Genomic DNA, 72,089 nt, shown 5'->3' with positions numbered 1-72,089 from the left:
CTCTTTTCTTTCTGTGGTTCAAGTTGTCTAGTTTCTATTGCTATGCTTTAGTTTCACTGATCATTCATTTGGTAGTAGACCCACACTGAAGTTTTTATATTTCAGATATTATGTTTTTTGATCCTCCAATTCCATTTGACTTTTTTCAGTAGTTTTCATATTTTCCTTATTATGTCTATGCTTCCCTATGAAGCCTTGATCAGATTTTTGAGAGCTCCTTTAAATTCCATGTATGCTATTTCTGTGCCTGTTCCTATTGACTATTTTTTCCTTTTGATTATAATTTACATTTTCTACTTCTTTGTATACCTAGTATTTTATTTTATTTTTTTGGATTCTAGATATTGTCATGTTACAACTTTAATGTTGGCACTTTTATGTTTAATATAAATTGTGATGATTTTATTTTGCTAGATCATTAAGTTACTTGCAGTTCAGACATCTTTCTGAGCCTATTTCTTCTTTGCTGAGTAAGCCTAGGGTGGTAGCCTTTAATGAAAAGATTATTTTATATTGGAGTACAGTTGATTTGCAATATTTTGTTAGTTTCAGGTGTATAGCAGAGTGATTCCATTACACATGTATCTATTCTTTTTCAGAGTCTTTGCTCATTTGCGTTATTACCAAATATTGAGGATTTCCTGTGCTATAAAGGAGGTCCCTATTGATTATCTACCTGATATGCAGTAGCATGTATATGTTAATCCCAAACTTCTAATTTATTCCTCCCTCAGCCCCACAATCCCCTTTGGTAACCATAAATTTGTTTTCTAAATCTGTAAGCCTGCTTTGCAAATAAGTTGATTTGTATATATTTTTTAATGGCTGAGTAATAGTCTACCATATTTACTGAGTAAGTCTAGGGTAGTAACTTTCTCTTAGGACTAATTCAGACCCTGGACTGAGGTCTGATCTTTCATTTCTCTCCTGTTATTTCAGATATTCAGTAAAGTCTGTGTACTTTGGTTAGAATGCAAACATCTCCCAATCTTGTGTGAATTATGGAAAATTTTCAACTTATGGCTGCCTCATTTTAAGGAATTTCACTCTATGAATAAATGGCTTACTATTCAGCTAGACTCACAGTGACTTGAAGGAGATTTCAAGGTCTTTTCCTGTCTGCCTGTAGCTCCCTTTTCTCTGGTACCCTAACCACAATTTCTAGCTCTTTTAGGCTCTGAATTCTGTTTTTTTTTTAAATTCATTGAAATAATTATTTTATACTTTAGGCCCTCTTGTTTGTGATATGACCTGAAAGATGTACATGAATACAGGAAAGAAGACTTTGTATTTATTGTATAAAGACCCTATCAGGGATTATTTTATTTAGATCACTGATTTTTAGCATAATCCTAGATAATAATTCTCCTTTTCTAAATGTTAGGAAACTGAGATTTGGATAACTTGAAATCAAATTCATACATTTGTTCAAGAAGTATATTTATTGAGCATCTACTGTATGTCAGTCTACTGGAGACAATAGTATATGTTCATAAATCAAGCAGGCATGGGTCCTGTCTTATGGGGGTCTTGGTGTGGCGAGGAGTCTAATAATAGGCAAGCTTATGAAGAAATACACATGCAATCGTTGTAATAAGATCCACAAAAGAGTTGAAGATGCTATAGAATAACCTATGGGGGCCTTGATGGAAACGTGAAAACCCAGGTGGTAAAGATGGAAAAATATGGTTGAGATTTAAAACATTTAAACAGAGACCTAAAGGAAACTAATGAGCTAGTCACATGTGAAAAGTACAGAAAAGTATTTCACAAAGAAAGTATGATATCCCTTGAGGTAGAAAGAAAACTTTATGTGTTCAAGGAATTAAAACAAGACAAAGAGGAGGAAGAATATTAGATGAGGGGTGAACAGCCTCAAATGAGGATGGAGAATGGGGTAGGAGTCTGATTATTCAGGTTTTGTAAGGAGGAAAGAATTTGATGAGTTATTTGGAAATTTTAAATATGAGTTTTATTTTCATTAGTTTATCTACCTTGCAAGACATAGTATTTACAGAAACAAGAGAAAGATGTACAAAAATCATAAAGAAAATATTTTAGTAATACAAGTAGGAGATTTCAGTAGCTGAATTTAAGGCAGTGGAAACTGACAGAAACTGATAGATTCCAGGTATATTTTATTATATTAGGTCTCCTCTTTTCTCTTTTGGCCATGTCACAGGGATGTGGAATCTTAGTTTCCTGACCAAGGAGCAAACCTGTGCCCTTCTTTGGAAACATAAAGTGTTAACCACTGGCCCAACAGGGAAGTCCCTCCAGGTATATTCTAAAAGGGAATTTTGTATCGCAGCCATTCGGACTCGTGTGAAATGGTATCTTATTGTGGTCTTGATTTGCATTTCTCTTATAATGAGTGATGTTGAGCATCTTTTTCTGTGTTTGTTAGCCATCTGTATGTGTTCTTTGGAGAAATGTCTATTTAGTTCTTTGGCCCATTTTTTGATTGGGCTGTTTATTTTTCTGGAATTGAGCTGCATAAGTTGCTTGTATATTTTTGAGATTAGTTGTTTGTCAGTTGCTTTATTTGCTATTATTTTCTCCCATTCAGAAGGCTGTCTTTTCACCTTGCTTATAGTTTCCTTTGTTGTGCAGAAGCTTTTAATTTTAATTAGATCCCATTTGTTTATTTTTGCTTTTATTTCCAGTATTCTGGGAGGTGGATCATAGAGGATCCTGCTGTGATTTATGTCGAAGAGTGTTTTGCCTATGTTCTCCTCTAGGAGTTTTATAGTTTCTGGTCTTACGTTTAGATCTACAAGCAATAAATGCTGGAGAGGGTGTGGAGAAAAGGGAACCCTCTTACACTGTTGGTGGAAATGCAAACTAGTACAGCCACTATGGAGAACAGTGTGGAGATTCCTTAAAAAACTGGAAATTGAACTGCCTTATGACCTAGCAATCCCATTGCTGGGCATACACACCGAGGAAACCAGAATTGAAAGAGACAGGTGTACCCCAATGCTCATCGCAGCACTGTTTATAATAACCAGGACATGGAAACAACCTAGATATCCATCAGCAGATGAATGGATAAGAAAGCTGTGGTACACATACACAATGAAGTATTACTCAGACATTAAAAAGAATACATTTGAATCCGTTCTAATGAGGTGGATGAAACTGGAGCCGATTATACAGAGTGAAGTAAGCTAGAAAGGAAAACACCAATACAGTAGACTAACACATATATATGGAATTTAGAAAGATGGTAATGATAACCCTGTATGTGAGACAGCAAAAGAGACACAGATGTATAGAACAGACTTTGGGACTCTGTGGGAGAGGACGAGGGTGGGATGATTTGGGAGAATGGCATTGAAACATGTATACTATCATGTAAGAAACAAATCGCCAGTCTAGGTTCCATACAGGATATAGGATGCTTGGGGCTGGTGCACTGGGATGACCCAGAGAGATGATATGGGGTGGGAGGTTCAGGATTGGGAACTCATGTACACCCGTGGTGGATTCATGTCAATGTATGGCAAAACCAATACATATTTTAAAGTAAAATAAAAAAAAATAAAATAAAAGAGATGTTATAAGACTGATGATCAATTAGAATTTGGGATGATAGAGAAGGATAACTCAAGGGTGAAAGCAAGTTTCTATCTTGAGAAACTGTGTTATTAGTTCTGCTATGAACTGAGATGAGAAATACTGCAAAATAAATAGATATATATGAAGGAGGAGATAACTGAAGGATTTAAATTGGCATATGCTGAGCTTGAGGTAATCAAGAAGCCTCAAGGTAGAGATATTTGGTAAATATTGGTTATAGAAGGAAACACAGAGGTGCAGTATTGGCTGAGAAATAAGTGGGTAATTGTTGACATATAGATGGCATTTAAAACCATATGAATGGAGGAGCACTGTTAGATCTTCCAGAAAGGAAGGAGAAGAATAAAGAGTTAAGGTTCTACTGGTCATAAACTTTGGCTTTTAGAGGCTTAGTGAAGGAAATGCATGTTCCAGTGACAATGAATACTAACTGTAGTTGCAGGAGGAAAGCCATAAGAGAGAGATTAACACAAAACCATGAAAGCACTTTTTAAGGAAGAAAATAAGATAAGGACGGATAAGTAACTCTCAGTTTCAGCCTTGATAACCTTGGCAGTCATAGTTGCTATGGTATGATGGGGGCAGAAATCAGATTACAGTGGCTTGGAGAGTTAATGGGATATAAGGAAGGGGAGAAGAGCATAGACAATTCTTGTGAGCACTTAGACTGTGAAGAGGAGTGGAGAAGATACACATCAAGGAAGAGCTGTTTTAGGATGAGAGAAAATAAAGAATTTCTGTATGCTGAATTATGCCACTAAAGAGGAATAAAAATTTTGTGATGCAAAAGAGGAGAGATGTCTATAAAAAGTAAGGGGTTTCAGAACCCACATGAAATAATAACCCTTAGAAAAACAAAATAAATTATTCCACTGTAACTGAAAGAAAGAACAAAAAGAAAAATAGATATAGATGCAGGTGGTTTTTAGATGTAGTAATAGGCCATCAAGGATTTCTGAGTGACTAAATATTTATGTATTTAGAATATCTAAATGCAGTTGGTCCTTATATCTGTGGGTTCTTCTGCATCTGTAAATTCAAGCAATCATGGATCAAAAATATTCAGAAAAAACTTCAGAAAACTTCAAAAAGTAAAACATTTACATTGTATTAGACACTATAAGTAATCTAGGAATGATTTGACATATAGGGGATAATATGCCTAGGTTATATGCAAATACTGTACCATTTTATATAAAAGGAACTTGAGCATCCTCAGATTTTGGTGTCCTTCAGGGGTACTTCCCTGGTGGCTCAGACGGTAAAGCATCTGTCTACAATGCGGGAGACCTGGGCTCGATCCTTGGGTTGGGAAGATCCCCTGGAGAAGGAAATGACAATCCACTCCAGTACTGGAAAATCCCATGAACAGAGGAGCCCGGTAGGCTACAGTCCATGGGGTCGCAGAGAGTCGGACACGACTGAGCAACTTCACTTCCAGGGGTACTTGCAATGACCAAGGAACGACTGTATAGAAGAGTCAAGGTCATCAGCAGAGAATGAGGGGTAAGGGGAAGAAGTATGACTTATGAGAAGAGAAGAAAGTGGAGAAGATAAAAAAGAATCCTCTTGGAGATCCAGGAAACATGGAGTAGATATGCCAAGCAGTATAGAGAGTACAACTACATTTGAGATCATGCTTAATGCAAAACATTTTAATCTACTTGTGTGATTTTCCTAAGGGAGTTGAAGGTTTAAGGAAAGGAGTAATTGTACAATACTGTACAACTGCTAAATGTGAGGTATTTGCTTTCTTTTTATTAAATTTGTGATCTTGGACACAGTATTAGTATATGTGCACCTCAGTCTCCTCATCAGGAAGACAGAGGTAATAAAAGCCCCTATACTTTGTGGTTGTTGCACGTATTGAACACATTATTACATGTGCAATGTTTAGACCAGTGCAGGATATGGAATGGCTTCCACTATAATTTTTATTATTGTTTTTATTATGACCATGGTTTCTAAACAGAACAAGAATAGAAATTAATTAAGAAGATAGATGGATAGTGAGAAAGTAGTGAAACAATGGTATATAGGTCATAATGATGTAGAATTAACTATAGTAGTTACACTTGAATAAGAAAGTTGATAGGATAAAAAGTTGGTGTCAGAGAGTTGGAAGTTAGCATTCAAGATTTTAGGCATGATCAAGATGTTTCTGATAATAAAATATTTTTTGGAAAAAGGAATAGTGTGATAAATTATACTATTATTCTAAATTATGTAATATTCTCCTCCCTGTATCAGTATTATGCATGATTTTCCCTAACATGTGCCTTGATCTCCCTCATGTTATACCCTGTGAAAGGGACATATTAATACTTTCTTTATTGATTGAGTCAGGCTTGGCCATGTGACTTGCTTTGGTCAATAGGATATTAACAGAAGTGACAGTGATCATTGTTGAGCAACAGCTTTAAGAACCAGCATATGACTCTGTCATTCCTGACCTCCCTCTCTCTGTTTGTATTTTTTTCCCCCTACAACCCAATATGTTTCAGACAGGGACTGCTCCTTCACACTAGATTCCAGACATATGGAGCAGAGCTGCAGCTTACCAGTAGCTGACATTTCACATGAGTAAGAAAAAACATGTATCTTTTCCTGTTACAAGGTGCTGAGATGTTGGAGCTGTTTCTTACGGTCACTTAAGCAAAAACTGACTAATACAGATAGAATGGCTGATGTAGAGTGGAGCTAATGGTTTTTGGGGATGAAAAGCCCAAAGATCTGAAAGGTCAAGGCTTTGAGAGGACAGAGTTACTCACATGAATAACCAATTGAAATTGCCACATATTATAACTAGAATTAGGTTGGAAAGAAGTACTGTGTGCAAGGAGTTCAAGATTTCAATGAATGTTGCACATTAACAGAGATAATGGTAAGAACAGAAAGTAGAACTGGGTAGTTTCTTAGAGGAGGAAGGAATTATTATAAGAGGAACAGAAATATAGTTAGCTATAAAGAATAAAATAAAACTAATCCTACTTTCTGATCTCCTAGTGTAAGATGAATATGCTTACACTGGAATAGACAGTAGAGGAAGTAAAGACTTTGGGATATGGTTAATTTTTTTTGTAAAGTGAAATTTCCAGAAGAGGATGTGGAATGAAATTGGGTCATTTGAGGGAGCTGGTGGTTACAGAATGACAGCTCCAGAAGGCAGTGAAGATTTAGGAGAGCTGGAGGAGGGAAGGATTGAGTCACACTAACAAATATGTAAAGAATATGTGGTGTGGAGTTAGGGTGATTAATAGCCTAGGAGGCTTGGACTTCTAGTCATGACTGAGGTCATCAGGAATGGGAGGCTCGATGGAGTAGTAATGGCAGGAGTTTAGTTCCAGTACTGCAGTTCTTAATGCTATAGTGGTGTCCAGGGAAGATGCCCTTTCACAATCCAGTTTATTTGAAGGATGCCTTATATGATTTATTCAGAGTCATGGATGTTGGAAATAAACACAGATACCAGGAGGGGAGAGGAAAGGGATAAACTGGGAGACTGGGACTGACATATTCACATTACTATATATAACATAGATAACAAATCAGGACCTATTATATAACACAGAGTACTCTACTCAATACTCTGTAATAACCTGTATAAGAAAAGGATCTAAAAAAGTACATTGCAGTACTCTAATACTCTTGCCTAGAAAATTCCATGGATGGAGAAGCCTGGTGGGCTACAGTCTGTAGGGTCACAAAGAGTTGGACACGACTGAGCGACTTCATGATATATATATATATATATATGTATATAAATATAAATTGAAAAAAGAAAGAAAACAGAACTGGCTTTTGAAGTTTACCCCTTGCCTTTAAAAAATTATTTATTTGGCTACACCAGGTCTTAGCTGAGGTATGCAGGATCTAGGTGCCTGACCAGGGGATCAAATCTGGGCTCCCTGAATTGGGAGCATATAGTTTTAACCCCTGGACATCAAGGAAGTGCCCCACCCCTTGTGTTTTGATCTCTCTCCCACCTCACACTCCTACCTCTAGATATTAGTATTTCTAGTACCCCATGACAGAGTTTCTTCAGGATTCCCTTTCACATATAGCACTAAGTGGTTCAGGATTATTCTTTTCCTCGCACAAATTCCCTTTAACAATGAGACTTCAAGAATCATACTAGGTCTCTGAAAGAAATAAATATGGTCACAGATTATCCAGTGCCCCTTAAGTTTCTCTATAACTTTACCTGTACAGAACTGGCTTTTCTAACTTTGGCATTCCCCATGGATAAAGACAGAATTAAGACAGAATTTCAGAGCCTCAAGAGATATTATTAGTGGAATATTCCTGTTAATAAATTAGGAATAATATTCCATAATATTAATAAAATGATCATTTTATAATCATTGTAGCATGTAACAGTTTGTACTTTTTCATTACAACAAGATTGCTTGCTAAAGTTGGGAATATAAAAAACCCACATTAATAATTAAACCAAAATGGGGGTAATTGCCCTTGCATGAGCAATTGCTAGTTTATTAAATTGCTTACTCTGTGAGTATTGTTCAGTGTTCAAACACTGAAGTAGCAATCATTAAGACTGCCAAAATTATAGCTTCTATTTATTTAGCATCTTATACACAATCATATCAAATAAGCAAAACAAAATTTGAATAGAAATAAAATATAGAAATAATATATTTAAAAATAGAAATAAAATTTTACCTTGTGATCTCCAAATAGATTTCTGCCTTATTTCACCCTGCTCATATTATTGAAGCCAGATCATTATTGCATTGACAAAATTTGGGTTCTTGTTGGTTTCCATTTTTAGCTCAAAGAAGTGTCATTTACAAACTTTAGTTGGATTTCAATGGCAGAATGGAGAAATTTGAAAATCTACTATATTCCATAGTGGGGCTTCCTCCCAGTGGATTTGGAGCTCAATAAGAAATGCAAAGTCTCCACTTGTGCTTCTGTTGGAACAGATCTCTTTTCCATCACGGCCATGGTTGAAATTTGTGGAACAGAAAAAAAAAAACAAAGTAACAATGATAGTGATGGAGAAAATAATGATGAGACTAGCAGACGTCTTTACTGAATGTCTCTGTTGTTCCAGGTAATTTACAGTAGCTTTTGTTCCTCTGCAAAAACTCCTGCAAAATGGGTTTTATTATTTCTATTTGGCGGATAGGGTACTTGAGACTCAATGAGGTGGTAAAACCTATCCCCCAGTCATACAACATCTTATACCTGGCTGAATCTGGATCCAGATAAAACTGTCTCAAAGTTATACTGCCTCTCAACCACAAAAATTTGCATCACCTTTCCAGCACTATCTGGATGCTATGATCATTTTCTCACTCCCCTTTTTGATACAGTAATGAAAAATTATCTCACTATAACACAATGTCTGGGATTCCCTTGTAGCTCAGCTGGTAAAGAATCTGCCTGCACTGCAGGAGACCTGGATTCGATTCCTGGGTTGGGAAGATCCCCTGGAGAAGGGAAAGGCTACCCACTACAGTATTCTGGCATGGAGAATTCCTTGGACTCTATAGTCCATGGGTCACAAAGAGTTGGACATGACTGAGTGAATTTCATATCATATCATAACAAAATATTTGTTAAAATTATCATGATAACAAGACACTTTCATGCTTATTATTTCTGTAGATCATGACCCATGAGATAGGTATTACTGTCACCAGTAAAACTGAAGTTCACAAAGTTTATGTAACTTGCTGAAGGCCATATAGCTACTAAGTGACAGAGCTAATAATGTTTCTTGTCTTCTAACTCTATGTATGCTTTTCACTGTGCCATTGGGTCTCTCAAATGATTATTTTGTCTGGCAGATAACAGTTTGCAGAGTCCTTTCATTATATTAATTTGAATTTATTGGTGCTTCATGATAAGATTTTATTCTATATAAGAATCTTATAAAGTTTTATTAGGATGTATCTAAAATTGATTCTTGTGGTATGAAGTTAGGTCATTTTAGTAGTTTAACTGTTTCTAACAACAGATAAGCATAGTCCTCATATGAGTGTCAATGAATATGTTTTGGAAGATAAATGTCATGTTAGTAAGCAGAAATGTCAGCTTTATCTGTGTAATGAAGGCATTAAGAATATCAGATGAATAATATAGACACTCTTGATTCCTTCTCATTTCTTTTCTTTAGAGAATACAAGTGAAGATCCAATAGTTTTTTCTCTCTCTTCTTGGATTGTAGCCCACGATCACTTAGTCGTTAAGGAATAGAGCTATAATTTGAATCCAAGCCTCTGCCACTAAAGCCAGTTTTCCTATCCAGCATGTTATGCAGCCATCCTGAACTCTCCAAGCCCTTCAAGTGTCTTTCTTTTATTCTTTTTTTAACCACAACACTCTCTGGACTAAATGGTTCCCACTTCTCTTGATTCTACTCTCCCAAACCACTTATTTGTTCATATTTCACAATCCAGCTTCAATACAACTTCACTTATTCAACAACATCTCTCAGTCACTAACCATATGCTAGAGACTATGCTAATATTGAGGAAAAGATTTGAAAGAAAGATGTAGTTTCTGGCCACAAAAGAAATAGTCTAAGGGTAAGACAGACAATTAAGCCAACAGTTATATGATAAATGGGGCTTCCTTCAGATGATAAAGGATCTGCCTGCAATGCAGGAGACCCGGGTTCAGTCCCTGGGTTGGGAAAATCTTCTGGAGAAGGGAGTGGCTATCCACTCCAGTATTCTTGCCTGGGGAATCCCATGGAGAGAGGAGCGCGGTGGACTACAGTCCATGGGGTCACAAAGAGTCGGACACAACTGAGCAACTAAAAGAAACACGGTATGATAAGTACCAAAGGGAAGGAAACCATAAACTGAAGATACCACCATTGCAGGAGGTCCCAAGTGATCAGATCAGGAAAGCTTAAACCATAGAAATAACACACACACCAATCAGATCCTCCAGTGTAGTCAAGCTCAAAATACCAACCATGTACAGTCTCCAAATTTCTAGAGTATTGGGAACCCAGTGTAGGGTTATTTTAATGAACCACAGTCGCGCTGGCTAAATTTTATTGTGCCGTTGGTGTAATCAGACTCCATGACACAGGTGAGTTATGTTTCTCTATATTTTTGTTTTCACTGTCTGCTGATCTCCACTGTGCATTTCCACTTTTCATAATGACAGATAGGTCCCCCTCATGACTGAATCAGTTTGGCTATTCATAACTTGGCGATCACACCTGACAACTCCTGAACCTCTGATCACCAGTAGAAATTCTTACCACTCTACTGTAAATGAGCTCCAGGAGGTCACTGTGTGGACTTTATCATCACTCAGTATTGCTTCACCATCAAGGTCTTCACAGTGAGAATCTCTATCACTTCTTAGCCCTCTTCCCTTCTATTTCATAGACTTGTCACTGCTTATGCCAGCCCTTCACTCTCTGTACCTCTAGACCAAATATCTTTTCTAGTCATAAGCTATTGGACATGTCACTTAAGATTTTAGAACCCCAGAATCCTTATCTGTATAATAGGGATCTTACTACCACTTGAGGAGCCACTTGCTTAGGTGAACTGTGAAAGTGCTTCTGAGTTCTTTCATTATTTGCTTTGTACTGCTTCTTTGACATTCACCATACACTGCTTTGTGGCAGGATAATGAATGTATATTTCACCTGTCTCCTTTTAGATTCCAAACCTAAGAAGAAGTACACCTAATCTCTGCCTCTTATGAAACTTGAAAATAATAGATGGTAAATAGGTAAGACATTGTAATGTTTTAATGAAGGAAATACAATTTTTCTGTGTCCTTAAATCATCATTGATGTTCTGTTTTAATATCCCTTTACCTCTTTACTGAGAGGATTGTTTTAATATGTTTAGTCAGATTAAGATAAGTTGTTCCTGAGCTTATCCCCTGATGCTCAGAACCCGCTTCCCTCTGCATGTCTCTGACTTAGTATCCAACAATAGCCTTTCAACAGTCAGAGTCAGAGCTGCAGATCCTGTGGCTGACTTGGGGATGGGGTTTCAATGAGACTGTTTCACAGCAACAGTGACCTTGATATGCTTTTTATTTTTTCATGAGATCTGGCTGTCCTCATTTTCCTCCATTCTGTCCCCATTTAGGGACATGAAGCCCCAGTCTGGGAGAAAGAGTGGCAGGGATGTGAAATTTTCCTTGCAGGTTTTTTTTTTTTTTTTTTTTAATGTGCCATGGCTTCATTCCCTTTGGCCAGCTGGTTTAACATTTAATAAACAGTTATTGAGTACATGTTATTTGTAAAGAACAATGGTCATTTAAGGAAAGTATTAGCTCATGAGCTATAGTTGCTTCAAAAAAATTATTTAGACTTGAGAAGGATTTCTGCCTTGTGTGTCTTCACTATTAAATTAGTATCCAGGGCAGGATAACATACCTACATTTTATGTTAAGATTACGATTCTTGAGACTGGGACGTGAGAAAACTGGGCACAATTATCTTTAAAATCTCTTCCAGTTCTAAAGGACTAGCCAGTCCCCTACTGGAATTAGGGATCATCTGTGAACTAAAGCATCCATTCCTAAGACTGAAATTTGTTTCAAGGAAGATTCACCCAACTTTGTGCAGCTTTGTGCAGCTACTGCAGACCTAAGGATGATTATTATGAAGAATGATAACCAAACATTATGATCATGTCTATGCGTGGTCAGTGAATCAAACCAAATTGGCAGTTTAGTCATGATTGATTTTCTTGGCATCCTGTGAGGTGATGACTGTTTTATAGGAGCAAATGAGTGGTTTTGTGCGTGGTGGTGCCACAGATTCCCAGCCAAACTGGTGACTGCATCTGCCACCTGGGGTTTTGATGGCAGGAAGCTGTGTCCTGGTGTCTGGCCAGCTGACTCAGCCACGGCCTGGACCCTGAGCCAATGACTGTCCCCAGAAGACAGTCCCAAATCTCCTTTCAGTCAACTTGTGAGGGCCTTAGGAAAACCTGTGCCCCTCTGCATGTTCCGCGGCTTTCTAGCTGTATAGTCCTGGAACACATAGTTTACTTTCTCTTAGCCTCTGCTTCCTTCACAGGGTTTTTGTGAGCATTCTCTGAAATTTAAAGCTCCTACAACACAGAGGAGGACTCCAGTAACGTTGTTTTCCTTTTGCCACATCACCCTTCCCTCATCCATAGCTGTCATGCCCCTTGGCACAGCAGGCATCTGAAAGTTTAATTGCAGCAATTATTCACTGAGGCAAAAACATACTCTCGGCTCAGTCCCACCCTCCACCTACCATGCTGTGCCCACACAGCTGAACCTGTTGGAAGAAAACACGCAGTCCCATAGCCTGACTTTGGACTCCAGGTCACTCAGCCCCAGTGGGCTGCAAGGCTGCATGGCAGACACAGTCCATTCATTCTCCTGCTTTCCTCCATGACAACTTCATACCTCCCCTCTCTTCTCAAACCTCCATCATCTTCTCTCTAGTCTCCTCTTCCTATTCCAGTGGGAAAACAGAAGCACTCAGCAGATGACCCTCACAAGTCCCCCCTCCCCACACCAGTGGATCTACTAGCACCTATGTTTATGGATGCCACCTTGGTTTTTGTTAGTGTGGATGGACTCTCTTCATCACATCCATGACCAGCTCTTCCCTTGGGCAAAAACTTCTATCCCTTCTCACCGAGTCCCAGTAAGTCTTCCTTTTTTCTTTTGCATCAACAAATTTCTTTCTCTTTGTTGGACCTTTCTCAACATAAACATGCTTTGGTTTCTCCTATCTAAAACCAAAAACTGTCTTTCATGTTCCCTCTCCCTTAGCTAGGGCACCAGTTCTTGACTGAAAAATTCATTTAAAATCTTTGAAATGCAAAGCAAAACCACAATGAGGTATCACCTCAACACCAGTCAGAATGGCCATCATCAGGAAATCTACAGATAATAAACTCTGGAGAGGGTATAGAGAAAAGGGAACCCTCTTATGTTGTTTGTGGAAATGTAAATCGGTACAGTCGTTATGGAAAACAGCATGAAGATTTCTTGAAAAAACTAAAAATAGAGCTACTATATGACCCAGAAAGCTCACTCCTGGGAATATGTCAGAGAAAAAACCGAAAAACCCTGTTTAAAGTATACATGCCCCCTAGTGTTCATAGTAACATTATTTATTATAGTCAAGACATCGGGAAAACCCAAGTGCCATCAACAGATGATTGGCTTAAGAAGATATACATATATATATATATATATATATATATATATACACATATATATATATATATACACATATATATATAATACACACATTTAGATATACAATAGAATATTACATATCCAACTTCTATGTGGAATCTAAAAAAAATAATACAAATGAATCTATATACAAAGCAGAAACAGGCTTATAGATATAGGAAGCAAATTTAGGGCTATCAGGGGGAGAGGGATGGGTGAAGGGACAAATTCAGAGTATGGGATTAACAGATGCAACTATTGTACATAAGATAGATAAGCAACAAGGATTTACTATATATCACAGGGAACTATATTCAAAATTTGTAATAGCCTCTAATGAAACATCTGAAAAAATATGCAACTAAATCACTATGCTATACAGCTGAAACTAACATAATAATATTGTGAATCGACTATACCTCAATGAAAAATATATTTGTCTCATCCTTGCTGTCTCACTTTTTTCCCCCCATTCTCTCTTAAACTCACTGCAGCCGAGATTTTGACTCCATCTTTGCCCCAAAGTAACTCTGGTCATGATTACCAATAATCTGTCACTAAATCTAGTAGTCATTTTGTAGTCCTCATCTAACTGACCTATCAGCAGCATTTAACACAGTGGATCATTTTCTTTTTCTAGAAATACTTTCTTCTTCACTTTATTTCTGGGTCCATTGAATTTTCTCCAGCCTCACGGATCACTATTTTTTTCTCTTTACTTGCATCTTCCCTATTCCTCGAACACTTAATTGCCCTTAATACAGCAACTTCATCTTTCCAGTTGCTGAGGCCAAATATTTTAGAGTCACTTGTAATTCCTCTTTCTTTCACCCCCTGTATCTAATCCATCTGTAAATCCTGTTGGTGTTATCTACAACATATTCAGAATCTGAATTCTCACCACTGCCTCCTACCTTCCCATTCAAGCCACCCTATTCTCTTCTCTGAATTGTTGCAGTCATCTCCTGACTGAATTTTATGCTTATTCTGTCTGTCTACCATCTAGTCTTACCAGAACAGCCAGAGGGAACTTGTTAAATTAGATGACCAGATTGTCACATATAACGAACATCTCAGATTTTCTCAATATCATCTGATGGCTCCCACTTCATTCAAAGTAAAATCTAGAGTTCTTACAGTGGCCTCAACTGGTTGGGGTCATTGGTATCTTCCTGTTGTCTAGATCTTCCACATCTAGTGATGTGTCTTTTGTCCTCATCATTATGTGTCATCAGCATTTGTCCCAATTTATCATTACCTTTAAAAAAAATGCTTTCCATACTTGGCTTTTGAAATACACATTTCCTTGGTTTATTGCTGACATAAGTAACTGGCAACTTCAAATCAGTTTTTGTTGTTCCATCATGTATTTTCTAGATGTTGTGATATATACCAGAGCTTGTATTGGAGTAATGTCTGTCCTCTCTCCTATTTTTTATTCCCATGGCTTTAAATATCATCTATATACTGAAGCCTCTCAAGTTTATGCCTCTAGCCCTGGGCCCTGGGTATGTCGATCCTACTTCTATTATACTTTTGATTGTCTAAAAGTAATCTCAAACTAAATATATATAAAAGATAATTTTTGAGTTTCAACTCTAAAATTGTGCCCTCTGCTCAGGTTTTCTTATTTTAGTAAATGATACTATTTTCTGTGGTTGCTTAGGCTAAAGATCAGGAGAGATTTTTGTTTCTTTTCCTCTTTATTATAGCAATCCATTAATAAATACCATTGAGTCTATAGTTTAAATATATCCTACATCTGATATTATTTAAATAAAACAATGATGAATGAATAGATGGATGAATGGATAGATAGATATGGACCTAATTTTTAACTTATTCTTCTGGAAATTGCTCCAAAAGAGCCGTTTAAGAATATAAAATGAAGGGACTTCCTTCTGGGATATCCTACATTAATTTGGGAGGCTCTACTGTATATAGTGGGAATCCCAGGTGGTACTAGTGGTAAAGAACTTTCCTATCAATGCAGGAGATTCAGGAGATGTGGGTTCAATCCCTGGATGGGAAAGATTCCCTGGCGGAGGGCAAGGCAATGAACTCCAGTATTCAAGCCTGGAGAATCCCATGGAGAGAGGAGCCTGGAGGAAGGCTATGGTCCACAGAGTCACAAAGAGTTGGACATGACTGAAGCAACTTAGCATGCACGCACAAACTGTATACAATAGATGCCCAACTAATATTCATTAATATCAGAAAAGAAGTATTATAAAGCTACAAATAGTGAATAAACAATCTAGCATAATTTTCTTTAAATGGTTCAAACATTTCACAAAACATGCTTAAAAACCCTAGTTAATTTAGAGAAACAACCATACACATTTTACATATGGGGGAAACAAAACATTGAAAAGTAAAATAACGTGTAAAATTATGGCAATGGGTCACTTAGTTGTAATGGACAGGAGTGGAAACAAATAGATCAGTCAGGTGGCAGTTTCAGCAATATAGGGAAATATGGGAACTTTTCACTTTAGCATAGATATGCTTGGAGTAAAGATGTCTACAAAGCAGATTCTGTAAAGAAATTATATTTTATCTTTTAGTTCTATTATTCAATTAGATATATGTTATCACAGGATGAATTATATAATACACTTACCAAACAGTCAAGTGTTGAAGATGCTGTTGGTGGATGGTTCTATGAAGACCTACAAGACCTTCTAGAACTAGTTCTATGAAGACATACAAGACCTTCTAGAAATAACACACAAAAGAGATGTCCTTTTCATTAGAGGACTGGAAGGCAAAAGTAGAAAGTCAAGAGATACCTGCAGTAACAGGCAATTTTGGCCTTGGAGTACAAAAATGAAGCAAGGCAAAGGTTAACAGAGTTTTGCCAAGACATCACAGGTTGTAGCAAACACCCTCTTCCAACAACACAAGAGATGACTCTACACATGGACATAATCAGATGGTCAAGAGCAAAATCAGATTGATTATATTCCAGTCAGCCAAAACAAAACCAGGAGCTGACTGTGGCTCAGATCATGAACTCCTTATTGTCAAATTCAGACTTAAGAAGAAAGTAGGGAAAACCACTAGACCATTCAGGTATAACCTAAATAAAATCCCTTACAATTATACAGTGGAAGTGAGAAGTAAATTCAAGAGATTAGATCTGATAGACAGAGCCTGAAGAATTATGGATGGAGATTTGTAACAAAGTACAGGATGCAGTGATCAAAACTATCTCCAAGAAAAAGAAATGCAAAAATGCAAAATGGTTGTCTGACAAGGCCTTACAAATAGCTGTGAATAGAAGAGAAGTGAAAGGCAAATGAGAAAAGGAAAGATATACCCATTTGAATGCAGAGTTCAAAAGAATAAACAGGAGAGATAAGAAAGCCTTCCTCAGTGATCAATGCAAAGAAATAGAGGAAAACAATAGAATGGGAAAGACGAGAGATCTCTTCAAGAAAATTAGAGATACCAAGGGAACATTTCATGCAAAGATGGTCTCGATAAAGGATAGAAATGGTATGGACCTAACAGAAGCAGAAGATATTAAGCAGAGGTGGCAAGAATACACAGAACTATAGAAAACAGATCTTCATGACCCAGATAATCATGATGGTGTGATCACTCACCTAGAGCCAGACATCCTGGGATGCAAAGTTAAGTGGGCCTTAGGAAGCATCACTGTGAACAAAGTTAGTGGAGGTGATGGAATTCCAGTTAAGCTATCTCAAATCCTGAAAGATGATGCTGTGAAAGTGCTGCACTCAACATGCCAGCAAATTAGGAAAACTCAGCAGTTTTCCAAAAAGACTAGAAAATGTCAGTTTTTGTTCGAATCCAAAAGAAAGTCAACTCTTCCAGAAAATTGCAGAGGAAGGTAAACTTCCAAACTCATTCTATGAGGCCACCATCGCCCTAATACCAAAACCTGACAAAGATGTCACAAAAAAAGAAAACTACAGGCCAATATCACTGATGAACATAGATGCAAAAATCCTCAACAAAATTCTAGCAATCAGAATCCAACAACACATTAAAAAGATCATACACCATGACCAAGTGGGCTTTATCCCAGGGAGGCAAGGATTCTTCAATATCCGCAAATCAATCAATGTAATTCACCACATTAACAAATTGAAAAATAAAAACCATATGATTATCTCAATAGATGCAGAGAAGGCCTTTGACAAAATTCAACATCCATTTATGATAAAAACTCTCCAGAAAGCAGGAATAGAAGGAACATACCTCAACATAATAAAAGCTATCTATGACAAACCCACAGCAAACTTTATCCTCAATGGTGAAAAATTGAAAGCATTTCCCCTAAAGTCAGGAACAAGACAAGGGTGTCCACTTTCACCGCTACTATTCAACATAGTTCTGGAAGTTTTGGCCACAGCAATCAGAGCAGAAAAAGAAATAAAAGGAATCCAAATTGGAAAAGAAGAAGTAAAACTCTCACTGTTTGCAGATGACATGATCCTCTACATGGAAAACCCTAAAGACTCCACCAGAAAATTACTAGAGCTCATCAATGAATATAGTAAAGTTGCAGGATATAAAATCAACACACAGAGATCCCTTGCATTCCTATACACTAATAATGAGAAAGTAGAAAAGAAATTAAGGAAACAATTCCATTCACCATTGCAACGAAAAGAATAAAATACTTAGGAATATATCTACCTAAAGAAACTAAAGACCTATATATAGAAAACTATAAAACACTGATGAAAGAAATCAAAGAGGACACTAATAGATGGAGAAATATACCATGTTCATGGATCGGAAGAATCAATATAGTGAAAATGAGTATACTACCCAAAGCAATTTACAAATTCAATGCAATCCATATCAAGCTACCAGCCACATTTTTCACAGAACTAGAACAAATAATTTCAAGATTTGTATGGAAATACAAAAAACCTCGAATAGCCAAAGCAATCTTGAGAAAGAAGAATGGAACTGGAGGAATCAACTTGCCTGACTTCAGGCTCTACTACATAGCCACAGTCATCAAGACAGTATGGTACTGGCACAAAGACAGAAATATAGATCAATGGAACAAAATAGAAAGCCCAGAGATAAATCCGCACACATATGGACACCTTATCTTTGACAAAGGAGGCAAGAATATACAATGGAATAAAGACAATCTCTTTAACAAGTGGTGCTGGGAAAACTGGTCAACCACTTGTAAAAGAATGAAACTAGATCACTTTCTAACACCGCACACAAAAATAAACTCAAAATGGATTAAAGATCTAAGTGTAAGATCAGAAACTATAAAACTCCTAGAGGAGAACATAGGCAAAACACTCTCAGACATAAATCACAGCAGCATCCTCTATGATCCACCTCTGAGAATTCTGGAAATAAAAGCAAAAACAAACAAATGGGATCTAATTAAAATTAAAAGCTTCTGCACAACAAAGGAAAATATAAGCAAGGTGAAAAGCAGCCTTCAGAATGGGAGAAAATAATAGCAAATGAAGCAACTGACAAACAACTAATCTCAAAAATATACAAGCAACTTCTGCAGCTCAATTCCAGAAAAATAAACTACCCAATCAAAAAATGGGCCAAAGAACTAAATAGACATTTCTCCAAAGAAGACATACGGATGGCTAACAAACACATGAAAAGATGCTCAACATCACTCATTATTAGAGAAATGCAAATCAAAACCACAATGAGGCACCACTTCACACCAGTCAGAATGGCTGCGATCCAAAAATCTGTAAGCAATCAATGCTGGCGAGGGTGTGGAGAAAAGGGAACCCTCCTACTCTGTTGGTGGGAATGCAAACTAGTACAGCCACTATGGAGAACAGTGTGGAGATTCCTTAAAAATTGCAAATAGAACTACCTTATGACCCAGCAATCCCACTTCTGGGCATACACACCGAGGAAACCAGAATTGAAAGAGACACATGTACCCCAATGTTCATCGCAGCACTGTTTATAATAGCCAGGACATGGAAACAACCTAGATGTCCATCAGCAGATGAATGGATAAGAAAGCTGTGGTACATATACACAATGGAGTATTACTCAGCCGTAAAAAAGAATTCATTTGAATCAGTTCTGATGAGATGGATGAAACTGGAGCTGATTATACAGAGTGAAGTAAGCCAGAAATAAAAACACCAATACAGTATACTAACACATATGTATGGAATTTAGGAAGATGGCAATGATGGCCCTGTATGCAAGACAGGGAAAGAGACACAGATGTGTATAACGGACTTTTGGACTCAGAGGGAAAGGGAGAGGGTAGGATGATTTGGGAGAATGACATTCTAACATGTATACTATCATGTAAGAATTGAATCACCAGTCTATGTCTGACGCAGGATGCAGCATGCTTGGGGCTGGTGCATGGGGATGACCCAGAGAGATGTTATGGGGAGGGAGGTGGGAGGGGGGTTCATGTTTGGGAATGCATGTAAGAATTAAAGATATTAAAATTAAAAAAACAAAAAACAAAAAAACAAAAACAAAAGAAAGTCAATGCCAACGTGCTGGGGTCGAGGCCCCGCAGGATCCAGGGGAACCCGAAGGAGAAACGGTGTCAGCGAACGATTTAGAGAGAGATAAAGAAAGAATGTTGTAGATAAGAAAATAGAGGAGAGAAAGAAAGACACGGGGGAACCAGGCTTTCATGGAACTGATCCTGGTCCGTCACTTTATTTTTCAGGGAAACTTTTATAACTTTAACTTGTACATAGAGGGAAATGAAAGATGCAAAGTCATACAGAGTCAACCCAAGCATTACATCTCTTTTGTCTTTATCGAAACCAGGATTTTTTTTGCATACCTTTCCCATAGACAATGTTGTGTATATTATCTTCTGGCCTTGGAGGCCTGTGAACATTTTATGACCCTCTTTTGATAAAGGCTGCTCAACCAGAAAACTCATTTTCCCTTGAAATGTTTTTTCTTTATATTTCTAATCTATGTCAGCCTCAGAAAATGCTAAATAGATTTACATTTCTCACGGAACAAAGGTGCAGTGAGTTACAACAAAGAAAGAACCAATTAGCTCAAAGGTCTGATGTGGTTAATTTCAAGGCTACACTTATTTTTCCTACAATCCAGCTGTATTAACTAATACACTCCCAGGTGCACAGTGGATAAGAGATATGGGAACTTAGCAACAAGCATTGGCCCAATAATGAAATGCTACACCAGCACTACTCTAATAACTTTTAACTCTTTGAAAGGCTCTATGTTTTAGGCTTCCCATGCCTCTCACAGTTGGGGGGCTGTGAACAATCATATGCATAACTGCAAGAGTCTGGATAAACCTGTTAAGCAAGCTAGAATGCTAACAGAAGGGGTTTGATTTGAAACATTCCTCTCATGTCCAGGAGACTTATTAGCTAGAGCCCTAAGTTGATTTTCTCCAGAGAAAGATGGTCAGGGATAGCTCCCTGTATGTCAGGAGAGTTGGTGAAAGGCACAGAATAGTAAGACAGACAGATTCTGGTTTTGGGGTAGATACTTGAGCAGGCCTAGGGATCCCCTCGAGTCCTGAAGCCTTGCTTAACAGTTCTCTTCCACATGACCTTGTCATGGGTGGGATCTCCTGTGCTGCCTCCTGGCACCAACGAATGTTCAAACTACTGCCCGATTGTACTCATCTCACACGGTAACAAAGTAATGCTCAAAATCCTCCAAGCCAGACTTCAACAGTATGTGAACTGAGAACATCCAGATGTTCAAGCTGGATTTAGAAAAGACAGAGGAACCAGAGATCAACTTGCCAACATCCATTGGACATAGAAATTGCAAGAGAGTTTAAAAAAAAATCTACTTCTGCTTTATTGACTATCCTAAAGCCTTTGACTGTGTGGATCACAACAAACTGTGGAAATTCTCTAAGAGATGGAAATACCAGACCACCTGACCTGCCTCTTGAGAAACCTGTATGCAGGTCAGGATGCAACAGTTAGAATTAGACATGGCACAACAGACTGGTTCCAAATAGGAAAAGGAGTACATCGAGGTTGTATATTGTCAGCCTGCTTATTTAACTTATATGCAGAGTACATCATGAGAAATGCTGGGCTGGATGAAGCACAAGCTGGAATCAAGATTTCCGGGAGAAATATCAATAATCTCAGATATGCAGATGACACCACCCTTATGGCAAAAAGTGAGCAAGAACTAAAGAGCCTCTTGATGAAAGTGAAAGAGAAGAGTGAAAAAGTCAGCTTAAGGCTCAACTTTCGGAAAACAAAGATCATGGCATCCAGTCCCATCACTTCATGGCAAGTCGATGGGAAATAATGGAAACAGTGACAGACTTTATTTTTTGGGCTTCCAAATCATTGCAGATGGTGATTGCAGCCATGAAATTAAAAGATGCTTGCTTCTTTGAAGAAAAGCTTGACCAAATTAGGCAGCATATTAAAATGCAGACATTACTTTGCCAACAAAGGTCCATCTAGTCAAGGCTATGGTTTTTCCAGTGGTCATGTATGGATGTGAGAGTTGGACTCTAAAGAAAGCTGAGCACCGAAGAACTGATGCTTTTGAACTGTGGTGTTGGAGAAGACTCTTGCGAGCCCCTTGTACTACAAGGAGATCCAACCAGTCCATGCTAAAGGAGATCAGTCCTGGGATTTCTTTGGAAGGAATGATGCTAAAGCTGAAACTCCAGTACTTTGGCCATCTCATACTAAGCGTTGACTCATTGGAAAAGACTCTGATGATGGGAGGGACTGGAGGCAGGAGGAGAAGAGGATGACAGAGGATGAGATGGTTGGGTGGCATCACCGAATTGATGGACATGAGTTTGAGTAAACTCTGGGAGTTGGTGATGGAGAGGGAGGCCTGGTGTGCTGTACTCCATAGAGTTACTAAGAGTTGGACATGACTGAGTGACTGAACTGAACTGAACTGAGCAGTCAAGTTTGGAATTTATTCCTTTTCTATTATAAGGAACTAATGAGGGGAGCAGAAGATTTAGAAACATGTGGTTTAAACAGTATTTAAGTCTACTGTTTGTTGAAAATTTTATTGGGGATGCTTTGGGGAAAATCTGAGTTAAATAAATTTACCAGTTTCCTACGATAGTCTAACATGAAAGATGAAGAAGGAGATAACAATAAACAGCATTTCCCGTAGTAATTTGATCAGAGAATCTCTTTTCATTTGTACAGATTTATTTCTTGAAGCACAGTTCTTTCTTTTTTTTGAGGAAGAGAATTTGGAAAATTGTCCATAATAAACAATTTCCTAAATGTCTATTCTTAATCTCCAACTCACTGCTTTTCTCCTTCTTTAATATTATTATCTTTATTTCAGTTCTATGTCATCTTGATATTATACGAAATTCCTCTCTGATTCATTCCATAAGGCAATCTAACTTGAGAGTACTATTAATTATAGGCCTTAGGAAAAGCAATATAATACATTCTTGATTATTATAAGTACTAATTAATGTAGCTTTTCATAAGGGCTGTATTCGTATGGCTTTCCTCATCCACAAGTGCTGACTCTTGGCAGCAGTCGTTTTAGATACACACACACATATATTTTAATATATATATAATGTCATTATATGTAATATAACAATATGATGTATATTATATAATTATATCTAATATCCATATAATAAAAGGCACAGATATGTGTTCCATTCAATGGGATTTGATGACTGTATGCAGCCAAAATGAAGTATGAAAGATTTCCATCTCCCCAGAAAATTCTCTTAAGCCCCTTTCCAATCCTTCCCACACTTCCATTGAGTATATTTTCTGATTTATTTTAAAACCTATTCTTATATTTCCTATAAATTAAATAATTTAGATGGTACATTTTCATTTCTAGCTTCTTTTTGTGCTTTATAAAACTTGCTTTTGATACTCATCCATGTTATTCTATGTATTAGCTGCTTATTCCATCATATTTCAGAATAGTAATCCATTTTATGAATATATCACATTTTGTTTAACAATTCTTTTGTTGAAGAACATTTGGATTATTTGCAGTTTTTGTTTTTTATGACTAATGTCGTCAGAAACATTCTTAAACAGATCCTTTGGTTGGTCATTTCTCATGAGTAAATGTCTAAGAATGGAATTATAAATTAATAGGGCAGCTGTATTTTTAAATTCATAAGACACTGCCAAATAATTTCCCAAAGTAATTTTATCACCTTACATTTCACCAAAAATATATGAGTCCCAACTTTCCAGCAGTTTTGCTGACATCTGACATCTGTATTGTTGTTCTTTTAAACTTCAGCCATTTTAGTGAATGTGAAATGGTATCACCTTTTAAAATTTATATTTCCTTATTGATCCCATTTGAACAACTTTTCATATTCTTATTGATACTAGAATTAAAGATTTTAAAATTTAAAAAATAAAAAAAAATATTTTCTTTGGTGAAATGTCTTTTCAGACCTTTTGCCCAGTTTTGTTGGTCTTTTGAGTATTGATTTTTAGGTGCTGTTTCTATATGCTGGAAAAAGAATTCTTTATCACATATGTGTATTGCAAATATTTCCTCCCAGACTGTGGCTTGTCTATTTATTTTCTTCCTGGTGTATTTGATAAACAGTAATTCTAATTTCAGTGAAGTCTAATTTATCTATATTCCCTCATAGGGTACTAATCTTTTGTCTTCCATTGATTTATGTAGTGTTTCTGGTAGTCATATTGGCATTATGTGATTTTATATCTCTGGTTTTAGACAATAATAAAATTCTGCTAGTAATCATTTTTAAAGTTATTTATTTTAAATTGATTGATGATTGCTTTATAATATTGGTTTGATCTCTGCCATATGTCACTATGAATTAGCCATATATGTACATATATCCCTTCCCTCTTGAACCTCCTTCCCACCTCCCACACTTTCCCATCCTTCTAGGTTGTCACAGAGCCCCAGGCTAATACTCATTTATTCTGCTAATAATCCCTAGCCTCAATTCTGAACCAGACACTGTGCTAGTCTCTGGAAACACAATGGAAATCAACAGTCATTGTCCCTATCCTTAGAGTTGGATTAGCTGGTTAGCTCAGTAATTGAAATCTAAAGTGGCTCAGACCTAGGGATACATATATAATCTTACAAAACCAGAATCCTGTGATAAGGCTAACTTCAGTCAGTTCAGTTCAGTCGCTCAGTCATGTCCAACTCTTTGTCACCCCACAGACTGCTAACTTCAGAGTTTATTAATTCCGTCGCTCAGTGGTGTCGTAGAGGTTTTTTTTTTCATCTCTCTGCCCTGCCATCCTCACTCAGATTGCCTGTATCCTCAGGCTATAAGCAAGGTGATTACTGCAGTTTAAGGTATTATAATGAGACAGAGTGATGCCAAGAGGTGGATGATAACTTGGTTTTACTTTTAGCTCTAGTTTTGGAGTGAGGATTTTAAAAATTATTTTCCTAGAGTCACTTCAGTGGACTCACTCATGTCTCACTGAAAAGAACCACATCTGTTCCAGAGATAAACATTGGCCAGGGGAGTGAGATTGCTCTTAGATCAACCAAATCCCCTTCTGGACCTGGGCAGAGGCTACTTCTGCTGAGGTACATGGAAATTTGTGGAAATGACCAGTTAGTCTCCCATCAGGAAGCTTCCATAAGCCTCTTTTACTTATTCATTAGAGGGCAGACAGAATGAAAACCACAATCACAGAAAACTAATAAACTGATGACAGCGACCACAGGCTTGTCTAATTCAATGAAACTATGAGCCATGCCATGTACAACCACTCAAGGCAGACGGGACATGGTGGAGAGTTCTGACAAAATGTGGTCCACTGGAGACAGGAATGGCAAACCATTTCAGTATTCTTGCCTTGAGAACTCCATGAACAGTATTGAAAGACAAAAGATATGACTCTGAAAGATGAACTTTCCAGATCAGTAGGTGCCCAATATGCTGCTGGAGAAGAGTGGAGAAGTAACTCCAGAAAGAATAAAGAGATGGAGCCAAAGTGAAAACAATGCCCAGTGGTGGATGTGATTGGTGATGGAAGTAAGTCCAATGCTGTAAAGAACAATATTACATAGGAACCTGGACTGTAAAGTTTGTGAATCAGGGTAAATTAGAAGTGGTCAAACAGGAGATTGCAAGAGTGAGGATCGACATTTTAGGAATCTGAACTAAAATGCACCAGAATTGGTGGATTTAACTCAGACGACTATTATATCTACCATTGTGGGCAATAATCTCTTCAAAGAAATGGAGCAGCCCTAATAGTCAAAAAAAGACTCCAAAATGCAGTACTTGGATGCAATCTCAAAAATGATTGAATGATCTCTGTTCATTTCCAAGGCAAACCATTCAATAACACAGTAATCCAAGTCTATGCCCAACCACTAATGTTGAAGAAGCTGAAGGTGAACAGTTCTGTGAAGACCTACAAGACCTTCTCTAGAACTAACACCTCAAAAAGATGTCCTTTTCATCATAGGGGGCTGGAATGCAAAAGTAGGAAGTCAAGAGATAACTGGAGTAACAGGCAAGTTTGGCCTTGGAATGAAGCAGAGAAAAGCCTAATGGAGTTTTGCCAAGAGAATGCACTGGTCAGAGCAAACACCCTCTTCCAATAACACAAGAGGATTGATTATATTCTTTGCAGCCAAAGATGGAGAAGCCCTATACATACACTCAGCAAAAACAAGACTGGGAGCTGACTGTGGCTCAGATCATGAACTCCTTATTGTCAAATTCAGACTTGAATTGAAGAAAGTAGGGAAAACCACTAGACCATTCAGGTATGACCTAAATCAAATCCCATACGATTATACAGTGGAAGTGAGAAATTGATTTAAGAGATTAGAATTGATAGACAGAGTGCCTAAAGAACTATGGACGGAGGTTCATAACATTGTATAGGAAGCAGTGATCAAGATCATTCCCAAGGAAAAAAACATGCAAAAAGGTAAAATGGTTGTTTGAGGAGGCCGTACAAAGAGCTGAGGAAAGAAGAGAAGTGAAGGCAAAGGAGGAAAGGAAAGATATACCCATCTGAATGCAGAGCTCCAAAGAATAGCCAAGAAGAAATAAGAAACCTTTCTCAGTGATCAATGCAAAGAAATAGAAGAACATAATAGAATGGGAAGACTAGAGACCTCTTCAAGAAAATTAGAGGTACCAAGGGAACATTTCATGCAAGGATGGGAACAACAAAGGACAGAAATGGTATGGACCTAACAGAAACAGAGGATATTAAGAAGAGGTGGCAAGAATACACAGAAGAACTATACAAAAAAGATTTTCATGACCCAGAAAACCAAGAAGGTGTGATTACTTACCTAGGATCAGACATCCTGGAATGTGAAGTCAAGTGGGCCTTAGGAAGCATCATTATGAACAAAGCTAGTGGAGGTGATGGAATTCCAGTTGAGCTATTTCAAATCCTAAAAGATGATGGAATTTAGAAAGATGGTAATGATAACCCTGTATGCGAGAGAGCAAAAGAGACACAGATGTATAGAACAGTCTTTGGGACTCTGTGGGAGAGGGAGAGGATGGGATGATTTGGGAGAATGGCATTGAAACATGTATAATATCATATATGAAACAAATCACCAGTATAGGTTCGATGCAGGATACAGGATGCTTGGGGCTGGTGCACTGGGATGACCCAGCGAGATGGTATCTGGAGGGAGGTGGGAGGGGCGTTCAGGATTCAGAACATGTGTACATCTGTGGCAGATTCATGTTGATGTATGGCAAACCAATATAGAATTGTAAAGTAAAATAAAAGAAAAAAAAAGATGGTTCTGTGAAAGTGCTGCACTCAGTGTGCCAGCAAATTTGGAAAGCTCAGCAGTGGCTACAAGACTGGAAAAGGTCAGTTTTAATTTCAATCCCAAAGAAAGACAATGCCAAAGAATGCTCAAACTACTGCACAATTGCACTCATCTCAGACAATAGCAAAGTAATACTCAAAATTCTCCAAGCCAGGCTTCAACAGTATGTGAACTGAGGACATCCAGATGTTCAAGCTGGATTTAGAAAAGTCAGAGGAACCAGAGGTCAAATTGAAAACATCCGTTGGATCATCGAAAAAGCAAGAGAGTTCCAGAAAAATATCTACTTCTTTATTGACTACGCCAAAGCCTTTGACTGTGTGGATCTCAACAAACTGTGGAAAATTCTCTAAGAGATGAGAATACCAGACCACCTTACTTGCCCCCTGGGAAATCTGTATGCAAATCAAGAAACAGCAGTTAGAACTGGACATGGACAAAGGACAGGTTCCAAATTGAAAAAGGAGTATGTAAAGGATCTATATCGTCACCCTGTTTGTTTAACTTATATGCAGAGTACATCATGTGAAATGCCAGGCTGGGTGTAGCACAAGCTGGAATCAAGATTGCTGGGAGAAATATCAATAACCTCAGATATGCAGATGACACCACCCTTATGGCAGAAACTGAAGAACTAAAGATCTTCTTGATGAAAGTGAAGGAGGAAAATGAAAAAGCTAGCCTAAAACTCAACATTCATAAAACGAAGATTGTGGCATCCAGTTCCATCACTTCATGTCAATTAGATGGGGAAACAATGGAAACAGTGACAGACTTTATTTTCTTGGGTTCCAAAATCACTGCAGACTGTGGCAGAAGGTCTCAGAAGAAACCCGAGGGAGAAATGGAATTCTTAACATATCAGCCAAATAAAGGGTAAAGAAAAGACTCAGAAAGAAAGTAACAACTGATGAAACCAAATTCAGGAGTATGTATGTGAACTCTTCCTGTAGAAAGAAGTGTGAGTTTTCAAATCTTAACAAAAGAAGCAGCTCTCCAGATAATGTGAGGAAGAGAACAACAAAGAATGAAATGAAGTTCATGGTTCTTTTAAGAAATGCTCAGTCTGGTCAGAGCAATAGAAATGGTTAATCTTTTTTTTACTCAAATCCCTGCTAATTATTAATAACTTGTCACAGTGGGAAAGAAATGTTATGGGGAAAAAATGTGATGAATTCTCAAAAATATGGTCAAAATAAGCATAAGAGAATAGAATGTAAACAGAACATTTTTTGTGGACATAAGAAAAACATATTTATGTGAAAGGAATTTGTTGCAATCATAGGGGTTTACTCTCCATTTTCTGTTTTTTTTTTTTTTAATACTTCCAGCATTTTAACTGCTTCTCCAAAAGAAACTAAATCTGAAAAAGTGATACTTAGTGGGATCAACTCATATAGATGACTTGATTTTAGTTAATTTGCTTCACAGAATGTCAAACTCAAAGAAATTATATGTGCTTCGATTAACAGCTTTTTAGTTGTAAGTCATAAAATCCAATTCAAGTTAGTCTAGGCAAGAAAGGTGAATTGACTAAATGAATCCAGCACATGCATGCAATTTCAAGGAAGGATTAGAGCAGGGACTCATGGAAGGTACTGGAAAAGACACTGAAAGCAATCAGGATTTTCTGTCTACCTTGTCTCCTCTCCTTTCTACACTTCTGCTTCTTCTCTTTCACTTTACAGACTTTTTCTGCTTCTCACTCCAGGGCCAGGGAGATTTTCCCCCATCTTCCTGCACAACTCCAGTTCTGCAGCTAATATTCCTCCATCTTGGGAGATAATTCCAAGCTGAAGTACATCCAGCTATTCTCTATTCTGAATTACAAGAAGAGAAAATGCAAGGGCACAAACTGGTCCAGCAAAGCCTGTAAGAACTTGAATGGCGTGGCTACAACTTGGCATCATGTCCCCTCAGATTCATTCATTAACCCATTGACCTTTTGAAGTTCTCAGGAAATGGCAAGCTTTCTCTTTCCCCAGAAACTTTGCTGTTGCTAGTCCCTTTGGCAAGAATAATGCTCTTCCGGATATGGAAAGGGTTGGCTTCTTCTCAATCAATTTTCTCCGTAGACATTATTGCCTTCAAAAGGTCTGCCTTGAACACTCTACCTTAAATGGGAATTCCTTACCCATTCAATCTATTTATTCTCTATCATAGAACTTGATTAATTTACATTTAAGAAAATTCCAGACATTTCCTTTTCTGTTTGCTTATACACTTGGGTCATGTCCATCTCTCCTAATTGAATATGAGGAACATCCATGAACATGAGTGGTTGCTGATCCATTATTGATTTTCCCTGCCTGGATTACTAAAAATTCCACAATTTTTCAAGTACAATTTTTCAAGTTTAGTCTCAGTCATGTCCAACTCTTTGCGACCTCATGGACTGCAACACACCAGGCCTCTCTGTCCATCACAAACTCCTAGAGTTTGCTCAAACTTGTGTCCATCAAGTCGGTGATGCCATCCAACCATCTCATCCTCTGTTGTCCCCTTCTCCTCCTACCTTTGTTTTCCAGTCTTTCCCAGCATCAGGGTCTTTTACAATGAGTCATATAAATTAGAATATTCTGATCTGCTGGAAATTTTTGACTGTTTTGACCTGCATAGATTTGCTTTCTCTGATATCCTCTTATTCATATAACCAGACTTACAGATTTTTAAAATTTAATTAATTTATTCTAATTGGAGGCTAATTACTTTACAATCAGTTTAGTTCAGTCACTCAGTCGTGTCCGACTCTTTGTGACCCCATGAACCACAGCACGCCAGGCCTCCCTGTCCAACAGCAACTGCCGGAGTTTACCCAAACCCATGTCCATTGAGTTGGTGATGCCATTCAATGATCAAATCCTCTGTAGTCCCCTTCTCCTCCTGCCTTCAATCTTTCCCAGCATCAGGGTCTTTTCCAACGAGTCAGCTCTTTGCATCAGGTGGCCAAAGTATTGGAGTTTCAGCTTCAACATCAGTCCTTCCAATGAATATTCAGGACTGATCTCCTTTAGGATGGACTGGTTGGATCTCCTTGCAGTCCAAGGGGCTCTCAAGAGTCTTCTGCAACACCACAGTTCAAAAGCATCAATTCTTCAGCACACAGGTTTCTTTATAGTCCAACTCTCACATCCATACATGACTACTGGAAAAACCATAGCTTGGACTAGGTGGACCTTTGTGGACAAAGTAATGTCTTTGCTTTTGAATATGCTGTCTAGGTTGGTTATAACTTTCCTTCCAAGAAGTAAGTGTCTTTTAATTTCATGACTGCAATCACCATCTGCAGTGATTTTGGAGCCCCCCAAAATAAAGTCTGACACTGTTTCCACTTTTCCCCAACTATTTGCCATGCAGTGATGGGTTCAGGGGCCATGATCTTTTTTCTGAATGTTGAGCTTTAAGCCAGCTTTTTCACTTTCCACTTTCACTTTCATCAAGAGGCTTTTAGTTCCTCTTCACTTTCTGCCATAAGGGTGGTGTCATCTGCATATCTGAGGTTATTGATATTTCTCCTGGCAATCTTGATTCCAGCTTGTGCTTCTTCCAGCCCAGCGTTTCTCATGATGTACTCTGCATATAAGTTAAATAAGCAGGGTGACAATATACAGCCTTGACGTTCTCCTTTTCCTATTTGGAACCAGTCTGTTGTTCCATCTCCAGTTCTAACTGTCACTGACTGACCTGCATACAGATTTCTCAAGAGGCAGGTCAGGTGGTCTGGTATTTCCATCTCCTTCAGAATTTTCCACAGTTTATTGTGATCCACACAGTCAAAGGCTTTGGCATAGTCAATAAAGCAAAAATAGATGTTGTTCTGGAACTCTCTTGCTTTTTCCATGATCCAGCAGATGTTGGCAATTTGATCTCTGGTTCCTCTACTTTTTCTAAAACCAGCTTGAACATCTGGGAGTTCGCGGTTCAAGTATTTCTGAATCCTGGCTTGGAGGATTTTGAACATTAATTTACTAGCATATGAGATGAGTGCAATTGTGTGGTAGTTTGAGCATTTTTTGGCATTGCCTTTCTTTTGGATTGGAACAAAAACTGACATTTTCCAGTCCTCGGGCCACTGCTGAGTTTTCCAAATTTGCTGGCATATTGAGTGAAGCACTTTCACAGCATCATCTTTTAGGATTTGAAATAGCTCAACTGGAATTCCATCACCTCTACTAGCTTAGTTCGTAGTGATGCTTCCTAAGGCCCACCTGACTTCACATTCCAGGATGTCTGGCTCTAGGTGAGTGTGAGTGATCACCTTCATGATTATCTGGATTGTGAAGATCTTTTTTGTACAGTTCTTCTGTGTATTCTTGCCACCTCTTCTTAATATCTTCTGCTTCTTTTGAGTCCATACTATTTCTGTCCTTTATTGAGCCCATCATGTGTGAAATGTTCCCTTGGTATCTTTAATTTTCTTGAAGAGATCTCTAGTCTTTCCTGTTCTGTTGTTTTCCTCTATTTCTTTGCAATGATCGCTGTGGAAGGCTTTCTTATTTCTCCTTGCTATTCTTTGGAACTCTGTATTCAAATGGATATATCTTTCCTTTTTTTGTTTGCTTTTTGCTTCTCTTCTTGTCACAGCTATTTCTAAGGCCTCCTCAGACAGCCATTTTGCTTTTTTGCATTTCTTTTTCTTGTGGATGGTCTTGATTCCTGTCTCCTGTACAATGTCATGAGCCTCCATCCATAGTTCTTTTTTTTTTTTTTCAGAAGGCATGTTTTCATTTACTTGTTTTTTTAAGAGTAAAATATTGATCCATTGTGAGTAAAAGAACTTTGTAAAATAATAAAGAGCATGCTTAGTAAGAATGCTGCTTTGTGTACAAACAGAACATATGACTTTCAATAGGACAAAGCATTATCACCCTCTGCGAAGCCAGAAGGCTTCTTGCTCTCCTCCAGCAGCCAAGTTTGTTCATCTGAGGCTAAAGGTCTCTCTCGCCAAGAACAGACTTCTGAAAACAATTGTTGGAGCAATGCATGTAAGAATTAAAGATTTTAAAATTTAAAAAATAAAAACTAAAAAACAAACAAACAAACAAACAAACAAAAAAAAAAGAAAAAGAAAGAAAGGAAAGATAAAGAACCACAGTTATATTGTGGCTCCATCCATAGTTCTTCAGGCACTCTGTCTATCAATTTTAATCTCTTGAATCTATTTGTTATTTCCACTGTGTAATTGTATGGGATTTGATTTAGGTCATAACTGAATAGTCTGGTGGTTTTCCCTAATTTCTTCAATTCAAGTCTGAATTTGACAATAAGGAGTTCATGATCTGAGCCACAGTCTTGTCTTTGCTGAGTGTATGTATAGGGCTTCTCCATCTTTGACTGCAAAGAATATAATCAGTCTGATTTTGGAGTTGACCATCTGGTGATGTCCATGTGTAGAGTCTTCTCTTGTGTTGTCAGAAGAGGGTGTTTGCTATAACCATTGCATCCTCTTGGCAGAACTCTATTAGCCTTTGCTTTGCTTAATTCTGTACTCCAAGGCCAAATTTGCCTGTCATTCCAGTTGTTTCTTTACTTCCTATATTTGCATACTTTACAATATTGTAGTGTTTTTTTTTTTTTTTGGCCATACATTGACATGAATCAGCCAGGAGTGTACATGTGTTCCCCATCCTGAACCCTCCTCCCACCTCCCTCCCTATCCCATCCTTCAGGGTCATCCCAGTACACCAGTCCTGAGCACCCTGTCTCATGTATCGATCCTGGACTGGCGATCTATTCCATATATGGTAATATGCATGTTTCAATGTTATTCTTTCAAATCATCCCACCCTGGCCTTCTCTCACAAAAGTCTCTCTTTACATCTGTGTCTCTTTTGCTGTCTCACATATAGGGTTATTGTTACCATATATTAACAATATATATTAACAACTGTATTGGTGTTTTTCTTTCTGGCTTACTTCACTCTGTATAATAGGCTTCAGTTTCATCCACCTCATTAGAACTGATTCAAATGCATCCTTTTTAATATCTGAGTAATATTCCATTGTGTATATGTACCACAGATTTCTTATTAAGTCATTTGCCAATGAACATCTAGGTTGCGTCCATGTCCTAGCTATTGTAAACACTGCTGCAATGAACATTCGGGTACACGTGTCTCTTTCAATTCTGGTTTCCTCAGTGTATATGCCCAGAAGTGGGATTGCTATGTCATATGGCAGTTCTATTTCTTTTTATTTAAGGAATCTCCACACTGTTTTCCATAGTGGCTGTAATAGTTTGTGTTTCCACCAACAGTGTAAGAGGGTTTCTTTTCTCCACACCCTCTCCAGCATTTATTGTTTATAGACTTTTTGATTGCAGCCATTCTGACTGCTGTGAGATGGTACCTCATTGTGGTTTTGATTTGTATTTCTCTGATAATGAGTGATGTTGAGCATCTTTTCATGTGTTTGTTAGCCATCTGTACGTCTTTGGATAAGTGTCTGTTTAGTTCTTTGGCCCAGTTTTTGATTGGGTGGTTTATTTTTCTGGAATTGAGCTACAGGAGCTGCTTGTATATTTTTGAGATTAATTCTTTGCCAGTTGCTTCATTTGCTATTGTTTTCTCCCATTCTGAAGGCTGTCTTTTCACCTTGCTTATAGTTTCCTCCATTGTGCAAAAGCTTTTAAGTTTAATTAGGTTCCACTTGTTTAGTTTTGCTTTTATTTCCATTACTCTGGTGGTGGGTATTAGAGGATCCTGCTGTGATTTATGTCAGAGAATGTTTTGCTTATATTTTCCTCTAGGAGTTTTATAGTTTCTGGTCTTACCTTTATCTTTGTGCCAGTACCATACTCTCTTGATGACTGTAGCTTTTTAGTATAGTCTGAAGTCAGGCAGCATGATTCCTCATGTTCCATTCTTCTTTCTCAAGATTGCTATTTGTGTGTTTTTTTTTTTTTTTTTGTATTTCTCTACAAATTGTGAAATTATTTGTTTTAGTTCTCTGAAAAATACCGTTGGTAACTTGATAGGGATTGCACAGAATCTGTAGATTGCTTTGGGTAGTATACTCATTTTCAATATATTGATTCTTCAGATCCATGAACATGGTATATTTTCCCATGTGCCATCTTTGATTTCTTTCATCAGTGTTTTATATTTTCTATATATATGTCTTTTGTTTCTTTAGGTAGATTTATTCCTAAATATTTCATTGTTTTTGTTGCAATGGTCAATGGAACTGTTTCCTTAATTTCTCTTTCTGTTTTCTCATTGCTAGTGTATAGGAATGCAAGGGGTTTATGTGCGTTCATTTCATATCCTGCAAATTTACTATACCTATTGATTAGCTCTAGTAATTTTCTGATGGTGTCTTTAAAGTTTTCTATGTAGAGGATCATGTCATCTGCAAACAGTGAGAATTTTAATTCTTCTTTTCCAATATGGATTCCTTCTATTTCTTTTTCTTCTCTGATTCCTGTGGCTAAAACTTCCAAAACTATGTTGAATAGTAGTGGTGAGAGTGGGCACCATTGTCTTGTTCCTGACTTTAGGGGAAATGCTTTTAATTTTTCACTATTGAGGATAATGTTTGCTGTGGGTTTATCATATATGGCTCTTATTATGTTGAGGTATGTTCCTTCTATGCCTGCTTTCTGGAGGGTTTTTATCATAAATGGATGTTGAATTTGTCAAAGGCTTTCTGTGCATCTATTGAGATAATCATATATATTTTTTAAACTTTCAATTTGTTAATGTGGTGTATCACATTGATTTTCAAATACTGACAAATTCTTTCATCCCTGGGATAAAGCCCACTTGGTCATGATGTATGATCTTTTTAATATGTTGTTGGATTCTGTTTGCTAGAATTTTGTTAAGGATTTTTACATCTATATTCATTAGTGACATGGGCCTGTAGTTTTTTTGTGGCATCTTTATCTGGTTTTGGTATTAGGGTGATGGTGGCCTCATAGAATGAGTTTGGAAGTTTACCTTCTTCTGCAATTTTCTGGAAGAGTTTGAGTAGGATAGGTATTAGCTCTTCTCTAAATTTTTGGTAGAATTCAGCTGTGAAGCCGTCTGGTCCTGGGCTTTTGTTTGCTAGAAGATTTCTGATTACAGTTTCAATTTCCATGCTTGTGATGGGTCTGTTAAGATTTTCTATTTCTTCCTGGTTCAGTTTTGGAAAGTTATACTTTTCTAAGAATCTGTCCATTTCTTCCAAATTGTCCATTTTATTGGCATAGAGTTGCTGATAGTAGTCTCTTATAATCCTTTGTATTTCTATGTTGTTTGCTGTAATTTCTCCATTTTCATTTCTAGTTTTGTTGACTTGATTATTCTCCATTTTTTTCTTGATGAGTCTGGCTAATGGTTTGTCTATTTTGTTTATCTTCTCAAAGAACCAGCTTTTAGCTTTGATTTTTGCTATGGTCTCTTATTTTTTTTTAATCATTTATTTCTGCCCTAATTTTCATGATTTCTTTCCTTCTACTGATGTTCAAGCTGGTTTTTGAAAAGGCAGAAGAACCAGAGATCAAATTGCCAACATCCGCTGGATCATGGAAAAAGCAAGAGAGTTCCAAAAAAACATCTATTTCTGCTTTATTGACTATGCCAAATCCTTTGACTGTGTGCATCACAATAAACTGTGGAAAATTCTGAAAGAGATGGGAATACCAGACCACCTAACTTGCCTCCTGAGAAATCTGTATGCAGGCCAGGAAGCAGCAGTTAGAACTGGACATGGAACAAAAGACTGGTTCCAAATAGGAAAAGGAGTATGTCAAGGCTGTATATTGTCACCCTGCTTATTTAACTTCTATGCAGAGTACATCATGAGAAATGCTGGACTGGAAGAAACACAAGCTGGAATCAAGACTGCTGGGAGAAATATCAATAACCTCAGATATGCAGATGACACCACCCTTATGGCAGAAAGTGAAGAGGAACTAAAAGGCCTCTTGATGAAAGTAAAATAGGAGAGTGGAAAAGTTGGCTTAAAGCTCAACATTCAGAAAACAAAGATCATGGAATCTGGTCCCATCACTTCATGGGAAATAGATGGGGAAACAGTGGAAACAGTGTCAGACTTTATATTTTTGGACTCCAAAATCACTGCAGATGGTGATTGCAGCCATGAAATTAAAAGACGCTTACTCCTTGGAAGGACAGTTATGACCAACCTAGATAGCATATCAAAAGCAGAGACATTACTTTGCCGACTAAGGTCCATCTAGTCAAGGCTATGGTTTTTCCAGTAGTCATGTATGGATGTGAGAGTTGGACTGTGAAGAAGGCTGAGTGCCAAAGAATTGATGCTTTTGAACTGTGGTGTTGGAGAAGACTCTTGAGAGTCCCTTGGACTGCAAGGAGATCCAAGCAGTCCATTCTGAAGGAGATCAGCTCTGGGATTTCTTTGGAAGGAATGATGCTAAAGCTGAAACTCCAGTATTTGGCCACCTCATGTGAAGAGTTGACTCATTGGAAAAGACTCTGATGCTGGGAGGGTTTGGAGGCAGGAGGAGAAGGGGACGACAGAGGATGAGATGGCTGGATGGCATCACTGACTTGATGGATGCGAGTCTGAGTGAACTCCGGGAGTTGGTGATGGACAGGGAGGCCTGGCGTGCTGCGATTCACGGGGTCGCAAAGAGTCGGACACGACTGAGTGACTGAACTGAACTGAACTAACCCCGGGGTTCTTCATTTCTTCTTTTTCTAGTTGCTTTAGGTGTAGAGTTAGGTTACTTATTTGATTTTTTCCCTGTTTCTTGAGGTAAGCTTGCATTGCTATGAACCTTCCCCTTAGCACTGCTTTTACTGAATCCCATAGGTTTGGGGTTGTTGTATTTTCATTTTCATTCATTTCTATGAATATTTTGATTTCTTTTTGATTTCTTCTGTGTTTTGATGGTTATTCAGAAGCTTATTGTTTAGCTTCTGTATGTTTGTATTCTTAATAGTTCTTTTTTCCCCCCTGTAGTTGATATCTAATCTTACTGCACTGTGATCAGAAAAGATGCTTGGAATGATTTCAATTTTTTAAAAAATTTACCAAGGCTAGATTTATGGCCCAGGATGTGGTCTATCCTGGAGAAGGTTCTGTGTGTACTTGAGAAAAAGTGAAATTCATTGTTTTGTGGTGAAATGTCCTATAGATATCAATTAGGTTTAACTGGTCCATTGTATCTTTTAAAATTTGTGTTTCCTTCCTAACAATCTGTTTAGTTGATCTATCCATAGGTGTAAGTGGGGTAATGAACTCTTCCAGTATCATTATGTTGCTGTTAATTTCCCCTTTCATACTTGTTAGCATTTGCCTTACATATTGCAGTGCAGTCCTATGTTGGGTGCATGTATATTTATAATTGTTATATCTTCTTCTTGGATTGATCCTTTGATCATTATGTAGTGTCGTTCTCTGTCTCTTTTCATGGGCTTTATTTCAAAGTCTATTTTATCTGATATGAGTATTGCTATTCCTGCTTTCTTTTGGTTTCAGAATTTTGATGCAACCATTCTCTTCCTCACTTTTTTCTTTTTGCATATATGCACATCTGTCTTCTCAGTAAGATTATCAATTTTAGAAAACAGAGTCTCAGTTTTACATGTTGTGGCAGTTAGGATTTGGTTTGACTTTATAAAACAGTAAAGCCAAATATTTTGGTTGAACAGGATAGAGATTTATTATTTGCTAAAAGCTGAAACTCCAATACTTTGGCCACCTCATGAGAAGAGTTGACTCATTGGAAAAGACTCTGATGCTGGGAGGGTTTGGAGGCAGGAGGAGAAGGAGACGACAGAGGATGAGATGGCTGGATCGCATCACTGACTCGATGGACTGAGTCTGAGTGAACTCTGGGAGTTGGTGATGGACAGGGAGGACAGACGTGGTGCGATTCATAGAGTGGCAAAGAGTGGACACGACTGAGCGACTGAACTGAGCTGAACTGAGTGTAAAAGAAATCTGGAGCTGTTCTCTCAGAATGGCATGGAGACTACACTGACATTAGAGACCCAGGCTCCTTGCTTTCTTTTATTTTATGATCCTTAATAAGTAACTTTTCAATCAGTTTTGAAAGCTTGAGGGACCTCTCTTTTAGGCAACCTTGACAGGTGGGAAAACTGTACTCTGGGATGTTGTATCTGCTGTTACATGTTGTATGCTCCATATTGTGCTGAGTAGTGCCCCTCCTTCAATTCCTGTTTACTTACCAACTGTAAATGTGACTTTATTTGGAAGTAGGGTCTTTGTCCTACTTTGTCCTGTCTTTGTTCCTATCATGGATGTGAGCCATGTCATGGTGAAAGGGCTCTATGAAGCTGTGAGGCATGCAATGCAGGGCCATCCAAGATGAATGGGTCATAGAGAAGAGTTTTCACAGAATGTGATCCACTGGAGCAGGAAATGGCAACCCACTCCAAATTCTTGCCTGGAGAATACCATGAACAGTATGGAAAGGCAAAAAGATATGAACAAGGGTGGGTGAGCTCCTCAGATTGGAAAGCATGCAATATGCCTCTGGGAATGAGCAGAAAGCAATTACTAATAGCTCCAGTCGGAATAAAGTGGCTGGGCCAAAGCAGAGATGATGCTCAGTTGTGGATATGTCTGGTGGTGAAAGTGAAATCCAATGCTGGAAGGAGCAATATTGCACAGGAACCTGGAATGTTAGGTCCATGAATCAAGATAAATTAGACATGGTCAAGCAGGAAATTGTAGTTTTCAGTCTGTCTGCCCTCTGATGGAGAAGGATAAGAGGCTTACGGAAGTTTCCTGATGGGAGAGACTAATTGAGACTCAACATTCAGAAAACTAAGATCATGGCATCCGGTCCCACCACTTCATGGCAAATAGATGGGGAAACAATGGAAACAGTGAGAGACTTTATTTTGGGGGGCTGTAAAATCACTGCAGATGGTATCTGCACCCATGAAATTAAAAGATGCTTGCTCCTTGGAAGAAAAGTTACGACCAAGCTAGATAGCATATTAGAAAGCAGAGACATTACTTTGCCAACAAACATCCATTTAGTCAAATCTATGGTTTTTCCAGTAGTCTTGTGTAGATGTGAGAGTTGGACTATAAAGAATGCTGAGCACTGAAGAATTGATGCTTTTAGACTATCTTGTTGAAGAAGACTCTTGAGAGTCCCTTGGACTCCCTTGGACGAGACTCAACCAGTCCATCCTAAAGGAAATAAGTCCTGAATATTCATTGGAAGGACTGATGCTGAAGCTGAAACTCCAATACTTTGGCCACCTGATGCAAAGAACTGACTCGTTGGAAAAGACCCTGATGCTGGGAAAGAATCAAGGTAGGAGGAGAAGGGGATGACAGAGGATGAGATGGTGGATGGCATCATCGACTTGATGGATAAGAGTTTGAGTAAGCTTTGGGAGTTGGTGATCAACAGGGAGACCTGGTGTGCTGCAGTTCATGGCATTGCAGAGTTGGATATGACTGAGTGACTGAACTGAACTCAAGCAGGAGAAAGCAAGAGTGAATATCAACATCTCAGGAATCAGTGGACTAAAATGTATGGGATTTCTTCTAAGAATCCCTTAGAAGAAATGAAGTAGCCCTCATGGTATTAAAAAAAAATGTCCAAAATACAGTACTTGGGTGCAATCTCAAAAATGACAGAATAATCTCCATTCATTTCCAAGGCAAAGCATTCAACATCAAAGTAATCCAAGTCTATGCTCCAACCATAATGCCATAGAAGCTGAAGTTGAACAGTTCTATGAAGACCTACAAGATCTTTTAGAACTAACACCAATAAAAGATGTCCTTTTCATCATAAAGGTTAAATTATAAAAACAGAAAGTCAAGAAACACCCAGAATAAGAGGCAAGTTTGGCCTTGGAGTACAAAATGAAGCAGGGCAACAGTCTTATCAAAAGAACACACTGGTCATAAAAGACACCCTTTTCTTACAACACAAGAGTTGACTCTACATATCGACATCACCAAATGATCAATACTGAAATCAGATTGATTATATTCTTTGCAGCTGAAGATGGAGAAACTCAATACAGTCAGCAAAAACAAGACCTGGAGCTGATTGTGGCTCAGATCATGAGCTTCTTATTGCAAAATTCAGGCTTAAATTGAATAAAGTAGGAAAAGTCACTAGACCATTCAGGTATGACCTAAATCAAATCCCTTATAATTATACAGCGGAAGAGACAAATAAATTCAAGGGATTAGATCTGGTAGACAGAGTGCCTGAACAACTATGGATGGAGGTTCACTACATTATACAGGAGGAATATATATGAAAATATACAGGAAAGTATGCATATATTCTTTTTCTCAAAGGAAAAAAAATATAAGAAGGCAAAGTGGTTGTCTGAGGAGGCTTTACAAATATCTGAGAAAAGGAGAAAATTGAAAGGCAAGGGAGAAAGGGGAAGATATACCCAACTGAATGTGGAGTTCCAGAGAATAGCAAGGAGACATAAGAAAACATTCTCAGGTGAACAATGCAAAGAATTAGAGGAAAACAATACAATGGGAAAGACTAGAGATCTCTTCAAGAAAATTGAAGATATTAAGTGAATATTTTAAGCAAGGATAGACAGAGTAATGACCAAAAGGACAGAAAGAGTAAGGACCTAACAGAAACAAGATATACTAAGAAGAAGAAGCAAATATACACAGGAGAACTATCCAAAAAAGGCCTTAATGATCTGGATAATCACAATGTTGTGGGCACTCATCTTGAGCCAGATACCTGGAGTGTGAGGTCAAGTGGGCCTTAGGAATCAGTACTACAAGCAAAGATAGTGGAGGTGACAGCATTCCTGCTGAGTGGTTTAAAATCCCACAATGATGCTGCAAAAGTTTTGCATTCAATATAGTAGCAAATTTGGAAAACTCAGCTGTGGCCACAGGACTGGAAAGGGTCAATTTCCATTTCAATCTCAAAGAAGAGCAATGCCAAAGAATGTTCGAACTACCATATAATACCACTCATTTCACAGTCTAGCAAGATTATGCTCAAAGTCCTTCAAGATAGGCTGCAGCAAATTGTGAACTAAGAACTTTCAGATGTATGAGCTAGGTTTTAAAGAAGCAGAAGAACTAGAGATCTAATTGCCAATTTTCATTGGATCATGGAGGAAGCAAGAGAGTTCCAGACAAATAGCTGCTTCTGCTTCATTGACTATGCTAAAGCCTTTGACTGTGTGGAGCACAACAAACTGTGGAAAAATTCTTAAAAAGATAGGAATACCAAGCCACCTTACCTGCCTCCAGAGAAATCTATATGCCGGTCAAGAAGCAACAGTTAAAACAAGATATGAAACAACTGACTGGCTCCAAATTGGGAAAAGAGTATGACATGGCTACATATTGTCATCCTGCTTATCTAACTTCTATGCAGAGTACATCATGCAAAATGCTAGGCTGATGAATCACAAGCTGGAATGAAGAACATCATTGAAGAAATATCAATAGCCTCAGCTAGGCAGTTGATACCACTCTAATGGCATAAAGTGAAGAGGAAAAGAGCCTCTTGATGAAAGTGAAAGAAGAGAGTGAAAAAGTTGGTTTAAAACTCAACACTCAAAAAACTAAGATTATGGTATCCAATTCCATAACTTCATAGCAAATAGATGGGAAAACAATGGAAACAGTGAGAGACTATTTTTTGGGCTCCAAAATCACTGCAGATGGTAACTGCAGCTATGAAATTAAAAGACGCTTGCTCTTGGAAGAAAAGCTACGACCAACCTAGACAGCATATTAAAAGGCAGAGACATTATTTTGCTGACAAAAGTCCCTCTAGTCAAAGCTCTGTTTTTTCCAGTAGTCATGTATGGACATGAAAGTTGTACCATAAAAAAGCTGAGCAATGAAGAATCGATGCTTTTGAACTGTGGTGTTGGAGAAAACTCTTGAGAGTCCCTTGGACTGCATGGAGATCAAGCCAGTCAATCCTAAAGGAAATCAGTCCTGAATATTCATTAGAAGGACTGATGCTGAAGTTGAAGCTCCACATCTAAATCTAATAAATGGCATATTCATAAAAAGAGGGAAATTCAGACTGACACTCACAGAGGCACACATGGAAGAATGCTATGTGATGCAGGAGGTAAAAATTAGAGTGATACAGCTACAAGCCAAAGAATACTAAAGATCGGTGGTAACCACAAGACGTTGGGAAGAGGCAAGAAGTGATTCTTCTGTGGAGTTTCCATGAAATTCTAATCTCCAGACCTGTGAGAAAATACATTTCTACTGTGTTAAGTCATATAGTTGGTGGTAATTTGTCACACTAGCTGTAGGAAGCAAATATAGTCACCCAATTGTCTCAACATGTGCATCTATGAACTGAAGCATGGGAGTGGGATGAGTTCTCTATCATCATCTTGACTCATCTGTGGAATTTATGCCTCCTGCTCAATAGAACTGGTTGTGCCCAAATAGAATCTCCTGTTTCCTGGAGTAGAGACGATGGTAGTGGTGGAGAGGGCCCACAAGGGGATGTACTATTTCTCTATACCTAAAGTTACAATTATTAATACAACCTGCTCATTTGGGCATTTCCTGCTACAATAACAACAGACAGAGAAAAGACTGATGATACTGATGTGTTAATTGATCCAAGTTATCATAAAGAATTAGAATTGCTGAAACAAAGGGTTCGGATAAGAGTATATCTGGCATCTAAATGAATCACTGTGATATCTCTTGGTATTTCCATGTCCAGTGATAATGATGAATAGGTAACTGTCATAACCATTGCTTGACAAGGGCAAAGCAACTAGGGATGCACATCCTTTAAGGATGAAGTTCTGGATTACTCCATCAGGCAAGCAGTCTAGATTAACCGAAGTGCTTGCTGAGTGTGAGAAAAATCTAGGATTGGTTTTGCTGAAGGTGGATGAAGACTGTCAATTACTATTTCAAGACCTGCTGTTTGTTCTACTATGTCTCTTGTACTGAGCATATGCAGAGACTGTGGCTATTCACTACCTTAAAAAGGACTAAAAAGTTGGACTTAATAGAGAGCTAAGTGATAGAAGGGTGGACAGTATTAAACACCTTGTGTGCCATTTAAATCCATTCAGTCTCATTTCCTATTCCAGCCACTTCTGTAGCAGCGTCTTCCATGTAGGCTTTGACTAGCTTCGTATGGTGAAGTTTGATAACACTTCTACTTGGGCCAACACTAAATACTTCTTGCTTCCTTTCTCAAGGCTTTGCTAACGCCACTATTGGGGACACTTGTTGAAATCTACTTGACATTTTTTGCCCATGAAGCCACCTTTTTAGCAAGGGGAGGAATTAATGGACAAATATGTCTTTTTACCAAATCTAAAGTGTAAAAGGCTTCCCTGGTGACTCAGATGGTAAAGAATGTGCCTGCAATGCAGGAGACCTGAGTTTGATCCCTGGGTCGGGAAGATCCTCTGGAGAAGAGAATGGCTACCCACTCCAGTATTCTTGTCTGGAGAATTCCATGAACAGAGGAACCTGGCAGGTTACAGTCCATGGGGTCACAAAGAGTTGGACATGACTGAGCAACTAACACTTTGAGACTCACTTCATACTATTCCTCACAATGTCTCATGGAGATGAATATCAGATGCTCATCTTTATGGTCAACTGAAGTTGCCATATTGTCTTTTCTTACTCCCCTGTTTTACTCCCTCTTAACTTTTTTCCCTCTTCAGAGCATTACTTCCCAAATAAATTACCTATATGCCAGTCTCTTTCTCAGCCTCTTCTTTTGAGGAAACACAATCTAAGTTAAAAAAAGATTTAATATTTACTCTGCCTTAGGCATAAGAATCTGACAGCATTTCGATGCTACATTGCTCAGAATATGTACAGTTCAACAGAGTAAACATTTATGTTCAAAGGGCTGGCTCTTCATATGGGTTTTCAGACATTGGTGACCCCTGATAAAGCATATTTGCATTGAGGGATCTTCTTTATACTTTTCAACTATAGCAGGATCTTGGACTGACTTATTTAGTTCATTCTGGGTTCTTAACCATTTATTCAGACTTCTAGCATCTAAGTAATATTGTAGTGTAGTGTTAGTTGATCAGTCATGTCCAACTCTTTGTGATCTAAATAATAATAACTCCCGATAACTTCCTGCAGAAGACACAGCTTGAGATAAAAATGCCAAAAACACATGAATGTTAGAATGCTCTACTGCATTTCACAGTAGGTTCCAGGAAAATGTATTTGGCTATCTGATCTCTGACTTCATCCCAACAGGGTTTCACCCATTTTCAGTCATATTAAGTCTTCATGGAAAAAAAGCAAACTTGTTCCTTGGTTAACTGCAGCTGTTTCGTTTGTCTTGTTTCATATAGAACTTAAAACACTCCATTAATTTGATTCATATTGCTTTAAGAGCTAATTTACTACACTTTATCTGACTTACTCCTATTTGTCATCAAGGAGAATTGCACCTATTTTAATAATCCATGACATTCAGCCTGAATAGGGTAATTTCTTGCAGAATATAGATGGTGCCTGCAGGGAAGTCCCAGCGCCTGGTGGATTAGACTCTCTTTATGTGAAGACACCCCTTTGGGGCACTTAAAGTATTTTGTGGGAGATGGAAGAAACCAGATTAGATTCATAGGTCCTGAATTTGGGGAGGTGTTAACAACTGGAAAAATTTGCATTGTTCCTATTAATGTGTTTTTTCCCAACATTTATTAGACTAATAAGCACTGTTTGAACTCAGATCGTATTGTTATTCTCATTTTCAAGTGAAAAAGTTGAGGCACAATTGGCACAAATTATGTGCTCAGAGCCATTTGACTGAAAGGTGATAAAACCAGCATACAATTCAATTTCCACCTCTAACTCTTGTGTTAGTCATTGTTATTTGGTCTTGAGCAAGTTCATTGACTGGAGTTTCAAATTTCCCAAATTTCTCTATTTCTCACAAATTTTAAGTAGCTTTGATTCTTCTTTGTCAGTTACTGTTTTTCATGTTTTCAGGGCTTGTTTTCTGTCTATTCCTTTCTTTTTTCAAATTTGTTTTTGGAGGATAATTGCTTTACAATATTATGTTGTTTTCTGCTGTACAACAACACGAATCAGATAAAGTGTACATATATCCCTTTCTTCTTGAGCCTACCTCTTACCCTCTGCATCCCACCCCTCTGTGTCATCGCAGATAACAGAGCTGAATTCCCTGTGTCGTATAGTGGCTTCCCACTAGCCATCTATTTTATACATGGTAGTATATATATGTTGATGTTAATTTCCCAATTTTTCCCACCCTTTCCTTCCCCTACTGTGCTCACAAGTTTGTTCTTTATGTCTGTATCTCTCTGTTCCTGCCCTGTAAATAGGTTCATCAGTACCATTTTTCTAGATTCCATATATATGTTAAAATATGACATTTGCTTTTCTCTTTCTGACTTACTTCACTCTATGACAGACGCTAGGTTCATCCACCTCACTACTTCTGATGATTTTGTTCCTTTTTATGGCTGAGTAATATGCATTATATATATGTACCACAACTTCTTTTTCCATTCAAATATCAATGAACATTCTGTCTATTCTTTTCTTGTTTTGTTTTTTTTTTTTTTAATTTAATTTTATTTTTTTTTACTTTATTTTATTTTACAATACTGTATTGGTTTGTACATAGTTTTCAACCCTTCAGAATGGCATGAATCTCTACTCATGAAATTTGGAGCAATTGGAGTGTGGCTAGTGAGAATTGAGATGAGCTGTAAATGTAAATAATACACTGGATTTCTAAGACTAAATACGAAAACAAAGATGATAAAATATCTCATTTATATATATTTCTATTGATTTCATGTTGAAATGGTGATATATAGATTTGTTGTTTTGTTGCTGAGTCATGTCGGACCCTTTTACAACCCCCTGGACTATAGCCAGCCAGGCTCCACTGTCCATGGAATTTCCCAGGCAAGAATACTGGAGTGGGTTGCTATTTCCTTCTTCAGGGGATTTTCTTGACCCAGGGATTAAACCCTCATCTCCTGCATTGGCAGGTGGATTCTTTACCACTAAGCCATCAGGGAAGCCCAATTTCAGAACAAGGGGCACCATTTTCCTTTTGGTTAACTTTCTCTTTGTGAAGTGTTGGGCTCTTGATTTCAACATTCATTATTTCATTTCTAACATAATTCTTCTCTTCTTAAACTAGGCCTTTTCATCTAAAGATATTCCAGAGATTCAGATGGTAGTATATACATTAGAATGCCAATTTACGATTGTGGGTAGGTGGCAAGAATACACAGAAGAACTGTACAAAAAAGATCTTCACGACCCAGATAATCATGATGGTGTGATCACTAATCTAGAGCCAGACATCTTAGAACGTGAAGTCAAGTGGACCTTGGAAAGCATCGCTACAAACAAAGCCAGTGGAGGTGATGGAATTCCAGTGGAGCTGTTTCAAATCCTGAAAGATGATGCGTGAAAGTGCTGCACTCAATATGCCAGCAAATTTTGAAAACTCAGCAGTGGCCACAGGACTGGAAAAGGGCAGTTTTCATTCCAATTCTAAAGAAAGACAATGTCAAAGAATGCTCAAACTACCGCACAATTGCACTCATCTCACATGCTAGGAAAGTAATGCTCAAAATTCTCCAAGCCAGGCTTCAGCAATACATGAAACCATGAACTCCCTGATGTTTAAGCAGGTTTTAGAAAAGGCAGAGGAACCAGAGATCAATTTGCCAATATCCTCTGGATCGTGGAAAAAGCGAGAGAGTTCCAGAAAAAAAACTATTTCTGCTTTATTGACTATGCCAAAGCCTTTGACTCTGTGGATCACAATAAACTGTGGAAAATTCTGAAAGAGATGGGAATACTAGACCACCTAACCTGCCTCTTGAGAAATCTGTATGCAGGTCAGGAAGCAACAGTTAGAACTGGACATGGAACAACAGACTGGTTCCAAATAGGAAAAGGAGTATGTCAAGGCTGTATATTGTCACCCTGCTTATTTAACTTCTATGCAGAGTACATCATGAGAAACGCTGGGCTGGAAGAAACACAAGCTGGAATCAAGACTGCTGGGAGAAATATCAATAACCTCAGATATGCAGATGACACCACCCTTATGGCAGAAAGTGAAGAGGAACTAAAAAGGCTCTTGATGAAAGTGAAAGAGGAGAGTGAAATAGCTGGCCTAAATCTCAACATTCAGAAAACGAAGATCATAGCATCTGGTCCCATCACTTCATGGGAAATAGATGGGGAAACAATGGAAACAGTGTCAGACTTTATTTTTGGGGGGCTCCAAAATCAGTGCAGATGGTGACTGCAGCCATGAAATTAAAAGACGCTTATTCCTTGGAAGAAAAGTTATGACCAACCTAGATAGCATATTCAAAAGCAGAGACATTACTTTGCTGACTAAGGTCCATCTAGTCAAGGCTATGGTCTTTCCTGTGGTCATGTATGGATGTGAGAATTGGACTGTGAAGAAGGCTGAGTGCCAAAGAATTGATGTTTTTGAACTGCGGTGTTGGAGAAGACTCTTGAGAGTCCCTTGGACTGCAAGGAGATCCAAGCAGTCCATTCTGAAGGAGATCAGCTCTGGGATTTCTTTGGAAGGAATGATGCTAAAGCTGAAACTCCAGTACTTTGGCCACCTCATGTGAAGAGTTGACTCAATGGAAAATACTCTGATGCTGGGAAAGATTGGGGACAGGAGGAGAAGAGGACGACAAAGGATGAGATGGCTGGATGGTATCACTAACTCAATGGACGTGAGTCTGAGTCAACTTCGGGGGTTGGTGATGGACAGGGAGGCCTGGCGTGCTGCGATTCATGGGGTCGCAAAGAGTCGGACACGATTGATCGACTGAACTGAACTGAGCTTAAAGAAGACTCTTGAGAGTCCCTTGGACTGCAAGGAGATCCAAACAGTCCATTCTGAAGGAGATCAGCTCTGGGATTTCTTTGGAAGGAATGATGCTAAAGCTGAAACTCCAGTACTTTGGCCACCTCATGCGAAGAGTTGACTCATTGGAAAAGACTTTGATGCTGGGAGGGATTGGGGGCAGGAGGAGAAGGGGATGACAGAGGATGAGATGGCTGGATGGCATCACTGACTTGATGGACATGAATCTGAGTGAACTCCGGGAGTTGGTGATGCACAGGGAGGCTTGGCGTGCTGTGACTCATGGGGTTGCAAAGAGTCTGACATGACTGAGCGACTGAACTGAACTGAACTGAAAGAAGAAAATATCAACAGTTGATAGCAATGTTATATTCTTTTCATAATAAAGTAGACTCACTTTTACCAGCTTTTCAAAATATGCTGACAACTACTTTCATTCCTCAATCATGTATTCCCTTGCTCACATATTTATTCTTTAATGAATATTTATTTAGTGCCTATTTTCCACATCTCACAGAATTAATTATTGTGGATAGATAAGGAAGAAAATATTAGGGGTTTATAGTAAAGTTATATTCCTTTTTATAATAAGGCAGATTCACTTGTTCATGTTTTTTCAGGATGACTTTCCTAACCCTTTCTGTTATTTTGTAAACTCATTCTGTACTTACCTGTTTTGCTCTTATTTGTTCATCCTGTTCTTATTAACTGAAAAGCCTTCCATCTTATCTCTATTTTGAGCATTCAACCCAAATTCTATTTTTTCTTGAGACTTACATATATTCCTTGTTTCCTCTTTCTTGTCCCAACAAAATGTGGTTTCTCCTCATGGCTTATAAGTTACAATGAAGGATACCTAAGATGAATTATTATGGCTACCATTTCAAGTAAAAAGAGTTGGGATATTAAGGTAATTCTATCAACATACTATGTTAGCCACCTACTAAGTGGAAACTGGTTTCATTTATACTTGGCTTATTTTGTTTTGCTTCACTTTAGATATTCATTGGACACATTTTGGTTTTCTTCTGCTGAGCTTATTCTGCTGATAAGCACATCGAATTCCTTATCACTGATGGATTTTGCTGACTTTAAGGATTTCCATTCCTCATCTGTTCATGTGAATTTTCCCACTTTATAAAACATTTTAATCATAGATATATTATTTAAGTCTGTGTTGATAATTCCAACATCTGGGCAGTTTCTGGATCTAGTTCTATTGATCATTTCCTTTCTTGGAAATTGGCAGTATTTTCTTGCTTCTTCACCTGTTTAGAGATTTATGATTAAATGCCAGAAATTGCATATAAAACACACATAGAAACTAAAGTAATAATGTTCAAACTCAGAAAAGGGGATCACTGGGTGTTGGGTGGGAGTTGAGACAGTCCAGTCTGTGGTTGACCCAAGTATGCACTTTGTTGTTTTAGTTAGATTCATTTGGCCACTGCATCAGGGCTGGGAAGAATCCCTCCTTTAGCAGGGATCTGTGTTCCTCAAGGGTCTGTCTCTGTTCGCTTGCCCTGCTCTCACTCAGCACACTCTTGCTTTTGGGTGTGGATGGGGTCTGTTTCAGCTTCCCTGTCTCTCTTATAGCCATAGTTGCCTCCTACCTCATGTTTGGTGTGAGGCCAGAGGTTTCAGAGGCATTTCTCAGCTTTCAGACTTCAATAGGCTCTGCATGCTCTCCTGTTCCTCTCTCAATGATAGTAGCTGCTGTATCAATGTAAGATTAGGAGTTCCTCGAGTGCTTCTCTTGGTTCTCTTGTCCTGTCCATAGATTTCAGCAGGCCCCCATTAGATTTTTAGCATTTTGAAGCCACTCATTTTGTCTCTCCTTTTCTGAAATCCTTCAGCATAATTTAAGTGCTCCACATAGTAACTTCTTATATGGCATCTTTTTGTTTAAAACTAACAAACCATTTCACGTTCTCTCTCCAGTCTTTTTAAACAGGACAGGGAGCCTGCAAAAAGACTATTTCTAATGTCCTGAGCATAGTATAGTACTGAGCATTTTATATACATTTATATCATTTTATCATTATAACAATAGGCTATAATACCTTTGTGCCAATAAGGAAATTGAGACTCAGAAAGGGTGAAAGTTCCAAAGTAACTTAGTGTTTACTAAGATATTTTGATGCCCATTTTCAATACTGCGATGCCCATTTCTGAATTTGTCACATACTTTGCATAGATCTAACATATCTGAATATTTAATGTGGTAGTAGTTCACTCTCCTGGAGAAAGGCATGGAAACCCACTCCAGTAGTCTTGCCTGGAGAATCCCATGGACAAAGGAGCCTGCTGGACTGTGGTCCATGAGGTCGCAAAGAGTCAGACATGACTGAAGTGATTTGACACACATACCTGGTTCCCTCTCACCAGAAGGCGATTATTAAGCACCATCTAAGCAAGAAGGTAGGGGCAATAGATATAGTGGTGAAAATATCTCATAGAGATGTACCCTTATGGAGGTTACAGTCCAGTAATCACATACAGAGTATTACTAGGAAGTGGAAGAGACACTCAAATCAACATAACTTTCATTTTGACACTAGACTCAGAAGCTCCCTGGTTGCATTTTCTTAATTCCTTGCTTTGATTACATTATCAATAGCTCCAACTAAATGCTGAGAGCTGAGGTTACTGACTACTATTAATTAATTACTTAATTGAGTTTATTTTTTGTCTTTTAATCTCATCTTGCTTCAACTACATCAACTATTAAAGATTTATGCTCTTTTGTGTTGCTTTACCATGTCCCTAACTTAGCTTTTCTATCCTTGGGACATATATCACTCACTCAGGTACTGCTTCTTGTCTGTTTTTGGTTTAGCTATGCCCAGGTCTGCGCCTTCCTTTCTGGTGGGTGACTGACTATGACTATCAGCAGGTACTATACCATTAAATGCTCTTTCATTCTTTGATTTTGGCCCATTGACCATTTTGTCCTTGTGGAGCCACTCAGCTCTAATCAGGCTTATCTTTGGGTATATGGTTCACACTGGAAAACTTGGCTTGTGCTCTGGCAGTTCATGGAAGTGTGCCTTGCCAGCTTTTGAAGGCAGTGCCAACCTCATTACGTATGATCCATGCACATGGCCATGATCTACCCTTTTGTGTGTTCTCTATATCTGTGTTCATACTATAATAAACTGGGAGTGATAAATAAAAACAGAATAAGGCCACTAGTACACCAAGTATTCCCAGGTGCTACTTCCTTTTGCTAACGTGAGGGCTTTGATCCATGATGAAGTTTCTGCAGATTTTCTCTTTGAATTCACAAGGGGAGAAAGTAGAGTGATTTTATATATGCCACAAATGCAGCACCTTCAGCTCTCAAGAGACTACTGCTATTGTTCCTTTCATTGCTTTGGCTTTTTGGTGTTTTCTACTTCTTTTCTCACCTGCGTCTCCCATGATGACACTTCACAGCAGTGGTGTCCTCTGCTGATACCCACCAGAGTTGTACTGTGTCCATAGCACGTTGAATTCCAGTGTGCCCAACCACCGTGCTTGATCCCAATAGCATTCTGATATCAATGAGGGAATGGTGTCCTTTATGTGTCCTCTTCCAAGAAGGAGAGAAACATCTCTTTGTGTTTTAAAAGAAATGGTGTGACAAGGTGACAGAATAGTGCTGTTCAGTGATGCTGTAAATATAGTGAAGTTTCTATGAAGAAAGTTGCACTTTCAGCTCTCTTTTCATGGAACTCAAATGGGATTTCATAAGGCCCTGGGCCAAAGGACAAATTAGCTGAGAGGTATTACTGGGCACAGGATCATTCTCCCTTCTGCACAGCTGGGTATCATAATTGGCCCAAGTTTGTACACCTTACTCTCTCCTTTTGGTGGGGAGATGGGCTCGTTTCCAGTTGATTTTTTTTTTTTTTTTGCAGTTAATGTGCACAATTCCTATAGATATCCTGTCCTATAGGCATGCCTTCACATGCCCAAATTCCAGAGTTAACACAATTTAGGTTCTTGTCTACCTCCCCTACTCCATCTTTATGCTCTTTTTAAGTGATCACAAGTTAACTATTCTTTTTGTCTTCAATTTTTCCCTTTTATCTAATGAGGTAAAGATAGCATATTACTTCTAAATGAAGGAATGTGAAAATCTGTAAAATAGAACAATAGAATCTTATCTGTTACTTTTTCTTTGATTCATTAAGCTTTTTTATGGGGCTCATATAATCTTGATTTCATGTCAGATGATTAGTGCTCACATGTAGGAAACTGTACATATTTAGAATTCATTAGTATCACATTTGCCATGTCTGTAGTTTGTCTTTGTGTTACTTTTAGAAGTAAACCATTCCCATACCCCAGCATCTAGTAATGTGTTGCTTGCAAAAAAAGTGACTTTTTTGTTATATGTCTTAAAAAAATCAATTGAGATGACTGGAATATAGATTAAAAGGATAAAATCCGAGTTAATGTGTTATGAAGCTGATATTTTCAACATTAAATGTGAAAAAGTAATATATGGTTTGTCAGTTCAAATAGCATGAGTAAATTGAGATAGGTTTAATGATCATTAGATCAGAAATGTTTGAAGGATATGTTAACCAAATATATATATATATATATATATATATATATATATATATATAAAGAGAGAGAGAAAGAGGGAGAAAATGAATATGTGTATTTGCTATGCTTTATAAAATAACTTTGCTACCTACATTGTAGAATACAATGTGCTCATTCAACTTTACTAGAGAATAGTCCTAATGAAATTTGGCATTTTTATTCATAGGCAATATATATTCAATAACTACCATTTTGTGAAAAAAATTCACTTAAGTTTTTATTAAAAATAATGACTTTGTGCTTGTTAAGTGCCCATTGATTACTTAAAAACTCACATTCATTTAAGCTGGGAGAATAATTAATAGAAGAATCATTTCAGAGTTCAATTTTCCAATTACAAAGTTTATTTCTACATTTACTGTAAATGAGACAATATTGTCGCAAAACATGAAGCTGTAATTTATCCCATTTTAACTACTTCTGTGTTTTAGGCTTTTCCTGAACATGCTGCTGCTTGCTTACCTTGATAGAAGCATGCTGGAAGTCATGTGCCAGGATGGTGATATGTTCTGTGATACCCCCAGAGGCCTGGCTGTGGAGAGACTGCTCCTAGCATACACTTATGAACCACCCTGACTTCTTGAACTGGAATTAACTTTGCAAATAATTGTGATTAACTCTGCTCAAACGTGGTCTGCTCTGACAGAGTGTAAAATTGTTTGGGGTGCACAGACCATGCCTGACTAATTCACTCAAGCATTTCAGAGAAGGCATAAAAATGGAGGCTAATCGAGGGCTTTAATAAACACTTTGCTTATAGTCAATTTCCATTAAAAGGCCAGATAGCCTGCATCTGTTGTGGCTATTTTTCCTGGGTGATATAAATGTCTAATGTGCCAAAGAGGCCATTTTTGTTGTTATGTGCTATACTGCTGATTTGAGAAAGTGAGAATCAGAATACCTTTGCACTGGCTTTGTCACTTTAGATTCTAGTCTCCTTAAGCAGTCCTGTTCTAAACGTCAAGAGGAAATTCTTCCTTTGCAAGCTCTAAATGCAGCAAGGAATCCCCACACAAGAGCTCTGCCTGTGCTGTTCCTCAAGGGCATCAGCAGGGCTGATGGCACCATGAGTACCCCTTTTGCCAACAACATGTGAACCAGGAACTTGGGTTTGCCTTTGATCCAAAAGAAATGATATCCAACACACACACAATGGATGAGATTAGCCGTCTCTGGTAATAAACCCAGAGACTGTCAGAAAATGTGTGATGGTAACATCTAAGAGTGCCTAAAATTCCAACCAAGTGTACTGAGTATCATTTAAGAGGGATGAGGCTGAAAGTAACTAATTTTGTAAAAGTGAAAGTGAAAGTCACTCAGCCGTGTCGAACTCTTTGTCACCCCAAGGACTATATAGTCCACGGCATTCTCCAGGCCAGATTATTGGAGTGGGTGGCCTTTCCCTTCTCCAGGGGGTCTTCCCAACCCAGAGATCGAACCTAGGTCTCCCATATTGCAGGTGAATTCTTTACCAGCTGAGCCACCATGGAAGCCCGTAATTTGGTGAGGGCATGACTAATTCATTTCATTGTACCTAATCTGGAAAAACAAAAATGGAACAAGCTGACACAAAGTATAAGATATAGAATCCCAAAGAGTCATAAATCAGCAGCGTTTATTTAGGGCTGTCTAAGGGAGAGAAACACACACTGTAGAAGACATTAGCACTCTCATCATTCCAGAGGCGTTCTCTTTTGTGGCACAGAAATGGTTCTTTAGGCCTATGACTAACTCTAATCCTTGTATTTGGTAGCTCTTTTGTTCAAAACATAAGGAAGTAGGAAGAGATTACATCTGTATGTGGAAACCATTAAAAAACACTGTGATTTTTAGGTGTTAAGTTTTTTTTGCTTGTTTTTGGATATTGTCTTTATTTTATTTTATTATTATTTTTTTTTACTTTACAATATTGTATTGGTTTTGCCATACATCAGCCTGAATCCACCACAGATGTACACGTGTTCCCCATCTTGAACCCCCCTCCCACCTCCCTCCCTGTACCATCCCTCTGGGTCATCCCAGTGCACCAGCCCCAAGCATCCTCTATCATGCATTGAACCTGGACTGGCAATTCATTTCATATATGATATTATACATGTTTCAATGCCATTCTCCAAAATCATCCCACCCTCTCTCTCTCGCACAGAGTCCAAAAGTCTGTTCTATACATCTGTGTCTCTTCTGCTGTCTCGCATACAGGGCTATTGTTACCATCTTTCTAAATTCCATATATTATAGTTGCTTTACAATGTTGTGTTAGTTTCTGCTGTACATTGACGTGAATCGCTATATGTAGACATATATCCCCTCCCTCTAGCACCCCTTTCCCACCTCCCACCTGGTCCACCTGTCTAGGTCACCACAGAGCACCAAGCTGAGCTCCCTGCACTATACAGCAGCTTCACACTAGCTATGCAATTTACACATGGTAGTGTATATGTGTCAGTCCTGATTTCCCAGTTTATCCCACACATCTGTCTTGTGTCCATACATCTGCTGTCTACATCTGTATCTGTATTCCTGCCCTGCATACAGGTCCATTTGTACCATTTTTCTAGATTGCACATATATGGGTTAATATCTGAGCTTCCCTGGGGGCTCAGATGGTAAAAAATCCACCTGCAATGCAGGAGACCTGGATTCAATACCTGGTTTGGAAAGATTCCCTGGAGAAGGGAATGGCTACTCATACAATTTCTGGCCTGGAGAATTCCATGAACAGGGGAGCCTATCAGGCTACAGTCCATGGGGTCACACCTAGTTTTTTCTCTTTCTGATTTACTTCACTCTGTATGACAGAATCTAGATCCCCACATGCATCCCAATGTTCATTGCAGCATTATTTACAATAGCCAGGACATGGAAGCAACCTAAGTGTCCACTGATAGAAGAATGGATAAAGAAAATGTGGTGCATATATACAATGGAATACTACACAGACATAAGAGGAATGAAATTGAGTCATTTGTAAAAGCACTGTGATTTGAGACAGATCTTCCCATTACTATTGACATACTAAAGAACAATTATAATTACATAATTATAAAAATTATAGAATTTATTTAAACTTGCTTTAACATTTGGAAAGTAATGGAAATGGGAAGTTTCCCACCATTTGTGGATGATGGCAGGCAGATTTACTTAAACAACAGATTGGGACTTTGTCAAGAATCAATGACAATGACAATAACAGGATTGGATTAAGTTAACTAGGTGGAAATACTGAGCCAACTAATCCTTATGGAGCATGTAAAGTTAAGTTGCTCAGTCATGCCCAACTCTTTGCAATTCCATGGACTGTCACCTACCTGGCTCCTCAGCCCATGGAATTTTCCAGGCAAGAGTACTGGAGTGGGTTCCCATTTCCTTCAGGGAATCTTCCTGACCCAGGGATTGAACCTGGGTCTCCCACATTGCAGGCAGGCACTTTACCGTCTGAGCCACAAGGAAGCCCATATGGATAATGGGTGGGATATAAATTATAAATAAACAAATTAAGTTGATAGTGAAAGACCCTGATGGCCTAACAGAAAATAAATAATTGAGAAAATACCCTGCTTTATGAATAGATACATCTGAAATTAAACTGAAAATATTCTATTCTTTGGACCATTGTGAAAATGTCTGGGATATAGTCATGTTCACAAGGTCTCATATTTAGAAGAGAATATATTTTAAAAATATGATATTTCTTTACAATAATTGTTTTTTATTCAACAGATATTTATGAGTATTGTTGATGTGTCAGCCTCTTTGCAAAGCACTGAGGCAAAGCACTGATCTCAAAAAGCTTGAAGTGATAGAAACACATGTTCACATGGTACAGAAAAGGTACCACACACAAAGGGGGATATGATATAAGAAGTACCAAGCATGACACACACACATGCACACAGTGCTCAGGGTGTAAATCACTTGAAACAGCAGTAGACACTGATGGCTCTTCAAGGCTATTGCTAGTCAAACAGTCCAAACTCTAACAGGAACTTGAGAAGAAACGATTCTGTCTTTACTCAATTATCCATCCATTTTCTCATGTTGTCACTTATTAATAAGTATTTTTGAGGACCTGTTGTAGTGAGGTGCTGCACTACTTCCGCTTTTTGAACAGGGTGGTGGACAAGCCATTCTGCATGGTATCAAGAGGGAAACTTAAAAAAAAAATTTTTTTTTTAAATACTTTTTATTGGAGTATAGTTGATTCATGGGGCTTCCTATGTGGCACTCTTGCCAAGGCAGGAGATGTAAGAGATGCAGGTTCATTCCCTGAGTTGGGAAGATTCCCCTGGAGAAGGGCATGGCAGCACGCTCCAGTGTTCTCGCCTGGAGAATCCCCATGGACAGAGAAGCCTGGCGGGCTATGGTCCATAGGGTCACAAAGAGTTGGACATGACTGAAGCAACTTAGCACACAGCTGATTCACAATGTTGTGTTACTTTCAGGTGTAGAGCAAAGTGAATTAGTTTTACGTATACATATATCCACTCTGTTTTTTTAGAAAGATTCTTTCCCCATATAGGACATTACAGAGTATTGAATAGAGTTCCCTGTACCAGCCTGTGGGTTATTATTAGTTGGTGATTTTATATACAGTACTATGTTTGTCCTTTTTATATTAATTTTTGTTCAGTTTTTAAATCTCTTGTTGTCCTCAAGCTTCCTCTTTTCGGTTACTCTAAATCTCTGGGCTCAGTTTTCTTCTCATGAAGTTGTTTACTAAGACGCCTTGCAAGCACCTCAAGTCTCAATTGAGAGTGAGGATGTAGCCTGGGTGATTGTTACCAGCTTGACCTCAGCCATTAGGGAGGGTCTCACTGTCTCTTTTCTCTGTTCTAGCTAATTTCCTGCTCCCATAGATTCAAGATGAGAAAGGAGCTTAGTTCAAGCAAAGCAAGATGCCAATTGTCAGGTTTAGAATAAGCCTTAAGCTAAAGAAACAAGAAATGATAATAAAGTATAGAGGTGAAGACTGGGAAAGGCTGCCCAAGCAAATGGCATTTAAGTTAGGACCTGGATGAATACTGTTTGTCCAAAGGAAGGTTAGAAGAGAATTGGATATGGAGTGGGGAAGAAAAGACAGTGTACTAGGCAGAGAAAATGATGCTTGAGAAGGGAAATTATGGGACAAATAAAAAGCTCAAGAGAGTTTAGTATGGATGAAACTTTGGGCAGAGCATGAGTACAAGTGGAAGAATTTTAAGGAAGGGAGTGCCATTATGTGATTTCACTTTTGGAAGAATCTTTGTGGCTGTGGTGCTGAGAGCAGATTGGCACAGAGAAATGGAAGAAGGTAAAGCAGTTCTCTAAATGAGAAATGACTGTTGCCTAATCTAGAGTGGTGGCAGTAGAGACAGAAATATATAGACTTTTGAGAACTATTTTGGAGGCAAAATCTGCAGAAACTTACATGGAGAATCTTTTCTTATACAGGAGAGCCAGAATAGGTATTGATCTAAGTGGGTAATCATTTGTCTATGTGTTATGAGTTAGACATTTCCAGAGAAAAACCTGTCTCCAAATATGATCCTTGTGAGCTGCAAACCAGTGCCTTCAATTCAATCATTAATGATTAATTTATTTTGATAAGAAATTAATCTAAGATCTATGTGCATTACAGAAGCAAAGCCAGAAATTATGTTTCCTAGAATCCCTTTCCATGTGTAGCTGTAGGGAAGAGCTCACATGTGATTTGGAAGTTGGGAAAGGAGAAGCCAGTATTCACTGGATACAGTTGCACCAGATACAAAGGCAAAGGTGAGATTCACTGAGGTTTCCTGGTGATTTCTTAAGAATCATTCTGTGGCAGGCTGAGACAGTCGGTGCAAGCTTATCAGCAGTTTCCTGGCAAACTTTTGAGAATCATCCACTTTGTTGCTTCAATCTGATATCATCAGTGTCAGTTTCCTTGACCTTTGCTCATCTAGCCTTTCCAAAGACTACCCCCAATTCCTGTAGTAAACTTTTCCTATTTCAAATGCATTTAATGGTTTCTATTTTTCTGATGGAGTTCTGGCTGAAACAGATTTCTGTATCTCAAGTGTTTCCAAGGGGGATAGAAAATTTAAAAGTGGGAATCTCACATTAGTTTTATGAGATGTTTAGTTTTGGAGGAAGTAATAAATTTCTTGCCAATGGAAAATGGGTCACGAATAGTGCATGGCATGCAGTGATAAACTAGCTGCTTAAATTATCACCTTCAACTGCCTGGAGTCATATGGCTACAGAAGATGAGGCTTGGGACCACTGAGTTGTACTAGTAACATTTTATGGCTCATCAGGACTAGTGGGGATGGGATGGTTGCTTATCCCTGAACGGGAGAGTGCAGAGAAAGAAAAGCCAAAGCCAAAAACGTTCAATTCCAGCTCAAGATGCCTACAGAGGAGAAAGTATGGCTGTTCTAAAGCACGCAGAGATTTCAATGCAGTTGTGACCAGATATGTAGGGCTGAAACTTCTGAAAAGCAAGTCCAGAATCTGATTCTGTGGATGGCTGAATTAAGTGCACATTGTGTCCATGAACTTACTCTGTCTCTTAAGTTGAGATGAGTTTTTAATTAGAGAAGAATGGGGCCGCAAGACTATAATGAGGAATTTTGGTAGACAGTTATCAGTTTGAGTTCACTGAGCCTCCAGCCATCCTTCTGTATTTCTGGTTTCAGAACCCACCCCAGATAACAATATCTTGATGTCCCAATCACCAGAGGACTGGATGCTGAAGTCCCTTATTTAAAATGATATAGTGAGGTCAGCTTTCCCACTATGCCTTTCTTCATAACCTCCACCCTGTCTGAAAAGTTCAGTCTCCACCTGAGACTGGCTCTGAATTGATCTTCAGTGGAATGCTGATTCTCCTCAAGACCCTCTCTGACCGCTTTTCATTTCCTGCAGACCCATAACTAGACTCAAATACCTGATAATCTGATAGACAAGCACCAAATCTGACCCACGAGGAGATTAAAAAAAGAACTGTGATACTTTGATGTTTAAAATCAGCAGATATTTGGGAAGCGTGTGTGGAAATGAATTTTAAGTGTATTAAGCCATAGAAATAGATATATAATAACGGACTGGGCTGAATTGAGTCATATGGAAACACTAAACAGAGATTGGGCTTCCCCGGTGACTCAGTAGTAAAGAATTCGCCTGCAGTGCAGGAGCCGCAGGGGGCTCGGGTTCGATCCCTGAGTTGGGAAGATCCCCTTGAGGAGGGCATAGCAACCTACTCCAGTATTCTTGCCTGGAGAATCTCATGGACAGAGGAGCCTGGGGGGCTACAGCCCATGGGTTTTCAAAGAGTGGAACACGACTAAAGCATCTTAGCACGCTCGTATGCCCTCCCCTTAGCAAACAGAGATTACATCTGTTATCTCAAGAATCTGGAAGGGACTTTAACAATATTTTCTGTTGACTGATTGAATTCTCAACTTAAATGAAAATGAGAAGCTGGAAGTTTCTTGGTATGCTATAGAAGAAAGAGTTTAGAAGATGAGAGAGATAGGAATGCGGGAGTGGCTTTATTAAGAATTATTTGTAACTATCCCCCAACTCTGTCCCCTAGCAGGCATCCCTTTCACCAGGTACTGAGACATATATTGGTTAGGGGAGCATCTTCATCCCTAACAGGCCCTATATTGATTGCTCTCTGGAGGTCAGGGTTGATAAAGGTAGATGCCATCTTTGAGATGTGTTCATGTGGGGATAGGATCTCAGAAAGGGAGAGGGAGACACTTAAACATCAGAGACAAGGTGGTGGAGCTTAGTCTAACAGACATCAAGGCCAGAACATTAAAATGAATGATTTAAGTCTAAGACTGAAATAAATGTTTAGCCTGCTGTTACTTGACTTGTATAAGAAAATAATGAAACAGAGTATCCAGGTTCACTTCTTAACAATGGGTTTCTTTTACAGGACTCACTTGTGTCTTGGTTTTGATAATGATTGCTATTTCCCCCATGGCCTGAGATATGACAGTGGTTTGGCACACACAGAGTTAACAGTGTTGCCATCTGTGTCTAAGTTTATGAGCAAGACCCTGTGTCTGCCTCAAAGGAGCACTGAGAAATGAGAATTAGACTAGGCTCATGGTAGGAATAAAAACTGTTACCACAATGAAGCAATCTTGAGTTTATTCTGCCTGTTTGCTTATGATTTTTGTTTCCTTTTCTTTAGTCCCTGTGACAAATTCTTGACCTTCTCACTGTGCAGTAAGAACTCTGAGCATTGTTTCTGGTTCATTGAGCTCACAGGCACTGTCTGAGTGGTACCGATCACTAAAGTTGTTCTGAACAATTCATCAGCATCTACTGTCTATGAGACCATGAGAAGATGTTATTGTTCAGTTGCCAAGTCGTATCTGACTCTTTGAAACCCCATGGACTGCAGCATGCCAGGCCTTTCTGTCCCTCACCATCTTCCCCAGTTTGCTTAAGTTCATGTCCATTGAATTGATGATGCTATCCAATCATTTCATCCTCTGTTTCCCCCTCGTCCTCCTGCCCTCAATCTTTCCCAGCATCGGGGTCTTTTCCAATGAGTCCACTCTTCATATCAGGTGGCCAAAGTAGTGGAGCATCAGCTTAAGCATCAGTCCTTCCAATGACTATTCAGGTTTGATTTCCTTTAGGATTGACTGGTTTGATCTCCTTGCAGTCCAAGGGACTTTCAAGAATCTTCTGCAATATCACAGTTTTAAAGTATAAATTCTTCAGTGCTCTGCCTTCTTTATTGTCCAACTTTTACATCCATATATGACTACTGGAAAGACCATAGCCTTGACCAGATGGACCTTTGTTGGCAAAGTGATGTCTTTGCTTTTTAATCAACGGTCTAGTTTTGCCATCACTTTCCTTCAAAGAAGCAATCATCTTCTAATTTCATGGTTGCAGTCACCATCCACAATGTGTTCAGAGCCCAAGAGGAGGAAATCAGTCACTGCTTCCACCTCATCTCCTCTGTTTGCCATAAAGTTATGGGACTAGATGCCATGATCTTAGATTTTTAATATTATTTTAAGATAGCATTTTCACTCTCCTCTTTCATCTTCATCAAGAGGCTCTTTAGTTTCTCTTCACTTTCTGCTATTGGAGTGGTATGATCTGCATATCTGAGGTTGTTGATATTTCTCCCAGCAACCTTGATTCCAGCTTGTAACTCATCTAGCATGCCATTTTGAATGATTTGCTCTTCATATAAGTTAAATAAATAGGGTGACAATAAAGAGCTTTATCATGATCCTTTCTCAATTTTGTACCAGTCAGTTGTTCCATATAAGGTGCTAACTTTTGCTTCTTGACCTGCATATAGGTTTCTCAGGAGACAGGTAAGATGGTCTGGTATTCCCATCTCTTTCTTTAAGGGTTACCCACAGTCTGTTATGATCCACGCAGTCAAAGACTTAAGAATAGCCAATGAAACAGAAGTTTTTCTGGAATTCCCTCCCTTTCTTTATGAGAAGATATAGCCAACCACAAAAATGACAACAAAAACAAATGCCTAAAGACAGTCTTCTGCTCAGTAAACAACGGTGAGCTCAAGTCAATATGGCTGCCACAAACCTAGTCCCATGATTTACACCAGGGCTGATGTCAAAGTTGGGAAGGAAAGACCTGGATGTGGAGACTAGAAATTTCTGACAGGCATTTGAAGTTGGACTCTAGTGAAAATGGTGGAGGTGATAGGGCCAAGCAGGTAAATCATGATGCTCAAAAGGTATAGTAATGGGTGGTTATGAGTCCTGCCCTTCCTCATGGGAATATGGGAGTGTCTGTCGTGTCTTCATGGAACATGGAGTATCAGTGTTTCAGGCTGGGAGATGCAGAACAATAGATCAATGAATGGATGGGTGCTGGGGGAGTTAGAAAGGTCAACAGGTCTTGGAGATCTGGGCTTCCCTGGTGGCTCAGACAATAAAGAATTCACCTGCAATGTGGGAGACCTGGGTTGCAAGAGCCGGACACTGAGACACTTTCACTTTTCTTGGAGACCTAAAGGAGAAATCAGCTGGGATATTGAGGGAGAAGCGCAGAGTCAAGGAACAAAGTTGGAGGGAAATTAAGTTAAGCTGAAATAGACTGTAGCCTGAGACACTTAGGTTTAGTATCCAGGAGGAGCATAATATAATTCACTGGTGCAGTGGCAGCTGTATTAAAGATCAAGGAGTTTGAGGGTAGAGAGTGAAGAGTAGGTGGTGAGCAGATAGTAGTGCTTCAGTTTGGGGATGGGTCTCTAGGGAAGGGCTCTAATTTTTGGAGACAATTGCCAGCAGTCACACATGGTCACTTTCTTGTAGTAGACGAGGAACAGTATAGGATTCTGAGGTGGAACTTCAGTCAGAGTGAAATTTAAAAAGTACAAAACTGGGATATAAGGTAGGAACTTGCCTATAGAAATAAGGTAGTAGCTTAGGTACCAGAACAAGGTGTAAATGCATCTTTATATAATGTTCATTAAATTTTCCTGTGGAACAGAATCAATTCCAGGACCTGGGGTGGAAATGGACTGAGGTGGTAGTTAAGAAAGCCCAGCCACGAGGAGAGGGGAGTGCTAGATGGCCAAATAGGGAACAAATAGTTGTTGGGCACCCATTAGCACAAAACTTCGATTAGTAAAAAGAAGTGGGAAATGTATAGTGTGCTGAGTGTTTGTGCATGTCCCCGTGCATGTGTATGTGTGTTTTCCTAGGAAGAGGAGAGATGAGTTGCAAAGATAAGACATATAAATTGGGCTATAGCTTTTTTCAGTTCTCATTCTAGTCTAAGAACAAAGTCATAAATATGTTCATGGGAAAAGGAGAAGTATTGCAATTGAGTACATGAAAAGGAAGTCAAGTTTACTGGAATTATGGTGGTTAGATAAGCCGTCACCAGAGAGATATGGAAACTCATTTGGAAGTTTATGATATGGGTAGACAGAGAAAAGGAGAAAGAGCAAACTGAGTAAGGAATCAAAACGTAATTCATGGGAGGAAAGACATTAGAAAAGAGTGGAGGTTGGAGGTGCCTTGGCATGTTAGTGAGAAAGACACTGGCTGGTCTGGAAAATTTTGTACGGGAGTGCTGTATATAAAGGAGCTTCCCTGGTGGCTCAGATGGTAAAGAATACGCTTGCAATGCAGGAGACTCAGGTTCAGTCCCTGAGTTGGGAAGATCCCCTGGAGGAAGGCATGGTAACCCACTGCAGTATTCCTGCCTGGAGAATCCCATGGACAGAGGAGAGTGGTGGGCTATAGTATACAGGGTCAAAGAGTCAGACATGACTGAGTGGCTAACACTTCACTTCTTCACTGTTCCGTTCAGTTTAGTTGCTCAGTCGTGTCCGACTCTTTGTGACTGCTCCATGGACTGCAGCACTCGAGGCTTCCCTGTCCATCACCAACTCCTGGAGCTTACTCAAACTCATGTCCATCAAGTCAGTGATGCCATCCAACCATTTCATTCTCTGTCATCCCCTTTTTAACCCGCTTTCAATATTTCCCAGCATTGGGGTCTTTTTTAGTGAGTCAGTTCTTGGCATCAGGTGGCCAAAGTATTGGCATTTCAGCTTCAGCATCATTCCTTCCAATGAATATTCAGGACTGATTTTGTTTGGGATGGACTGGTTGGATCTCCTTGCAGTCCAAGTGACTCTCAAGAGTCTTCTTCAACAAGACAGTTCAAAGCATCAATTCTTTGGTGCTCAGCTTTCTTTATAGTCTAACTCTCACATCCATACAAGACTATGGAGAAAATATAGCTTTGACTAGATGGAGCTTTGCTGGTAAAGTAATGTCTCTGCTTTTTAATATGTTGTCTAGGTTGATCATAGCTTTTTTTCCAAGGAGCAAGCATCTTTCAGTTTCATGGCTGCAGTCACCATCTGCAGTGATTTTGGAGCCCCCCAAAATAAAGTCTGTCACTGTTTCCATTGTTTCCCCATCTATATGCCATGAAGTGATGGGACCAGACACCATGATTTTAGCTTTCTGAATGTTGAGTTTTAAGCCAGCTTTTCATTCTCCTCTTTCACTTCAAGAGGCTCTTTAGTTCTTCACATTCTGCCATAAGGGTGGTGTCATCTGCATATCTGGGGTTATTGATATTTCTTCCTAGGAAGAAATGAAGTTTGTATTTTATATTTAAGAGATCATTGTTCCATCACATTAAAAATATTTTTATTTACAATGTTGTGTTAATTTCTGTTGTACAGCAAAGTGAATCACCTTTACTTATACATATATCCCCTCTCTTTTGGATTTCGTTCCCATCAGGACACCACAGAGTACTGAGTAGAGTTCCTTGTGCTATGCAGTAGGTTCTCATTAGTTATCTGTTCTCTACAGAGTAATGTATATGTGTCAATATCTTCCAGTTCATCTCACTCCTTCTCTCCTGCTTAGCATCCATAAATTTGTTCTCTACTTCTGTGTCTTTATATTTGCTTAGCAAATAAGTTCATCTGTACCATTTTTTTATTCCACATATAAGTGATATTATATAATATTTGTTTTCCTCTTTCTGACTTTCTTCACTCTGTATGACAGTCTCTAGGTTCATCCATGTCTCTTTAAATGGCACTATTTCATTCCTTTGTATTCCATCACATTTTTATGTTCACTTCATCAGGGCTGCTTTTTTTGTTGCTGTTATATTTATTTCAACTTCACCTAAGAACTAGATGGATAAGAAGGTTCTAGACAATAAATAGACTAACATTTTGGCTTATAGATTCTTGGAGATATTTCAAAGATTTCTTAATTTTTATTGTCACAAAGGAATGTTTGCTTTATTTTTGTTTGTGGTATGGCTAATAAGCTAAGCAATGTTTAAGCATGATTCAAACCCTGGTAGTTTTTCCTAAAACCTGCATTCTCACCAGTATATGGTGAGGTGGTGGTGTAAGATAGACTAAGTCTATATGAGTCTTTGCAACCCCATGGACTGTAGCCTGCTAGGCTCCCCTGCCCATTGGATTTCCCAGGCAAGAATACTGGGGTGGGTTGCCATTTCCTTCTCCAACACTATGGTGGTGACTCTGTAAATATCTGTTTCACCCTTGCTCAACTGCCTCTGGGCTGGGCTTATATGTATAGACACCGAGTGGCTTGCAGCAATATGCTGGTTAGTATTCTTATATAGGAATATGTAAAAGTACAAAAGTAATGTATGTGTTTTATTTGACATGCATTTAATTGTACACGAGCAGAGTATATAAAAGGACTGAAGCCTTGTTTTCTTTTGAAAGAAGACATCAATGAATGAATAGCATTGTACACAAACTTCTAGCAGGGTGACAGGTGACAATGATGGACTGCATGGGTGGGTGTACCAGTGAATCCTGAAGTGGGGATGATGCATGCACAAGGTGTCGGAGGGAATGTGGATGCCCTAGACAAAGTCAGTTAGTCAACTGGGTCTACATTAAGGACAGCTGTGTGGCAGGATATGAGGGCACAGCTACTGCAGGTTTGGTTTCTATTTGGGGGTAGAGATTTAATCAGAGTCTACAGGCATGACCTACTATCTTATAATTATCACTAAAAGCACAGCAACTTACCTATATGATGAGTCTGAAGTAGTTTCCTCTCACAGGCAAAAAAATACCTACTCAATCTGCAAAAGAGGAATTGTTATGCTCTTTGAGTGTTGTCTGTGGGAGCTTGTGTGTGTGTGTGTTTCTTTGAAAGCTAGCAGTGAAAGGCCAAGTAAAGCACTGCAAGGCAACATAAATGATTTAAGACCCAACAGTTTTGCCAGGGAAACATTCAAGACGGAGTCTAATCCTTTAATCTAACCCCAGTCCCTTTAAAAGCTTTGAGCTAGGAGTTGACTCAGCATGTCAGTGCCAAGAAGATCCATTGACCCTGAGTTCAGTGCTAAGAAATTGAGAAATGTTCTTTTTAATGTCTATTCAATAAATACAGCATCCACCTTGCAAGGGGCTGCACAATCCACTTCAAATCCATTATGGGATGTTCTAGTGGGCTGACAAGTTGTCCTCAGACAACAGCGGCAATGAGATGAGGTTAACCCTTCCTTTGGAATGTAAATCATCACAGCCACCACTATCGTGGGCTCTCCTAAGACCTTGGAAAGAAGTTGTAATATTTGCATTGATATGAGGACCCTGTGGTATGCACTTCCTTTGAGAATGAGGTCATCTTCTTCAGAACACATAAATTCATACACAGATGCCTACACAGAATTACCACAAAATGATGTTTTCTAAAACAAAAACAATGACAAAAAGTTGTAAAATTATGTCTTTCTTTGTCATCACCCTTGGGGACACGGATCAGATTTTTCTCACCTCATCTGGCAGAGACTATTCCTAGGTGTTGCCTATGAGTACTGTGACCATACTTCATGAAGTTCACATCAAGACATGCAATCTGATAAAGAAAGTTCTGCTGATAATAGGTGAAAGAAGAAATCTAGGGACTGTAGCTTGCGTAGGAAAGTATTAGAGTTGTGTAAACATTTCAGTGGATTATAAGACAAATGGAGAGACATTGAAGATCAGGACAATTCCAAAATATGTCTAATAGGTTATAACTGTCCTCCTGCATGTCTAGAGGGAGGAGTGAAGAAATTTGGACAGATTTCTCCACAATCAGACCCAGTCAAGGCTGAGGTTCAGTGTTTTGAATTTTTCATATTATAATAACAGATTGTCTTGTATGAAACTATTCAACTTACAGCAAACAGCATATGATGCATTGGAGAAATATTTGTGGGGTGATAGATTAGTTAGTTGACAGTTTGTGGTGTCACATTAGCCAACAAGGGGTAATTGCCTATTGTTTGCCAAATGGCTAATCACTTGTGAGATCTATTCATTTAGCAAAGATTTACTGAATACCCTCTATCTGTTAAAAACTCATTAAAACCTAAATAGAATCTTGAATACATAGGAGAAAAGAATCAGACACTTTGCCAAAGTTACCTTCCTTGAAACCAGTTTCATAGAATTTTACAGGTGTTCTTTGGAAAAGGGATTCCCTTGTCAAATCAGTCTAGGAAATATTAATAAATATACATAAGCTGCTTTACCAGAATCCCTTCCTAATAATAAGCTAATGCTGTCAGTCTTAAAAAGGGGGGATGTGATATGTAATGTCTTGCCAACTTTTGATCATGAAGTAGTCTTTTTCTTTTAATAAAAAAGAAAAAATATCTCTTCGAACTAGCATTTTGTAGAGCATATCCTGAAGAATGGTCGTCCATTGAATTCAAGTAGGATGACTTTTTCAAAGCAACCAGAAGTTTTTTGCAGTCAACCTTGATTTTCTCCTTTGTGTCTTAGAAGGTGCTAGCAATTTGCTATAGTGGACTCTTAGGAGGCCAGATTTATGCCTCCCAACAGACTAAAGTGACTTCAACGTACAGATTGCTGGTGTTGAGAAATGTAAGCTCTGGGGATAAAGGGAGGGTTTAAGCAGCTAGGGAATGTCTCAGCAGAAAAAAAATGACTAAATGGCTCTGCTCTTCTCCATCCCTGCCATGCTCCCTCCTTGGTCTGTTTAGATCAGGGATAGGGTATTATACCCAGGGCTTTGCTGCCTGTGGACAGAGTTGAGAGTGATTTCTTCTCTCTTTTGTAGCTTTATATGTGTCTCATTACATACCTCCACATCCACACATGGAGCTCATATTGATACTTGTTTACACTTACCTTTTCTCCCCTTTGCAGAGGGATGAGGTATCCCTATTGTCTTAATCAGGACCATCCAGTGAGCAAGTATAGGAGAGAATGGACATTTATTAGATCCTCTGTCCCAGGTAGATGTTTTATACATGACCTTTGGGGCAGGTATTATTGTTCTCATTTTAGAAACAAGGAAATTTAACTTGCCCAAGAATGGGGAACTGATAAGTAGTGGAAATAAAGTGGTAACTGTGTGGCCTAGCCCAACTCCAATGTCTATTGCATCATAAGATGTATGGAAATGCCTTACAGGTGACAAAGAGTTACATATGCATTATGTCATTTGAATTCTGAACTTTTATTAAATCAGGATCCAGATTACAAAAGAAAGGGCTTTTCACTTCTCCAAGGTCAAACAGCAGACTGTAGGCTCAAAGGGAAAGATCCTGGTCTAGGTTTGGGCTAGATATCCTGCCTCAAAACAGATGACAACTTAGGTTGTCTTTGTAAAAACCATTACTGTTTTTCATAAATTAATAATGATTCATAAGTAGCATTTTCTCATTTAATCCTTGGACTAATTCTAAACGTAGTTATTTTTATTTTCTGTTTATTCCAAAGGAGGACTATAAAGCCAAGAAAGTGACTTATTCCACATCAAGTGTAGATATAATGCTAGGGATTTGGTAGTCATTATTTTATTTAACCCTCCATAATCTTAGGAGGTGAGTATTATTATTATCCCCATGTCTCAGAAGAGAAAACTGAGGCCCATAAACCTTAAGTAAGGAGTCTTGGAGTTTGTCCTCCACTCTCTTCAGGCTCTAGAGACTCAGCTGTCAGCCCAATGCATGGGTACTTCTCAAATTAATGCTCCACCTTAAGCCTTCTTTCTGGGAATTCCCTAGCGGTCCAGTGGTTAGGACTGATCACTCTCACTGCTGGCATGCATGCTAAGTCACTTAAGTTGTGTTCAACTCCTTGCCGCTCTATGGACCATAGCCTACCCTGTTCCCCTGTCCATGGGATTCTCCAGGCAGGAGTACGGGAGTAGGTTGCTATGCCCTCCTCCAGAGGATCTTCCCACCCCAGGGATCAAATCCGCATCTCTTTACGTCTCCTGCATTGGCAGCAGGGTTCTTATCACTAGTACCACCTTGGAAGAAGACACCCAGATTCAGTCTTTGGTGGGGGAACTAAGATCCCACAAGGGACTATCGACCTGGCCGAATAAAACACTTCTTTCTGATTTTCATTCTCTTTCCAATATAGTTACGAAGCTGTTAAGAACTATGGATGTAAAGTAAGTAAGGCAATAATCAGGACACTTTCTCTATTAGAAACACTAGGTGTGCATCTCAAAATGTGTGCATGTTTAAGGTTGTAAATATGAACACAACCTACCGTGCCTTAAAATAACTCACCAACTTTAGCACTCCAAGAAAGGATCTCCACATGCCCCACTTCTGCGGCTTTGCTCATGTTGTAACGAGATCCTGTCGTAAGTCAGTCTCTTTATATCTGAGTCCTGGCGAGCTTTTCCTGATTGATTAGGATGGAGGATCTGTCCTTCAACCAGAACTGCACAGTGTGTGACAGCCCGCGCATCAGTCTGGTCCTCCGTCACTGCAGTCGCTGGAATCCCAGATTGGCTTGTGCCTGAACATTGACATTCCGGTACTGATGCTCATGTGACACTGGGAGCTATTGTAACAATCTTTATTTTATCTGTGGCTTTTGCTCTCGGGCTTGGGTTGAGCCCCCACAGGGTTACTACGATAATCAACACCTCTAATTAGCACTTAGAAATGTCTGGCTCCCAAGGCTGTCATTAGAAGACAAGCTTGGTGTGCAAAATACTGAAGCTCTTGCATTTCCCCAGCAAAATCTTCCTCCCAGGCCTATGTCATGGATCGTGCTTTCAACACTCTGCCAGCAGGAGACACCCCCTCCCTGCTCCCCTCATTTAGGAAGACCTGAATTCAGGAGATGAGGTCTGCCTGGGCAATTGGGAGGCTGGAAATTAGACATCACATCGCATGCCTGATTCTTTCTGCCCAGAAGGCAGGTCCTCATTTTGAGCTGAGCTCTCTGCCCACACTCTACTGTGATGACTGAGATGATGGGGTGTGAGTGATCAATGCAAAGAAAGTCACCAAGCCTTTCTCCTCTGTTCCTCCATCTCATTTTCTTTTTACAAATGGGATGGGGAGGAATAGCTGAGCACCTGCTGATATCTCTGTGCTCAGCAGGCCCAGGGGAATGCAGAGAAAGACAGTATCTCATTCTACTCACTTCCACCTCCCCCACCGCCTAGCAGGGAGCAAGTGATGAGAGGCAGCTGGATAGGTCCTCAGTGGAGGTTTTCTGGTGGGAGGGAAATGATCCATTGGCCAAAGGGATCATGGTGTACCTGTGAGCAGGTTGGCTGTTTATTCTCCATAAGTCATCACCAAGTCAAGTGGGAGCTAATGCTGATAACAATTTATTGCTATTATTATTGCTGTTACCGATATGAACACAAACTCCAGAGCAAGAGAGAGCGCAGTAGGACACCCAGCTGCAGCAGTGAATGTCTTGGACTTCCTCCCTCCTTTAAACACAGTCTTCTCTTTAATCAGCTGACACTGCATCATGCTCCTATCCAAATTTCAGGGAGCATTCTTAAATGGCTTTATTTAGCTATTTGGATAGCCAGGGCAAATACAGGAGGTGGTAGAAAAGGGAGTAAGGGTAGAAAGGGAATTAAGGCAGAGTGAGGCTAGCCTAGGCTCACTGGGAAAGGCCTATGTGTCCTCTACTATCAACCACCCTCCCCACCCCCTCCAATTCCTGCAGCCATGATGGGTGAATTTCCCTAGAATCTGATCCGAGGAAAAGCCTGGGGGACAAAAGAGTCACAAGCCAGTTGCAGCCTTCATAACACAAAGATAGAAGACTTGGTTTCTCTTCTGCTCCTAGATGCTCACTGGTGAAGTTACTTCAGTGTTTTCTGCTTCTTATTTTTCCATCCAAAAGAGATAACAATATTTACTCCTAGAAGACAGGAGGCAAATGGCCTCTGGAGGTTACTTCCAGTTGAACAATTTAGGAAGCTAGGTTTCAGCATTCTCTTTTCAACTTTGTTCCTAACAAAATTGGCCTCACTACCCTCTCTTTAGAGACTAAAGCTCCAGGCCAGTGGCTACTCCTTCTTCTGCATTTACCTGCTCAGCCCTCAGTTGGTTAGCAAGGTTACCAAGGAGGACAGTGACTATGTGCTTCTCACCAGTAGCCAACTTATTTTATTATCCATCCCTGCCCCCCACGCCCCACACATACGCTTTGAGACCTATTACTCTGACAATATTTTAACTCAAAGGAACTATTTTATTTGAATTAATAGGGTAATAGAAATGGTAGTATTTCAGTTTTTCTTGTATGAAGCGTCTAAGATTCATATTTAAAATCCACCCTCAAGCACCTTATAGGTATCAGGAACCATTCCAGGCATATTTTGTGTAGATGCCTTCT

This window comes from Ovis aries, chromosome 1 (genome assembly GCF_016772045.2).
Source record: "Ovis aries strain OAR_USU_Benz2616 breed Rambouillet chromosome 1, ARS-UI_Ramb_v3.0, whole genome shotgun sequence".
NCBI lineage: Eukaryota > Metazoa > Chordata > Mammalia > Artiodactyla > Bovidae > Ovis > Ovis aries.
Note: the sequence above shows the minus strand (reverse complement) of the source record.